The 72,089-nt window shown below is 45.8% G+C and overlaps 1 protein-coding gene across 1 annotated transcript; it reads left to right on the forward strand.

Moving 5' to 3' along the window:
* Nucleotides 1–20,960: 20,960 nt before the first annotated feature.
* Nucleotides 20,961–45,534, forward strand: MINAR2 (membrane integral NOTCH2 associated receptor 2). Its single transcript, XM_063922703.1, has 3 exons — nucleotides 20,961–21,086; nucleotides 27,965–28,207; nucleotides 45,355–45,534. Exons 1-3 carry the CDS (start codon nucleotides 20,961–20,963, stop codon nucleotides 45,532–45,534), a joined length of 549 nt encoding a protein of 182 aa, XP_063778773.1.
* The last annotated feature ends 26,555 nt before the right edge of the window (nucleotides 45,535–72,089 follow it).

A 72,089-nucleotide genomic window follows, 5' to 3' on the forward strand; every position in this document is an offset into this window, starting at 1 on the left:
TAAGATTTTACTTACCGGTAAATCTATTTCTCGTAGTCCGTAGTGGATGCTGGGACTCCGTAAGGACCACGGGGAATAGACGGGCTCCGTAGGAGATAGGGCACTTTAAGAAAGCTTTGGACTCTGAGTGTGCACTGGCTCCTCCCTCTATGCCCCTCCTCCAGACCTCAGTTAGGGAAACTGTGCCCAGAGGAGATGGACAGTACGAGGAAGGATTTTTGTAAATCTAAGGGTGAGATCCATACCAGCCACACCAATCACACCGTATAACTTGTGATAAACTTACCCAGTTAACAGTATGAACAACAACATAGCCACGGTTCAACCGAAAAACTATAACATAACCCTTACGTAAGCAATAACTATATACAAGTCTTGCAGAAGAAGTCCGCACTTGGGACGGGCGCCCAGCATCCTCTACGGACTACGAGAAATAGATTTACCGGTAAGTAAAATCTTATTTTCTCTCACGTCCTTGAGGATGCTGGGACTCCGTAAGGACCATGGGGATTATACCAAAGCTCCCAAACGGGCGGGAGAGTGCGGATGACTCTGCAGCACCGATTGAGCAAACAGGAGGTCCTCCTCAGCCAGGGTATCAAACTTATAGAACTTTGCAAAGGTGTTTGTCCCGACCAAGTAGCTGCTCGGCACAACTGTAATGCCGAAACCCCTCGGGCAGCCGCCCAAGAAGAGGCCACTTTCCTAGTGGAGTGGGCCTTAACCGATTTCGGTAACGGCAATCCTGCCGTTGAATGCGCCTGCTGAATCGTGTTACAGATCCAGCGAGCAATAGTCTGCTTTGAAGCAGGAGCGCCAACCTTGTTGGCCGCATACAGAACGAACAAAGCTTCAGTCTTCCTGATTCTAGCCGTTCTGGTCACATAAATCTTCAAAGCCCTGACTACATCCAGGGACTTGGAATCCTCCAAGTCCCGTGTAGCCACAGGCACGACAATAGGTTGGTTCACATGAAAAGATGAGACCACTTTTGGCAGAAAGTGAGGGCGAGTCCTCAACTCTGCCCTATCCACGTGAAAAACCAAGTATGGGCTTTTATGTGATAAAGCCGCCAATTCGGAAACACGTCTTGCTGAAGCTAACGCCAACAACATGACCACTTTCCACGTGAGGTATTTCAACTCCACAGTTTTGAGTGGTTCAAACCAAGGTGACTTGAGGAAACGTAACACCACGTTAAGATCCCAAGGCACCACCGGAGGCACAAAGGGAGGTTGAATATGCAGCACCCCCTTCACAAAGGTCGGTACTTCAGGAATAGAGGCCAATTCTCTTTGAAAGAAAATGGATAAGGCCGAAATCTGGACCTTTATGGACCCTAATTTTAGGCCCAAAGTCACTCCTGTTTGAAGGAAGTGAAGTAGACGGCCCAAATGGAACTCCTCCGTAGGAGCAGCTCTGGCCTCACACCAAGAAACATATTTCCGCCATATACGGTGATAATGTTTTAACGTCACGTCTTTCCTAGCCTTGATCAGGGTAGGAATGACTTACTCCGGAATCCCTTTTTCCGCTAGGATCTGGCGTTCAACCGCCATGCCGTCAAATGCAGCCGCGGTAAGTCTTGGAACAGACAGGGCCCCTGCCGCAGCAGGTCCTGCCTTAGAGGAAGAGGCCACGGATCCCCTGCGAGCAACTCTTGCAGCTCCGGATACCAAGTCCTCCGTGGCCAATCCGGAACAATGAGTATTGTTCTGACCCTGCTTCTTCGTATTATTCTCAACACCTTGGGTATGACAGGAAGAGGAGGAAACACATAGACTGATCTGAACACCCAAGGTGTCACCAGAGCGTCTACTGCTACCGCCTGAGGGTCCCTTGACCTGGCGCAATACCGCTTTAGCTTTTTGTTGAGACGGGATGCCATCATGTCGATTTGAGGCAGTCCCCAACGATCCGTGATCTGTGCGAAGACTTCTTGATGAAGTCCCCACTCTCCCGGATGCAGGTCGTGCCTGCTGAGGAAGTCCGCCTCCCAGTTGTCCATCCCCGGGATGAACACCGCTGATAGCGCGCTTACATGGCCTTCCGCCCAGCGTAGAATCCTGGTCACTTCTGCCGTGGCCATTCTGCTCCTTGTTCCGCCTTGGCGGTTTATATGAGCCACTGCCGTGACATTGTCTGACTGAATCAGAACCGGTTTTCTCCGAAGCAATTCCTCCGCTTGACGCAGGGCGTTGTATATGGCCCTCAACTCCAGGACGTTGATGTGGAGACAAGACTCTAGGCTTGACCAGAGACCTTGGAAATTTCTTCCCAGTGTCACTGCTCCCCAGCCTCGGAGGCTTGTGTCCGTGGTCACCAGGACCCAGTCCTGAATGCCGAACCTGCGACCTTCTAGTAGGTGAGCACTGTTCAGCCACCACAGGAGAGAAACCCTGGTCCTGTGAGACAGGGTGATCCTTTGATGCATTTGTAAATAGGACCCAGACCACTTGTCCAAGAGGTCCCATTGAAAAGTCCTCGCATGGAACCTGCCGAAAGGGATGGCCTCGTAGGAAGCCACCATCTTCCCTAGGACCCACGTTCAATGATGCACTGAAACCTTTTTTGGTTTTAATAGGTTCCTGACCATGGCTATGAGTTCCTGAACCTTTTCGATCAGAAGAAAAACCTTTTTCTGGTCTGTGTCTAGAATCAGCCCCAAAAAGGTCAGACGCGTTGTAGGGACTAACTGGGACTTCGGTATATTGAGAATCCAGCCGTGTATCTGCAACGTCTTCATGGACAGAGACACGCTGTCCAGCAACCTCTCCCGAGATCTCGCCTTTATGAGGAGATCGTCCAAGTATGGGATAATTGTGACCCCCTGCCTGCGCAGGAGCACCATCATTTCCGCCATTACCTTGGTGAAAATTCTCGGGGCCGTGGAAAGCCCAAACGGCAACGTCTGAAATTGGTAGTGACAGTCCTGCACTGCAAATCTCAGGAACGCCTGATGCGGGGGGAATATCGGAACATGAAGGTAAACATCCTTTATGTCCAGGGACACCATCCAATCCCCCCCCCCTCCAGGCTGGTGATGACCGCCCTGAGTGATTACATTTTGAACTTGAACCTCTTCAAGTACAGGTTCAGAGATTTCAGGTTTAAAATGGGTCTGACCGAACCGTCCGGTTTCGGGACCACAAACAGGGTTGAGTAATATCCCTCTCCTTGCTGGAGATGAGGAACTGTGACAATCACCTGTTGAAGATACAATTTTTGGATTGCTGCCAACACTAGCTCCCTCTCTGACGGGGAAGCCGGCAGAGTTGATTTGAAAAATCGGCGAGGAGGCTAGTCTTCGAATTCCAGCCTGTATCCCTGAGAAACAATCTCTAATGCCCAGGGATCCACCTGCGAGTAAACCCAGACGTGGCTGAAAAACCGAAGACGAGCCCCCACCAGATCTGCCTCCCCTCGGGAAGCCCCAGCGTCATGCGGTGGACTTTGCAGACGCAGGGGAGGACTTCTGCTCTTGGGAACTAGCTGTGTGCAGCTTTTTTCCCCTGCCTTTCCCTCTGGCACAAAGGATGATCCATGTACCTTCTTGTTTTTATTGGAACGAAAGGACTGCATTTGATAATGAGGTGCCTTTTTTGTATGCTGCGGGGGGACATAAGGTAAGAAATTTTACTTACCAGCCATAGCCGTAGAGACAAGATCCGAGAGGCCGTCTCCAAACAACTCCACCCCTTTGTAAGGCACGGACTCCATATGCCGCTTTAAATCGGCATCTCCCGTCCACTGTCGGGTCCACAAGAGCAGCCTAGCAGAAATAGACATAGCATTTATTCTGGAGCTTAATAAACAAATGTCTCTCTGAGCATCCCTCATATACAAGGCAGCATCTCTGATATGCTCTATGGTCATTTGAATGGCGTCCCTATCTAAGGTGTCAATTTCCGTAGATAAGGAATCTGCCCATGCCACAACCGCACTACAACCCCAGGCCTACGCCATAGCCGGTCGATCAATAGTACCGGAATGATTGTAAATGTGCTTTAAGGTAATTTCCTGCCTGCGATCAGCAGGTTCCTTGAGGGAAGCCGTATCCTGAGAAGGCAGTGCTATCTTTTTGGACAAACGTGTCAGCGCCTTGTCAACTTTTGGCGAAGATTCCCAGCGTATCCTATCAGTTTGTGGAAAAGGATACACCATGAGAATCCTTTTGGGAACTTGTGGTCTCCTATCCAGAGATTCCCAAGCCTTTTCGCACAAGTCACTTAATTCAAATGAGGATGGAAAAGTGACTTCAGGCTTTTTCCCTTTATACATGTGTACCCTCGTGTCAGGGACAGGGGGTTCCTCAGTAATATGCAAAACCTCTTTAATGGCAATAATCATGTACCGTATACCCTTAGCCACCTTCGGCTGTAATTTTGCATCTTCATAGTCGACACTAGAGTCAGTATATGTGTCGGTATCTGTGTCATCGATCTGGGATATAGTGCGCTTCTGAGACCCCGAAGGACCTTGCGCCCCAGGGACAGGCATGGACTGGCTACCTGACTGATCCCTAGCTTCTGCCTTGTCTAACCTTTTATGCAATAGATTGACATTTGCATTCAAGACATTCAGCATATCCACCCATTCCGGTGTCGGCGTTGCCGACGGCGACCTGACATTCAACACTCCCCCTCCACATTAAGCGAGCCTTCCTCGTCAAACATGTCGACACACGCGTACCGACACACTTCACACACACACACACACACACACACACACACACACACACACACACACACACACACACACAGGGAACCCCTTTCCTGAAGACAGTATCCCTGTCAAGGCCCTTTGGAGAGACAGAGAGAGAGTATGCCAGCACACACCCCAGCGCAATAACCCTGGAGACCAACACAAAATGTTTTTCCCCAGCAGCGCTGTATAATATGTAAACCGTCAATTATGTGCCCCCCCCCTCTCTTTTTAGCACCCTTTCACCGTGTGTAAGCAGGGGAGAGTCCGGGGAGCTTCCTCTCAGCAGTGCTGTGGAGAGAAAATGGCGCTGGTGAGTGCTGAGGGAGAAGCCCCGCCCCCTCGGTGGCGGGCTTCTGTCCCGCTCAAACTTAGTAAAATATGGTGGGGGCTCTTTTATATACATGTACAGAGCCCACCTGCACATGTATATAGTCTTTTTGCCATGCAGCGGTTTATATTGCTGCCCAGGGCGCCCCCCCCCCTGCGCCCTGCACCCTTACAGTGACCAGAGTATGTGAGGTGTATGGGAACAATGACGCACAACTGCAGTGCTGTGCGTTACCCCAGTGAAGCTGAAGGCTTCTGCCGCCTGCCGACTTCTGTCTTCTGTACTTCTAGCTCTGTGAGGAGAACGGCGGCGCGGCTCCGGGGGTGGACGCCCAGTAAGAACCTGCGTTCACCCCCTCTGGAGCTAATGGTGTCCAGTAGCCGAGGACGCAGAGCCTATCTTTGACAAGAAGGTCTGCTCCTCTCTCCTCAGTCCCTCGATGCAGGGAGCCTGTTGCCAGCAGTGCTCCATGTGAAAAAGTAGTAAAAGGTAGAAAAAAATCCAAACAAAAATGCTTTTAGGCAGAGAACTCTAGAGAGCTCTCTGCAGTTCACCCATCTTGCTCTGGGCACAGTGTAAAACTGAGGTCTGGAGGAGGGGCATAGAGGGAGGAGCCAGTGCACACCCAGAGTCCAAAGCTTTCTTAAAGTGCCCTATCTCCTGCGGAGCCCGTCTATTCCCCATGGTCCTTACGGAGTCCCAGCATCCTCAAGGACGTTAGAGAAAATATTTTACATACAATGACAGTTAAGGGGCATACACCCACAGCGATACTAGCTAACGATATGCACTAAGACAAGCCAGTGCATATCGTTCCATGTGAATAGAACCAACGATGAACGATGCGCACGGATCGTCATTTTTGGAAAAAATAGACTGCATGCACATACATTTTGGCTAGTCACTTGGCTAGATAGTCATAGCCAAAATTGTTCATAGCCAAAATTGCTCCATGTGTATAGTCAATATCGTTGGTTCTGGACTCTGGGGAAGTTCAAGGGAAATCGTTAAACCAAAATCGTTAATTGCCAGAATTGCACCGTGTGTATTTGGATTAATATATTTGAAAAATAACTTTGAGCTAACAAAGCAAGAAACAAAATGCTAAATGGATTTTATGAAAGATGTCATAGAAGTAACATTGTAAAGTACTTTGTCCAGCACTTTATAATGTGTGATAAGGTAACTTCAGATAATTGTATTGCCTTTAAAAATTTGCTTATTTTTGATTCTCTTAAAATTGATAAAAGAAGTAATCAGTAGTTATAACTATTTCTGGTGTACATACCTGAGCTTATCTGTATTGAAGAATAACAAAAACAAATCTACCTGAAAAGTTGCAGCTCCCCTTTGAAACTCCAGGTAAATCCATATTACAGATCATTGTCACTTTTTAATTTCTTTTCCAGACCTTCATTTCCCCTATTATACAGTACATGTAATGTGTACATCTCCCCACATATGGGATGATTCAGTCTCGCGCTGCTATGACCGCTTACCCATGAAAAGGTCAACAAAGTTTTTTTATGTCTCTGGGTGTCAAATTGTAGGTTTCAGCACATGAAAACCCAATCAGTGTACCACGTTCCCTCGCAGGTGCCTCTCTCTGCTACCGATTTGCTCAGCACTGGTTACCATTGTCAATCGTAGTCCATGTGTACGGTAAAGTATGAAAACGTTGAAAAAAATAAAATAATTCCCCAAAACTCGAGATACTGTATGAAAGTGTATGCTCCCTAATAGAAATAATGAGTTTTAGGGTAAGAACTTACCTTTGTTAAAACTCTTTCTGCGAGGTACACTGGGCTCCACAAGGAATAGACATAGGGGTGTAGAGTAGGATCTTGATCCGAAGCACCAACAGGCTCAAAAGCTTTGACCTTCTTCCCAAGATGCATAGCGCCACCTCCTATATCACCCCGCCTCCGTGCACAGGAGCTCAGTTTTGTTAACCAGCCCAATGCAGTAGCAAGTAAAAGAGACGACAACTGTCAGTTGCCACAAACACCACACTCTCCCGACAGGAGAAGTGTCAGCGGCTAATGCCATACCAACCCAAAGAAGCTAAGTGCGTCAGGGTGGGCGCCTTGTGGAGCCCAGTGTACATCGCAGAAAGAGTTTTAACAAAGGTAAGTTCTTACCTTAAAACTCGTTTTCTGCTGCGGGGTACACTGGGCTCCACAAGGAATAGACATAGGGGATGTCCTAAAGCAGTTCCTTATGGGAGGGGACGCACTGTAGCGGGCACAAGAACCCAGCGTCCAAAGGAAGCATCCTGGGAAGCAGCAGTACCAAAGGCATAGAACCTTATAAACGTGTTCACAGAGTACCACGTAGCCGCCTTGCACAATTGTTCAAGGGTCACACCATGTTGGGCCGCCCAAGAAGGTCCAACAGATCGAGTAGAATGGGCCTTAATGTGATCAGGAGAAGAGAGACCAGCCTTCACATAAGCATGTGCAATCACCATTCTAATCCATCTGGCCAGAGTTTGCTTGTGAGCAGGCCAGCCCCGATTGTGAAACCCAAACACAACAAAAAGAGAATCAGATTTCCTAACAGGAGCAGTTCTCTTCACATAGATACGGAGAGCCCGTACCACATCCAAAGACCGCTCTTTGGGAGACAGATCAGTAGAAACAAGTGCCGGAACTACAATCTCCTGATTAAGGTGGAACGAAGAAACCACCTTAGGTAGATAGCGGGGACGAGTCCTAAGAACCGCCCGGTCACAGTGAAATATCAGATATGGGGAACTACAGGACAAGGCACCCAAATCCGACACTCTTCTAGCTGAAGCAATAGCCAGCAGAAACACCACCTTAAGGGAAAGCCACTTAAACTCAGCTGAACCAAGAAGTTCAAACGGAGACTCTTGTAATGCCTCCAAAACCACCGACAAGTCCGAAGGAGCCACAGGCGGGACATAGGGAGGTTGGATACGCAACACACCCTGAGTAAAGGTATGCACATCAGGTAAGGTCGCAATATTTCTCTGAAACCACACCGACAAGGCAGATATTTGAACCTTGAGGGAGGCCAGACGCAGGCCTAAGTCCAGGCCCTGCTGAAGAAAAGCCAACAACTTGACTGTACTATACTTGGAAGCGTCACAATCGTTAGATGCGCATCAAACAAAGTAAGAATGCCAGACCCTATAGTAAATCCGAGCCGAAGCCGGTTTCCGGGCCCGCAACATAGTTTGAATGACCGCCTCAGAAAACCCTCTATCCCTTAAGACGGAAGCTTCAAGAGCCACGCCGTCAAAGACAGCCGCGCTAGGTCCTGGTAAACACAGGGGCCCTGAACAAGGAGGTCTGGGCATTGTGGAAGTAGAATTGGATGCTCTGACGATAGGCCTTGCAGATCTAAGAACCAGTGCCGTCTGGGCCACGCTGGAGCTATGAGAAGTAAAATTCCTCTTTCTTGCTTGAACTTCCGAATTACCCTGGGCAGGAGTGACACCGGAGGGAACACGTACGGCAGCCAAAACCTCCACGGTACCGCCAGCGTATCCACAAATGCTGCTTGAGGATCCCTTGTCCTTGCTCCGAAGAACGGAACCTTGTGATTGTGTTGCCTTGTGATTGCCATCAGATCTATGTTTGAAAGGCCCCACCTTTCCACTAGGAGTTGAAACACTTCTGGATGGAGGCCCCACTCGCCGGCATGCCCGTCCTGATGACTAAGAAAGTACGCTTCCCAATTCAGTACTCCCAGAATGAATATTGCCGATATGGCCGGTAGATGGCGTTCTGCCCACTGTAGAATCCGTGAGACTTCCTTCATTGCTATGCGGCTTCGAGTGCCGCCTTGATGGTTTATGTAAGCCACTGTGGTGGCTTTGTCCGACTGTACTTGAACAGGACGGTTCTGAATTAAACGCTGAGCTAGGTTCAAGGCATTGAAGACCGCCCGCAAATCCAGTCGAGAGGAGGGACTCCTCCTTGGTCCACTGCCCCTGAAGGGAGTGTTGCTCCAACACCGCGCCCCAACCTCTTAGACTGGCTTCTGTCGTCAACAGGACCCAGACGGATATCCAGAATGGACAGCCCCTGCACAGTTGTTGGTCCCGGAGCCACCAGAGCAGCGACAGACGGACCTCCGGAGTCAATGAGGTCATTTGAGACCTGATCCGGTGAGGCAGGCCGTCCCATTTGGCTAGAATCAGCCTCTGGAGAGGGCGAGAGTGAAATTGAGCGTACTCCACCATGTCGAATGCTGACACCATGAGGCCCAGCACCTGCATCGCCGAATGTATCGACACTTGCGGACGAGATAGGAAGCAACGAATCCTGTCCTGAAGTTTCAGGACTTTCTCCTGAGACAGGAACAACCGCTGGTTGTGAGTGTCCAATAGTGCTCCCAGATGCACCATGCTCTGAGCAGGGATCAGGGATGACTTCTTCCAGTTGATGAGCCACGCGTGGGCTTGCAGAAACCGGACCGTCACATCTAGATGACGCAGGAGAAGTTCTGGGGAATTTGCCAGGATTCACAAGTCGTCCAAATACGGCAGTATCCTGACCCCTTGATGGCGGATTACCACCGTCATCACCGCCATGACTCGCGGAGCCGTAGTTAAACCAAAAGGTAACGCCCGAAACTGGTAATGGAGGTTGCCAATCGCAAAACCTCAGGTATTGCTGATGTGACACTGCTATAGGAATATGCAGGTAAGCATCCTGTATATCCGGGGAGACCATGAAGTCCCCAGGTTCCAAGGCCAGAACTATAGAGCGAAGGGTTTCCATCCGGAACTTGGAAACATTCACAAACCTGTTCAATGCCTTGAGGTTGAGAATGGGCCGGGAGGACCCATTCGGATTCGGGACTAGAAACAGCGGAGAATAGTACCCCCGGCCCCTCTGCGCAAAAGGCACCTGTACTACAACTCCTGTATCCAGGAGGGTCTGTACCACCGAATGTAGAGTGTTTGCCTTTGTCTTGTCCAACGGGACATCTGTCTGGCAAAATCGATGAGGGGTTCGGTTTTTGAAGGCTATGGCGTAACCTCGAGTGACGACTTCCCGTACCCCAGGCATCTGAAGTGGTCTTAAACCATTCCTGGGTATACCCTAGAAGCCGGCCCCCCACCCTGGGATCCCCCAGAGGGAGGCCCGCCCCATCATGCGGCAGGCTTATCTGTCTTGGAAGCTGGCTGATGGGCCGCCCAAGCTCTTTTATGCTTAGGCTTACCAGGTTTGGAAGTGCGGGCCTGCTTGTTGTACTCCTGACCTTTTGCTTTACCAGGAGGACGAAAGGGGCGAAAGGAAGTACCTTTAGCCTTCGACACAGAAGGTGCAGTACTTGGCAGACAGGCAGCTTTGGCAGTAGCCAAGTCAGCCACAATCTTATTTACATCCTCCCCAAACAGAATATCTCCCTTAAAAGGGAGTACCTCCAGGGTTTTTCTAGAGTCCAGATCCACAGACCAGGATCTCAGCCACAATATCCGGCGAGCCAGGACTGACGTAGTAGAGGCCTTGGCTGCCAGGATACCGGCATCAGAAGTCGCCTCTTTAATATAACGAGAAGCTGTGACAATATAAGACAAGTTTTGTCTTGCATGGTCAGAGGAGATTTCAGTATCTAACTCCAAGGCCCATGCTTCAATGGCCTCTGCAGCCCAAGTAGCAGCAATTGCTACTTGGGCAGCACCCGTGCCTTTGTGCAGCACCCGTGAGGGTGTAAATTGCTTTCAGACTACCCTCCACACGTTTATCCGTGGGCTCTTTTAGAGACGTGACGGTGGTGACCGGTAGAGCTGAGGAAACCACCATCCTAGCCACATGTGAGTCCACTGGAGGAGGCGTTTCCCAATTCTTAGACAGCTCCGGTGCGAGGGGATAGCGAGCCAGCATCTTCTTTTGAGGCACAAACTTCGTACCCGGGTTTTCCCAGGGTTCCTGACGTATATATCAATTAGGTGGTCAGAGTGAGGTAAAACTTGTTTAATCACCTTCTGATGCTTGAACCTATCTGTTTCTTAGGAGGAACGGATGGCTCGGGATCATCCGTAATCTGTAAAATTAACTGAATAGCCTCCAAAAGATCAGGAACATCCACATGTAAACCACCCTCCCCATCAGCCGTATCTGAGTCAGAACCTGTGGGGTCAGTGTAAGTGCCGTCTTCATCCGACGAGGTGTCAGTGACAGCAGTGGATTGTGAGGAGACAAGCGCTCGCTTAGAGGACCCCTTGGACGTAGGCGAGCGATGGTCAGACTTTTTAGTAGTCAGGGACTGGTTCAACTTCTTTATTTGAGCAGATAAATCGTCCGCCCATGGCGGGTTAGCTGCAGGGACCACAAACGGTTGCACTGGCATTGGGGGTCCCATAGGGGGTGTTAGTTTATGAACTAGCTTATGCAGAAGCGTGGAAAAAGAGGCCCACGGCGGGTCATTATTTGCCACCGTCCCAGTGGGGGGCAAGGAGCCCTCAGAACCAGAGCCCAAAGCTGCTATATTCTCCTCATAGGTATCTGCAGCTTCAGCAACACCGGCAGTGTGTTCAGCCCCAGAACCGTTACCCTCAGAAGCAGACATGATATAACTTGCAGTATCAGGTAACACAGTACAATTTGTCAGCAGCACAATACCTCTAGCCCAAACCCCTGCGCAGTGTAGTCAGCACCAGCAGAGATAAAGGAGAGATATGGTGACTAAATCACAGAGAAAAAATAAGAATTTACTCACCGGTAATTCTATTTCTCGTAGTCCGTAGTGGATGCTGGGAACTCCGTAAGGACCATGGGGAATAGCGGGCTCCAAAGGAGACTGGGCACTCTAAGAAAGAATTAGGACTACCTGGTGTGCACTGGCTCCTCCCTCTATGCCCCTCCTCCAGACCTCAGTTAAGGAAACTGTGCCCGGAAGAGCTGACACAATAAGGAAGGGATTTGGAATCCCGGGTAAGACTCATACCAGCCACACCAATCACACCGTACAACTCGTGATATTATATCCAGTTAACAGTATGAACAACAACTGAGCCTCACGAACAGATGGCTCATAACAATAACCCTTTAGTTAGGCAATAACTATATACAAGTATTGCAGACAATCCGCACTTGGGATGGGCGCCCAGCATCCACTACGGACTACGAGAAATAGAATTACCGGTGAGTAAATTCTTATTTTCTCTGACGTCCTAGTGGATGCTGGGAACTCCGTAAGGACCATGGGAATTATACCAAAGCTCCCAAACGGGAGGGAGAGTGCGGATGACTCTGCAGCACCGAATGAGCAAACTCCAGGTCCTCCTCAGCCAGGGTATCAAACTTGTAGAATTTTGCAAACGTGTTTGAACCCGACCAAGTAGCAGCTCGGCAAAGTTGTAAAGCCGAGACCCCTCGGGCAGCCGCCCAAGAAGAGCCCACTTTCCTCGTGGAATGGGCTTTTACAGATTTAGGATGCGGCGGTCCAGTCGCAGAATGTGCAAGTTGAATCGTGCTACAGATCCAGCGAGCAATAGTCTGCTTAGAAGCAGGAGCACCCAGCTTGTTGGGTGCATACAGGATAAATAGCGAGTCAGTTTTCCTGACTCCAGCCGTCCTGGAAACATATATTTTCAGGGCCCTGACTACGTCCAGTAACTTGGAATCCTCCAAGACCCGAGTAGCCGCAGGCACCACAATAGGTTGGTTCACATGAAAAGCTGAAACCACCTTAGGAAGGAAATGGGAACGAGTCCTCAATTCCGCCCTATCCATATGAAAAATCAGATAAGGGCTTTTACAAGACAAAGCCGCCAATTCTGATACACGCCTGGCCGACGCCAAGGCCAACAGCATGACCACTTTCCACGTGTGGTACTTTAGCTCCACGGTTTTAAGTGGCTCAAACCAATGCGACTTTAGGAAATCCAACACCACGTTGAGATCCCACGGTGCCACTGGAGGCACAAAAGGGGGCTGAATATGCAGCACTCCTTTAACAAAAGTCTGAACTTCAGGCAGTGAAGCCAGTTCTTTTTGGAAGAAAATCGACAGAGCCGAGATCTGGACCTTAATGGAACCCAATTTTAGGCCCATAGTCACTCCTGACTGTAGGAAGTGCAGAAATCGACCGAGCTGAAATTCCTTCGTTGGGGCCTTCCTGGCCTCACACCAAGCAACATATTTTCGCCATATGCGGTGATAATGTCTTACGGTCACATCTTTCCTAGCTTTAATCAGCGTAGGAATGACTTCCTCCGGAATGCCCTTTTCTTTTAGGATCCGGTGTTCAACCGCCATGCCGTCAAACGCAGCCGTGGTAAGTCTTGGAACAGACAGGGCCCCTGCTGCAGCAGGTCCTGTCTGAGCGGCAGAGGCCATGGGTCCTCTGAGATCATTTCTTGAAGTTCTGGGTACCAAGCTCTTCTTGGCCAATCCGGAACCACAAGTATAGTTCTTACTCCTCTCCTTCTTATTATTCTCAGTATCTTGGGTATGAGAGGCAGAGGAGGGAACACATAAACCGACTGGTACACCCACGGTGTCACTAGAGCGTCCACAGCTATCGCCTGAGGGTCCCTTGACCTGGCGCAATATCTTTTTAGCTTTTTGTTGAGGCGGGACGCCATCATGTCCACCTGTGGCCTTTCCCAACGGTGTACAATCATTTGGAAGACTTCTGGATGAAGTCCCCACTCTCCCGGGTGGAGGTCGTGCCTGCTGAGGAAGTCTGCTTCCCAGTTGTCCACTCCCGGAATGAACACTGCTGACAGTGCTAACACATGATTTTCCGCCCATCTGAGAATCCTTGTGGCTTCTGCCATCGCCATCCTGCTTTTTGTGCCGCCCTGACGGTTTACACGGGCGACCGCCGTGATGTTGTCTGACTGGATCAGCACCGGCTGGTGTTGAAGCAGGGGTCTTGCCTGACTTAGGGCATTGTAAAAGGCCCTTAGTTCCAGAATATTTATGTGTAGGGAAGTCTCCTGACTCGTCCATAGTCCTTGGAAGTTTCTTCCCTGTGTGACTGCCCCCCAACCTCGAAGGCTGGCATCCGTGGTCACCAGGACCCAGTCCTGTATGCCGAATCTGCGGCCCTCTAGAAGATGAGCACTCTGCAGCCACCACAACAGCGACACCCTGGTCCTTGGAGACAGGGTTATCAGCCGATGCATCTGAAGATGCGATCCGGACCACTTGTCCAACAGATCCCACTAAAAGATCCTTGCATGGAACCTTCCGAATGGAATTGCTTCGTAAGAAGCTACCATCTTTCCCAGGACTCGCGTGCAGTGGTGCACCGACACCTGTTTTGGTTTCAGGAGGTCTCTGACTAGAAATGACAATTCCTTGGCCTTCTCCTCCGGGAGAAACACCTTTTTCTGTTCTGTGTCCACAACCATCCCCAGGAACAGTAGACGCGTTGTAGGAACCAGCTGCGACTTTGGAATATTCAGGATCCAGCCGTGCTGTTGTAGCACTTCCCGAGCTAGTGCTACTCCGATCAACAACTGTTCCCTGGACCTCGCCTTTATAAGGAGATCATCCAAGTACGGGATAATTATAACTCCCTTTTTTCGAAGGAGTATCATCATTTCGGCCATTACCTTGGTAAATACCCTCGGTGCCGTGGACAGACCAAACGGCAACGTCTGGAATTGGTAATGACAGTCCTGTACCACAAATCTGAGGTACTCCTGGTGAGGAGGGTAAATGGGGACATGCAGGTAAGCATCCTTGATGTCCAGTGATACCATGTAATCCCCTTCGTCTAGGCTTGCAATAACCGCCCTGGGCGATTCCATTTTGAACTTGAACCTTCTTATATAAGTGTTCAAGGATTTCAAATTTAAAATAGGTCTCACCGAACCGTCCGGTTTCGGTACCACAAACATTGTGGAATAGTAACCCCGTCCCTGTTGAAGGAGGGGTACTTTGGTTATCACCTGCTGGGAGTACAGCTTGTGAATCGCCTCCAGCACCGCCTCCCTGTCTGGGGGAGTAGTTGGCAAGGCTGATTTGAGGAAACGGCGAGGGGGAGACGTCTCGAATTCCAGCTTGTACCCCTGAGATACCACTTGTAGAATCCAGGGATCCACCCGTGAGCGAACCCACTGGTCGCTGAAGTTCCGGAGACGGGCCCCCACCGCACCTGGCTCCACCTGTGGAGCCCCAGCGTCATGCGGTAGACTTAGAGGAAGCGGGAGAGGACTTTTGTTCCTGGGAACTTGCTGTTTGGTGCAGCTTTTTCCCCCTACCTCTGCCTCTGGGCAGAAAGGGCGCGCCTTTAACCCGCTTGCCTTTCTGGGGCCAAAAGGACTGTACCCGATAATACGGTGCTTTCTTTGGCTGTGAGGGAACATGGGGTAAAAATGTCGACTTCCCAGCCGTCGCTGTGGAAACGAGGTCCGAGAGACCATCCCCAAACAATTCCTCACCCTTGTAAGGCAAAACCTCCATGTGCCTTTTAGAATCCGCATCACCTGTCCACTGGACATTGCATTTATTCTAGATGCCAGTTGGCAAATATCCCTCTGTGCATCTCTCATGTATAAGACTACGTCTTTAATATGCTCTAAAGTTAGCAATATAGTGTCCCTGTCAAGGGTATCAATGTTATCAGACAGGGAATCTGACCACGCAGCTGCAGCACTGCACATCCATGCTGAAGCAATAGCCGGTCTCAGTATAATACCTGAGTGTGTATATACAGACTTCAGGATAGCCTCCTGCTTTCTATCCGCAGGCTCCTTTAGGGCGGCCGTATCCGGAGACGGTAGTGCCACCTTCTTTGACAAGCGTGTGAGCGCTTTATCCACCCTAGGGGATGTCTCCCAACGTATCCTATCCTCTGGCGGGAAAGGGTACGCCCTTAGTAACTTTTTGGAAATTACCAGTTTCTTATCGGGGGAAACCCACGCTTCATCACACACTTCATTTAACTCTTCAGAAGGGGGAAAAACCACAGGTTGCTTTTTCTCCCCAAACATAATACCCTTTTTTGTGGTACCAGGGTTAATGTCAGAAATGTGCAACACATTTTTCATTGCCGTAATCATGTAACGGATGGCCCTATTGGAATGTACACTAGTCTCATCGTCGTCGACACTGGAGTCAGTATCCATGTCGACATCTGTGTCTGCCATCTGAGGTAGCAGGCGTTTTTGAGCCCCTGATGGCTTTTGAGACGCCTGGGCAGGCAAGGACTGAGAAGCCGACTGTCCCACATCTGCTATGTCATCAAACCTCTTATGTAAGGAGTTGACACTGTCACGTAATTCCTTCCACATATCCATCCACACAGGTGTCGACCCCGCAGGGGGTGACATCACATTTATCGGCACCTGCTCCGCCTCAATATAAGCCTCCTCATCAAACATGTCGACACAGCCGTACCGACACTCCGCACACACACAGGGAATGCTCTGACTGAGGACAGGACCCCACAAAGTCCTTTGGGGAGACAGAGAGAGAGTATGCCAGCACACACCACAGCGCTATAAATCACAGGGATGTACACTATAATGAGTGATTTTACCCTATAGCAGCTATATATATAGTATTTGCGCCTAAATTTAGTGCCCCCCCTCTCTTTTTTACCCTATTGAGCCTGGAAACTGCAGGGGAGAGCCTGGGGAGCGTCCTTCCAGCAGAGCGGTGAGAGGAAATGGCGCCAGTGTGCTGAGGGAGATAGCCCCGCCCCCTTCACGGCGGACTTCTCACGCTTTTTTTATGGATATATGGCAGGGGATTCTACACATATATAGTCTTAATGACTATATTATGTGTATTTTTTTTTTGCCAATGTATGGTAATCTTATTGCAGCCCAGGGCGCCCCCCCCCCCCCCAGCGCCCTGCACCCATCAGTGACCGGAGTGTGAGGTGTGCATGGGGAGCAATGGCGCACAGCTGCAGTGCTGTGCGCTACCTTAATGAAGACCGGAGTCTTCAGCCGCCGATTTCCTGGACGTTCTTCTTGCTTCTGGCTCTGCAAGGGGGACGGCGGCGCGGCTCCGGGACCGGACGACCGAAGCTGGGCCTGTGTTCGATCCCTCTGGAGCTAATGGTGTCCAGTAGCCTAGAAGCCCAAGCTAGCTGCAAGCAGGTAGGTTCGCTTCTCTCCCCTAAGTCCCTCGTAGCAGTGAGTCTGTTGCCAGCAGATCTCACTGAAAATAAAAAACCTAAATATACTTTCTTTTCTAGAAGCTCAGGAGAGCTCCTAGTGTGCATCCAGCTCGAGCCGGGCACAGATTCTAACTGAGGTCTGGAGGAGGGGCATAGAGGGAGGAGCCAGTGCACACCAGGTAGTCCTAAATCTTTCTTAGAGTGCCCAGTCTCCTTCGGAGCCCGCTATTCCCCATGGTCCTTACGGAGTTCCCAGCATCCACTAGGACGTCAGAGAAATACATGATACAGTATATCTTTGGGAAAATCCTATATTAGATAAAACCTGACGCACCAAGCCCCCTCAGTTTATAGAATATAGGGACAGGGCCGAAACTAGGATTTTCGGCACCCAGGGCAAGGCAGTAATTTGGCACCCCCACCCCCATACAAAAATAAATAAATCCAAATTACGCCACACATTATATTACACAATAGAGCCCCTTATTCACAATATGACACACATTAGTATCCCATATACATCTTGTGCTACACAGTAGTAATGCTTGCAGGCAGGGGTGGATCTAGATTATTGTTTTAGGGGGTTTGAACATTTAATCCTGACAGTGCGATCAGCGCAGCAACTAATGGAGCAGTGGTGGTTTAAGAAAGGTGTGTGTGTGTGTGTGTGTGTGTGTGTGTGTGTGTGTGTGTGTGTATATATATATATATATATATATATCTGTTAAAAGGCGGCACTATTAGACGCACTGCCTGAGGGCAGCACGACTGGAGAACACTTGGCTAAGTATTCTAAGTATTCTATGTGTGAGCATGTGAGTGCCGGTATAACAGAGAGAGAGAGAGAGAGAGAGAGAGAGAGAGAGAGAGACTGACTGCATCATACAGAATATATTAAATTAGCTTTAAAAAAGAAAGTTAGTGAATTAAAAAAAAAACTCCCACTGCATTGAGCCATCTAATGACCCTAATAAGCACTAGTGACGTTTGCAGCTACAGGTATAGGTATGCAGATACTGATAGAGGACCCATATAATAGCACTGTACATACATGGTCTACGTCTGTAGGATAGGAGACTGCTGGGATGTGGGCTGTGCTGCTACAGAGAGCTTTTATAGGACATCCTGGCTGTCAGTGTGATATATAGCTGCTGCTGCTGCTGCCCGGGATCTGGCACGCTCACTATACGCTGCTCTGCAGTCGATAGATCTAGACAGCAGCAGACAGCATAATGGGTCCGTAAATCTCTGATGCCGGCAAGGAAGAAATCAGAGATTTCACACAGCGGGGACTTACTGCAGGTGTCTGAGGGTGCTGAATGGGAATCTCGCGCCCATACAAATCCGGCGCCCAGGGCCCGAAGCGCGGCCACGCGATCCCGGAGAGCCCCAGCCGTGTGTAACTAACTTGGAAGAAAACCGGAGCCTTCTGCTGTAGGTACCCGGCAACCAGGGCACAGGAGTGTACAGCGCCGCTGGGGAAGAGATGGAGCTGCAGCAGGCAATGTCTACTGACATCCAGCACAATCTGTGCCTCTGCTGCAGCCCTTGTAGTCTTCTTTTTTCCTCAGAAAAAGCTTTTTCTAGAGCTGCTGTGAGCAGCTCTTCCTGTTACATGCTTGCACTGCAAGCACCAACTACAAACTGAGCTCCTGTGCACGGAGGCGGGGTGATATAGGAGGCGGCGCTATGCATCTTGGGAAGAAGGTCAAAGCTTTTGAGCCTGTTGGTGCTTCGGATCAAGATCCTACTCTACACCCCTATGTCTATTCCTTGTGGAGCCCAGTGTACCCCGCAGCAGAAAAAGTACTAATGAAATAATTTTACATATAATAACACAGATACATTTTAGGCTAAACACAGTAACAATTAGTAACAAAACCTCTGCTCATTAAATGGGCTATGTGGGGGGAATTAAATTGCGTGCAAATACATCGTCCTGGCCGAATCTGTGCTGTATGGCAGCCTGATCTTACACAAAAGTGTTCGCTGCCCCACAGGGTAGAGAGCACTTTTGATCGAATTTGGCATTCAGCCAGGCAGGCGAAGGTTGCGAGATGCGGTGCCATTGCTGTCGGTTAAACATCATGGCAATCTCAACCTGGTATTGAATTCTCCCCATGTGTCTAAATATGCATTTGCTGAATGAAATAAAAGCACAAGATCCTCCACAGCAAAATCAATTGTTCAAACGATATACTGTAGGTAATAAACATTGAGGGACAAGATAAAGAACTTTAGATGAAATTAAGGATTCTACCTCCCAACTGTTCACCAATATAGCGCTTGGCTATTTATTTGTAGGCGGACACTCTGCCTCACACATTGCTGGATGTGCAGCTTACCTTCTGGTCTCTGTTTGCCCTGTTCATACCAATTTTACAGAGAGAGCTAGTGCACTTCCGTTTGTGTGGATACAGGAGCACTACCATCTATTTTTCTTGGAGAAGCCAAGCGCTACACGAGGCTACAATGGGGAGCAATTGGTTGACCTACCACCCCTGCTGGGATGCTGATGTTGACACTACTTCTTATGAAATTGTAGTGTTCTGCCTCAAACTTTTAGCCCAAAAACAAGCTCCAATGTGTAATTTTTTGGAGAAATTAAGCATTAATGGGGGTAATTCTGAGTTGATCGCAGCAGGAACTTTGTTAGCAGTTGGGCAAAACCATGTGTACTGAAGGGGAGGCAGATATAACATGTGCAGAGAGAGTTAGATTTGGGTGTGGTGTGTTCAATCTGCAATCTAAATTGTAGTGTAAAAATAAAGTAGCCAGTATTTACCCTGCACAGAAACAAAATAACCCACCCAAATCTAACTCTCTCTGCACGTTATATCTGCCCCTCCTGCAGTGCACATGGTTTTGCCCAACTGCTAACAAAGTTCCTGCTGTGATCAACTCAGAATTACCCCCATTGTGCGGTACTGCGGAACGATTGACTGAGACACCAACTCTGCTGGGACACCAATATTGGCTTGTACACTCCTTCTAGTGGCCTTAAAAAAAAACCCATAAGGCTGTGGTGTGCAACAGCGTGTAATGTGTGGCCATACCCCCATGATGCCCAGTCACGCCCCCTTCCCATGCCTGGGGTATGTACACAAATTCCCAATTCCCCTCTCTAAATGTTGAGAAGTATGGATAACAGTAATGGTGGTCTACCTTTCGGGAGTCCTCCTACATCAAGTGAGATCTAAGAAATTAGTATGCAAAAGTAAATGAGAAAAAAAACATCATAAAACAGGACTTAGGAATCCTCCTTACCTCAAATTCACTGTTCAAAATTCAAGTGGTCATTTATATGCCCATTGGATTCACCAGTGGGCTATAAATCTGTCTAGGTACAATAAGCCCCAAGATACTGTATGCTTCAAAGCCATTTGTTATGCCTCGTTATATTGGATATTATTGTGAATTCATACTTAATGTGTACAATCTTAAGGAACTAAAGACATAATCAGGGATGGATTGGGGCAAGAATCGTCTCTGGTAATCGTTGTGGTCACAAATTGCAGCCCTGCACATAATGAAAATGAATACAATATGCATTATGCAGATTTCTGGCATCTACATTTCCCACTTATACAGTCATTTAGCATTTTCCAAAATATTTTTTTGCTGTTTAAACAAAACTGAATATTTTACACTGCTACTGCAATGACACCAAAATGATCTGATGCTGCCGAGGCATTTAGATGCTGTGCAGGTGAAATAGCATCTTACACTTCTAGTAGCATGGCAAGTTACAGTTTCATTCACTTGTGAGATCATTATGTCTTTCATGAATAATTAATTACTAGTATTCATTCCGCAGCAGCTGTGGGAAGGCTAACAGTCTTTCTCATGAGCCGAAACCATGGATCTTTCTGTATTGCCAAATAATAATCATCCAGACAAATTTCTGTGTCTAGATGTAAAGAGTTTACTAGTAAATTCTGCTGCTCTACAAGCAAGACAATGGCGCAACAAGGTGTATTTACAGGTGAGTACTACACTAACTTTATATGCTGGCGATAAGATATATCTACAGGTGAGTACTACACTAACATTATATGCTGGCTATTTAAACAATCTGTTAGTTATTGTTTATATAGACGTTTGTGCTCACAATGGACAAGAACCCCACATATATTTAGAGTTCAGGAATTGCATGTAACAAGGTCCAATGTTATATGGACTGAATATATAATTTTAAATGTAATTCTAAGTAGTCTTACAGATGTGTCCACATAAACCTATACTCCAATTGTGCCAAAAAGCCCCATTTGGTACACCATGGACTTTGCGACTTAGCTAATGTGCCAGAGGTGCAATGGATGGGTACCCTAAATACTGATACTGCCACTTCATATACTTCTGTGTGTGACTCCTTCACTAATCTGGATACAAAGGCAACAGACAGATATGAGCAATCTGCACCATGCATCGCACCATTTATCATTATGCTTAATCTGTGACTTTATACTAACTCTTTTGCGACAACAGTGCTAATCTAGTGTCCCAGGCACACTGGGGGGGATCTTTGTATGTGGCTACAATGTAAATAAGATGGAGAATTCAGAAAAAAGCATAAAACACTACCCATGGCGGAGCATGAAGTTGCACCACGCATCTCGCGCCAGGGCACATCTGTAGATCATTTTTCAATCTTTTTTTATTTTGTAATATCAATTACAAACTTTAAAATAAATGTCTAATTCTTCTATCATATTTTTAGCACATGTATGTTAATAAAGTAGCAAAATGACTAAGGCATGGCCAAATTGATGGCATTTGTGTGATGTAAATAGTATAGATAATGTAATTCTATGTATGAGGTATTGAGTTATGGATGAATGTGGATAAAAGTACCAGTAAAAACGGGAAAGATGCAGACTTAGAAAAGTGAATGGGGTGAAATGTAAAAGTCCCATAACCAGAATTTAATTTCCAGAAATGCAGCATATGCACAAGATGGACAGCCTATGCCCCTTCCACAAGCCACACCCACTGCACAGAACACTCTGCAGTATCACCATCTTGTCAAAGAGTATAATGTTAGTTCATAGTGTATGCATACCTTCCAACCGACCTGATATCGGCAGGGGAGACGGTTAGGCTGATGGGATCCCAGCAATCAGAATACCGACGCCGGAATCCCGACACTATTCAGAATGCTGACACCGGCATCCCAAATAGGTTTTCCATTCCCGCATCGGAATCATGACAACCAAGATACCGAACAAACATCCACCAGGGCAAATGAGAGGAAAGCTGTGAGAGTGGGGTGGGGTTAGGTATTGGGTTTAGGCTGCGAGGGGAGGGCTATGTTTAGGCTGAGCCCTGGGAGGGTTAGGCTGCAGGGATGGGGGGGGAGTTAGGTTTAGGCACCCCACCTGGGAGGATTAGGCTTAGGCTGCAGTGGTGAGGGGTTTAGGTTTAACCTGCAGGCAGGGGGAGTAAGGTTTAGGCACCACTGCTGAGGTTTAGGCTGCCAGGGGGAGAGATAAGTTTAGGCTGTGGGAGAGGGGTTAGAGTACCGGGGGGGAGTATACTTATTTTTACCTGTTGGAATTTCAATCATCGGGATCCTTTGGTCGGTATTCTGACCGCGGGCATCCCAAACGCTGGCAAATCAATCCCAAACCATTAGCAGGACAGTCCTGATTTGTTTAGACTGTCCTTCTATCCTGTAATTAGGATGTTTTTAAGGTGTTAGGAAGTAATTAGTACTCATTCCCTTGCTTCAGTTTTATTTTCTGATGCATGGAACAAAGTCTGACATAGGCACTGAGCAGAGAAAAAGCTGCCTCTCATCCTCTACCACAGCTAGATGCAGGTGTAACTTACCGAATACCAACAAACATTAGAGTAACTAGCAAACCCTTCAAACAGGATCAGTACAAAATCCCGCCGGACGAGATCCCGGCGGTCGGAATACCGACATCGGAATCCCGACTGGCACAATCATGACAGGGGGGCGAACGCAACGCAGCCCCTTGCGGGCTCGCTGCGCTCGCCGCGCTCGGCACACTAATTTATTCTCCCTCTATGGGTGTCGTGGACACTCACAGAGGCAGAATATGTCGGGATTGTGCCGATCAGGATTCCGGTGTCGGTATCCCGACCACTGGGATTCTGTCTGGCGAGATCTTGACCGCATCCCCTTCAAACATATAGATCCCCAGTGGCGCATTCATGAAAGTGCAAAAGTGCAGTGCAAATGCTATCATGTGCAAAGGCAGCTATATTTATGGGTAAGAGTGCGCCTTGTACTCTATGGGCCAGTTTTGACTAATTTTGTGCCCACATGTAAAAATTAGACAAAGAAGAGGTGTGTGTGAGTGTGAGTACAGCATGTCAGGAAAGGGGGTTGTTCTCTGAATTGTGGGAGAGCATACAGTATTTCTCTATTGGCAAAAGAACGGGATTTTATCTCCTTCTCTGAGATAATAGAGTGTGGTTCTCAGTCTGTGCTTTCAGCCCCTATCTGTTGCACTGTTATGGAAAAGTGCATTTCTTCCAGTGAATGTAACAAAAATAGCCAAACACAAATAAGTTGCACGTGTTACAGACTGCCCAATGTACTCTCACTACTATGATTTAAAGCAACCAGTATTTTTTGTAAAAGTAGAAATTAATATATAGGATAATACTAAAGGGATATTAGGCTGGAAGTGACGCTTTACTCTACACCATGAGCATTTTTAACTGGATCTACAAAACTTGTAAAACTACCATAGGTTAAGATTAATTTAAGATGGATGTGAACTTAAAATTCATATTGCTGTATAATTCTCGGGATACTGTCGTATAATTCCTGTAATATTGCCATATAATTACAGTGATATTGCCATATAATTCCCGTGATACTGGGGTATAATTACAGTGATACTGCCGTATAATTCTCGGGATACTGGCGTATAATTCCTGCAGTATTGCCGTATAATTCCTGTGATATTGCCGTATAATTCCTGTGATACTGGCATATAATTCTTGTGATATTGCCGTATAATTCTCGGGATATTGGCATATAATTCCTGTGATATTGCCGTATAATTACAGTGATATTGCCATATAATTCCCGTGATACTGGTGTATAATTCTCGGGATACTGGCGTATAATTCCTGTGATATTGCCGTATAAATAGAGTGATATTGCCATATAATTCCCGTGATACTGGCGTATAATTACAGTGATATTGCCATATAATTCCAGTGATACTGGCGTATAATTACAGTGATATTGCCGTATAATTACAGTGATATTGCCGTATAATTCCTGTGATATTGCCGTAAAATTCCTGTGATACTGGCGTAAAATTCCTGTGATATTGCCGTATAATTCTCGGGATACTGGCATATAATTCCTGTGATATTGCTATATAATTACAGTGATATTGCCATATAATTCCCGTGATACTGGTGTATAATTACAGTGATATTGCTGTATAATTCTCTGGACACTGCTTTATAATTCCTGTGATATTGCCATATAATTACAATGATATTGCCGTATAATTCCCGTGATACTGGCGTATAATTACAGTGATATTGCCGTATAAGTCTCAGGATACTGGCGTATAATTCCCGTGATATTGCCGTATAATTACAGTGATATTGCCATATAATTCCCGTGATACTGGCGTATAATTACAGTGATATTTCCGTATAATTCTCAGGATACTGGGGTATAATTCCTGTGATATTGCCATATAATTACAGTGATATTGCCATATAATTCCTGTAATATTGCCATATAATTCCCATGATACTGTCGTATAATTCCTGTGATATTGCCGTATAATTAACGTGATATTGCCATATAATTCCCATGATACTGGTGAATAATTATAGTGATATTGCCGTATAAATCCAGTGGTACTGGCGTATAAATCCAGTGATCCTGCCGTATAATTCCAGTGGTACTGGCATATAAATCCAGTCCAGTGTAGGGATGGCCATCAGTGGGGTGTCCATCAATGGTTGCCATCCATGGTACCATTGACGATAACCATCGATGGTGCACAACTCATCTATGGTGAACCATTGATGGTTTGCACCACTCTATGGTCACCAATAAAAGGTGCAGGCTGGTCCACGGACCAATGAAAAACCAGGGGCGGGGCTTAGTGGATGTCGGGGGCAGAGCTAAGCTCAATGTCCCGGCATCACATTAAAAAAAAAAGTATTTAGTTATACCTTTCCATCGATGGAGGGAAACCATCTGGTTCTCCCCCATCAATGGCAAAAGTATTCTTTATCAGCCATAAACCATCAATGATTTTGAATCATCGATGGTCGATGACCATCCCTAGTACAGTGATCCTGCCGTATATGTCTAGTGCCATATAATTCTAGTGATACTGCCGTATATATACTGTATATACCCTGTTGCAAAGCGGATTACTGAGGCCACAACAACTATGCTGGTGTGAGACGTGCATCCGGTATCCTCCATTAGTGAAGTGGGACAGCAGTGCCAACCCTAGATGGGCCAGGTGTTTGTGCCGCACACTTGTGTCGCTTAGCTTAGTCATACAGCTATCTCATTGCACCTTTTTTACTTCTTTGCATGATGTGCTGTTTGGAGACTATTTTTTAAATCTGCCATCCTGTCTGCCAGTGCAGTGCCACTCCTAGATGGGCCAGGTGTTTGTGCCGCACATTTGTGTCACTTAGCTTAGTCATACAGCGACCTCGGTGCAACTTTTTGGCCTAAAAACAATATTGTGAGGTGTGAGGTGTTCAGAATAGACTGGAAATGAGTGGAAATGAATGTTATCGAGGTTAAGAAAACCATAGGATCAAAATGACCCCCAAATTCTGTGATTTTAGCTGTTTTTATGTTTTTTTTAAAAAAATTCGAGATCCTAAACCAAAACCAAAACACGAAAGGTTGGTTTTGGCAAAACCAAGCCAAAACCAAAACACGAGCAGGGAATTAGAACCAAAACCAAAACACAAAACACTAAAAGTGCCCGCCACACATCTCTAATTGTACTGGTCAGCATAAACGAACTCATGAAACATATAACGTAGTGTTTCCCAAACTTGGTTCCCAAGGGTCTGTAACCAGTTTTCAGGATATCCATGTTAAACCCTTTCATGCATGAGGGATACATACAATATATATATGTCACTATACCAACAGCGGCATCCTGACCTGCAGTGAGGCAGAGAATTCCCTTGCAGACTCACTGCGATGAACACGCATCAGGCCCAGTGGCTCACTGCACTCGCCACAGGTTCTGTTCCCACTCAGTTGGCGGCGTGGATCCACCAACTGAGTGGGAATATGGGTCTGGTGTCAGGATTCCGTCTGTCAGTTTATCGGTGGGTGTCGGGATTCCGGCGTCGGTCTCCTGAACGCTGGGATCCTGACAGCCAGTAAACGGACTGCATCCCATGCATGAATTATGATAACCTAATGCAAGATTTTTTTTTCAAAAAATGCTTTTTTGTTAGTCTTCATGGCTTTTTTTAAACTATAAGACTAAAGAAGCTAATCATGTCCACTTGAGTGGACATCATGCATCTGCAACATAAATAATTAGTGTGCGCAGTCCAAATTTCCTCTCTCCAACATACTCAATATTGTGTGCATAGTACTTTTTGAAGGCCAGAACTCCTTCGGTTTGGAATAACACCCCTCCCACCTGCCCTGAATGTTTTTAATTAGCATGGGTTTCTAGTATTCATATTAAAACTAAAGGCAAAATGAGAGTAGGTCATTCAAATTTGTACAATTTGTCAGTTTTAGGGATAAGCTTGGCGCCTCTTGGGTTGGTGTGGCCGGGTTGCCTTGGGATGGCACATTATAAGATTTAATTTAGCACTTTTTTTTACACTTTTAAATACTTTTTCTACTAATACTTCACTTCTTAGCATTTTATTAACACCTCTCATCTGTGTAACACTTTGATACATAGGCCCTCATTCGGCTTCAGTTGCAGTTTTGCTAATATAGGTATTGTAAGTATAGAGTGGAATATGAATGCTAACTTTCTAAGAATGGAGATAACTTGCAAAAGTATCAAAATGCACCTCGGCAGTGTAATTGCCCTGGCCTATTGTAGGTGCAAATTATATCTCTCCAAATAGTCTATTTTCCTTTACATCCAACTATGCATAACAGACAGTTTCTTGGTTGTGTTCTCCCTACCTATGTGTGTGTATTACTGTACTATCGAGTCTTGCCTCTTCAGACATAAGTGTAAATGCAATCAAAATGCACACCAGCTCTGCATCACCCGTACGCACCTGTGTACAGATCCGGAGTATTACCATATTTATTTTCCCTTTTAAAAATCTATTGGAAATCTTTCCTTTAGTGATTCAAAAGTAAATATCCCCCATAAAGTTCTACAATATAGGTGCTGGGCTAGTGGTTTTTCTTTTATTATTATTATTATTATTATTATCCTTTATTTATATGGTGCCATAAGGGATCCGCAGCGCCAAATACCTGAGTACATAAATAAATCAGCAAAACAAGAAAACTGTGACTTACAGTTCAAGACATTATAGGACAAGTACAGGATATATAAACATAGCTGCATCAGCATTCGACACTGAAATAAGTATCAGGGTGGCAGAAAATTTAGGGATTTGGTGCCATCAAAGGGAGATTGAGCATGCAAGACACAACCAGCTAATCTGATGTGACTTGATAATAATGTTGATAGTGGTCATCACTGCATATTGTTGCAAGCGTTTTTCTTCACCCACAAGAGATGAAGAGATCAACTAACAATGTGCAAACAAGTACACGTACAGTACATATCATACACATATATAAAAAAAGCTAATTTACCATTAACTGTATGTGCAGTAATGTATGGAAAAGCAGTTAATATTGTTTTTTTTATTTTGTAACAGAGAGACAGAAACAATATTATGGAAACTCCTCAGCCTCCAAAGGTGGACAGCCCAGTGGTAGTTGACAAAACACTTTATGACCACTTTACGCCAGAAATTCTGAATTCAACAATTAAAACTAACCCTCTCTATATAGACGTAGGAAGAGAGGAAAAGACAAAGACAAATAAAAAGCTGCCATCATGGACCATTCAGGATTATGACCAGCAGTTACCGAGTCCCAGGATCTCTCAGTACATGAAGGTATGGTATTGGTACTCAACATGTAGTTATATGTCAGTGTGTTAAGTGTCCAAAAATCTGTTCTAGGTTAGCAATGTCTAGTGAATAAGTGTTTACCCTGGATAGATCATTTTCCATTACTTGAATTAAGCAGATGCAAAGGATTTAGTACAGTTGAAAATTAATTGATCCCCATTATCGTCCCCAGAGCAGAAATGCTACAGATGTGATACTGGTATTTCTAGTTCACAAGCCATCTAAGGCTATCTGTAGAGACACAGACCACCTTTGAACTCCTTATTGCTGTAGTATCTGGGATTTTCCTGGTCAACTAGAGACTCCATGCAGGCATAAGACAACTAACCATCTCTGTCTAAAGAAGATAAAGAGTAATTAGCACTACAGAGATTCCCACATGTACCAGTTTTCACTTAACATTTCCCTTTTATGACACTTGGTAAATTTACCTTGATGGGAGTTCTATTTAAGATGTGATGTTGCTCATAGCAAGCAATCAGATTCCAGGAATTAACTTCTAGAAGGTGCTACATAAATGAGAAGTAGAATCTGATTGGTTGTTATGGGCAACATCTAAAATAGAACTCCCATCTTAGTAAATTTACCCTTTGATAGCTAGTCTTGACCACCATTGTAGTAGGACCAGAATCATAAAGGGCTTTACTATGACACATAGCTTTTCAGATATACACCCATCATTCATAATATTAAAACTACCTATCTAATACTGTGTAGGTCTCCCTTGTGCTGCTAACACAGCTCTGACCCATTGTGGCATGTACTTCACAAAACCTCTGAAGGTGTCCTGTGGTATCTGGCACCAAGACATTAGCAGCAGATCCTTTAAGTCCAGTAAGTTGCAAGATGGGGCCTCCATGGCTCAGACTTGTTTTTCCAGCACATCCCCCATATGCACGATTATAATGAGGTCTGGGGAATTTTGAGGCCAAGTAAACAGACTGAACTCTTTGTCATGTTCCTTAAGCCATTCCTGAACAATGTTTGCAGTGTGGAAGGCTGCACTACCCAGCTGAAAGAGACCACTGCCATCAGGGAACACCATTGACATGAAGGGATGTACTTGGTCTGCAACAATGTTAGTATGTGTCAAAGTAACATCTACATGAGTGGCAGGACCCAGGGTTTCCAAGCAGAACACTGGCCAGTCTATTTTCGGCTTCACAGCCCCATACGCAGCAAGCAGTGATGCTTTATGTGTTCTGACAACTTTTTCTCATAGCCAACATGACTTCTTCACTTTCCTTCACATCAGTTTGTGCTACAGTATCTTTGCTGTGGGATAGAACCAGGTGGGTTCACCAGTTGTCCTTACTTAAACCACTTTTGGTACATACCAAACAATGCATACAAGGAACAACCTACAAGACCTGTTCATTTTAGAGATAGAGAAAAAGAAATAATTTATACAGCGCTAATTGACACAGAATAGTTTTCACAATAAATTTGTTTAATATTATAAGAAATCAACTACACAATTAAAAACAATTCAATGCTAAAATATAAATGAAACTTCATAGGCAAATAAGTCTCACTGTTATGACCTTGGTGGAATTAATGACCTTTTTAGTCTTGCATCAATAACGTATATACAGTCACTAATTAGGACCAAATGAAGGATGAATCATCCAAATGGATGTGTTTACCAGAGCCGTGTTCCAATTAAAGGCTCCTGTAATACTGATTCATATGGCAATGGCAACGGTAACAGGTAGTAGAGTCCTGGTTCACATTAGACAACAAGGACTGATGATGAAGTCCTAGTTCATAGCAAGCAATTCTGTGTTCCAATGAATAAGACCTCCAAGATGAAAAGTTGTGAACAGTGGCACTGCCGGCGCTGGAGTCCTGGTCCACAAAAAAGGGGTAAAACCGCAAAGAGTCCTGACTGTAAGCATTTGAATGGTGATGGTGCTGGTCACAATTGGTCCACCAAAGGTCTCAACCTGACGCGTTTCGCTGCACCAGGCAGCTTTATCCATTTGGATGATTCATCCTTCATTTGGTCCTAATTTGTGACTGTTGTCAAAGTCAGAAAAATGTCTCTATGCACGTTGCCATATTTGCACCGCACACTGGTCCGTGCTGCGCATGCGTACGCTCTCCCGTGAAGGCGCATACCCGCAATAGCGTGCACTCGCAGGCGCGGTATGCGTATTTACGGTAGAGTTTATGTAGTCGTAGCGTGCGACTCATTCGTTACATGTTTTCACAATTAATGTAGTTTATAGATCATGATCCCTTTGATAGTTTCTGAAAGTTTGGTTAATATAGAAGGTCCCTGAGCTAAGGAATCCCTCTTTGTATCGTACGGAGGGTCTAACAGGAATCATACAGCAGTGTTTGGTACCCATCGGAAGAGTATTTAATTAGCAATATTCCGGTGTTGGTTTGGAGCGTATTAATCGCTCGTGCGAATAGTTATGGACATAAGAAGTTTATGTCCATTTCTACTATTTACTCATACTCAAGTATGCGGCGGGAAACCCAGTTTCCCACCCACCTGAGCTGTTGGAAATCGTCACAGCCCACCTGTATGAATCACCCTATGACCTTTTGTTATGATGCAGGGCCGAATTCCTTCGGCCAATGGACAATGGGATTGTAGGACCATGAGATTGCATTGTGTGTGGGGCATAAATAGGCAGGCCGACCACATCCAGCTCTCACTCTCTCATCAACGGTTATCTGCTGATAGCCGGGAGCTGGATATCGAGGCGCAGGCGATCATACCCTTTGTGCGTAAGTTTCTCTCCGTAATCATTGTCTTTCTGTGAGCCAATTTCTCTCATCTCTCTCTCTCTCTCTCTCTCTCTCTCTCTGTTCTGTTCTCTCATATCTCCCCTAGACTAGGCTAGTATTGTATTGTATTAGATAGTATTGTATTGTATTGCATTTAGGTCAGTGTAGTATTGTCTTTTTGTATTTATTGTTTAGTTCTGTGGTTAGGAAGTCTTTGTTATATTGTAGTGTATCATTTGTACTGTTATCCCCTTTTTACAAGTATATTAGATATAATACAGTTAATAGGCTTTGGAACCTAAACCAGTATCTGTGTATTTTCTATAGTGTTAAGTGTTCACTTGAGCGTCGGTGACGCTCAAGCAGCTTTGTAGTTAGTCAGGTTACACAAGGTTGCACTTACACCCTGTATTCACATTAAGTTATTCTGTGTATTTCATTGGTATAAAGTTTAAACATTAAGGTATAGCGTTGTGAGCGTCTGCGCCGCTGGTGATCTCCTCGTGGTCTCGAGCGTCCGCTACGCCATAGCGAATCATTACTCTAGTCATAGCCAATAACGTGTCCTGTGATCGCTGGGCCGTGAGCGAACGTGACGCTTGAGCGTCTCGCCTACGGCTGAGCGATCGTTACGCAACTAGCGTACCATTACGGTACTTCTTAAGTAAACAGCGTACAGTGTTCTTAGCTTCATAAAGGGTTGTTTATACGACAAGGGAATTTAACATTGTCAATTGGGGACTCGTCCTATCCTTCTCATATCTGCACTAGGTAGATCAGCAGACATTATCCCCCAGCAAAGGGTGGGAGGTTGTCTCCCAGTGCTGACGGGATAAGCGTCTGCTTCGCTTAGATAAAGAGTGCTGAAGGAATCCGGGAACCGGAAGTAAGAACAAAACGCTTGTGTCTTTTAAAACTGTTTTATTTCTCTTCTGTCTTGCGTATACACGCACGCATACATTTATCTGCATTTCTTTTTCAACTTTCGTATATCACTATTCCTGTTTGCCAAGTTTTATAGTTGATAGAAAGTGCAAAAAGAGATTTGCTGTTATTTCATAGTAGAGGTAATAGTTAAAGTATAGACCAACACACGATTTGTCTAGGAGACAAGGCAGTCAGTGTGGATTGCGGTAGATGATCAGGGATCATTTACATTGATAAAAGTATATATTGTGTTACGGTGGATCTTTGTTTTGCGTACACGTGTCCCTAACAAAAGACTTGCGTACGCAATCCAAACGGCAGACGCACGCAGCGTACATTACGCAACGTAGCGTCTGGTTACGCCCACGTAGCTCAAGTCACGAAAAGTTGAATTAGCGCAAAGCGATAATTAGCGCAAAGGCGATAAGTAACGCACAGCGGTAAATAACGCGACGCGGTAAATAACGCAAATCTATTTTTGGAAAATCTGAAATTTAGTTTAACAGATCCTGCTCCTAATTGGTAACACTGTTGGACTGAAGACAATTTCTGCGCAGAAATAGATATAGAAACAAAGTGTACATGTGTTGAGTGAGTGTGGTTTTGTATACATAAGTTTATACAACTTTAAGGTGGAACCAAAAGGAAAGCCGGGTACTCGTCAAGGGACACACGTGTAAGTGACATATACGGTGGCTAGGGAGGCATCCCTGGTTAAATAATATTTGAGCATTAGAGTATAGCGGACCATAAGGTAACAAGACCAGGAGGTCATAAGGTAACAAGACCAGGAGGTCGTAAGGTAAAAGGTCCGCTATAAAAGTCCAGTGGCACAACGCCTGGGGTGTTGGTGCAGAACCCATATAGGCCATACAAGCTCTTGCTGAAGGAATCGCGGCCGGAAACATCGATTCCATTGATCTTTCAGTACATAACAAGTAGTGCTTGTGTACTGAACGATTGGACCGCACGTAATTGTGTGCAGTAGTTAGTAATCTGACCTAATACCATTAGAGTAAAGTGGTCACAAACGCTATTTGTACATTCTGACGTGATTTGTGTAATTTTTTATTTTTGGAAGGGAAGTTCGCTGGTCACTCAGGAACTATCTAACAACCCCAACTTTACTGGAAAGAGTAAGTGTCCTGCGGGTAACCCTCATATGTTCCAGTAAACTGAAGGTTCCATAGGGGCCCTGTATCGAGTACGCCAGCACCACGTCGGTGTGATCAGGTCGTATTGGTCGAGGTGGGCGAGTGAGTGGGGTACTCGGTAAACCGCCACCGCCGGCCTACTGTGGAGTAATTTGGTTGTCTGTAAAGGCTTGCTGAAAACCTTGATACAGAGATCCAAGGAGGACTAAGCAACACCTGCAGACTATGGGGGCCAGTTGCTCAGGTAGGGGGCGATCAACCTTGGTTCAGGTTGATTCTGTGAACCGACCAGTTGGGTCGGCACGATATGTAATGTGTGAAAAATATGGAAGTCACACCGAATCTTTATGTGATGAATGGGAGAGAATGACTGTACAAGACAGGGACAAATTCCCAAGAATAGGTAGCTTCAGTCCAGAAGTGTTACAAAATTTAAGGAGGAGGATATGTCTCGTAAAATCAGCAAAGAGACGAATTCAGCATCATGATTATTTACAGTTATGGCACCAGGAAGGTGAGATACAGAGAGGTTTGGCTCTGGCGGCAGGATCTGGGGCAGTCAGGAAGCTGATAGCCACAGCTCCTCCTCCACCATACATTGCAGGAGAGAAGCTGATTACGGAGAGAAACGCACTGGGTTGTAAAACACAAACTCTTAGTAACCCTGTAAATGTTAATGATGTTAACCAAATAACTCATGCAAGTATTAACCCGTGCAAGATGTACCCTGTTTTGAACCTTCCTCAGGAGTGTGATCAAGAAGACGATTCAGCAACAATTTCAGCTCTCTCTCTTGCAGCCACCATAGCAGAGACCACAGTAGGCACAGCGACACCCACGAGATTAGTGAAAGCCCCTAGCGGAGGGATAGGTGAGGTCGTGTCAACGGGTAAGTACGGCACCATGCACTACACTGAAACAATTGTACCACAACAAGCTGTAGAATCTACACAGGAAGAGGCTGTTAGAATTGCTCCTGTAAGGGTAATAGCAGTTCCCAATGGAAAAACAGATGTGTCTGGAGCCACTCCCATAAGGAACATTGCCATGTACACTCCATTTTCCAGAATGGAATTAAGAACAATAGTGTCCGAATTTCCTGACCCCAGAAAGGACTTAGTTGCTAGCCAAAAATACATCAGGGATCTAGGTAACACTGTAGAACCCAACAACAAGGATTGGCAGATACTGCTAAGAGCTTGTTTACCTTCCAATGTTGACGCAACTCAATTTTTAGCTGACTGTGCATTGGATAAAGATGTACCGCTTACAGACGTGTACAACAAGGATAATGTAAAAAGGATAAATTTACAGCTAAAGGAGTATTTCCCAGCCGTTGTTAAATGGAATAAAATATTTTCCATTAAGCAAAAGGAGTCCGAAACGGCAACAGAATATTTTCACCGGGCACTATCAGAAATGGCAAAATACACTGGTATAGAAGACATTAAGACCAACCCAAACCATCGAGAAGTAGCAGTATCTGTACTGATGGATGGTTTGAAAGAAACATTAAAAGCTAGGGTACAGACCACGCAGCCATGTTGGCGAGGTCTGTCAGTGTCCACATTGAGAGAGGCTGCTATTGATCACGACAGAAACATCACTAGGCACAGGGAATCGCAAAGTGATAAGTTGATGTCCGTAAGTATACAGGCGCTGACCACAAGGCAGCCTGCGTATGTACCACCGAATCCTGTGGGTAAGGCAAGTGTAATAACATGTTTTTCTTGTAACAGACCGGGACACTTTGCACGAGAATGTAGAACAAAGAATGTACAAAGATCTTTTCAACCCCCTAGACAACAACACAACACACGACATTGGGAGCAGGGTCCACAGAGGCGGAGTTTTGAGCCACATACAGGGGAAACAAAAAGATATCCCCCGAACAGAGATTGGCATGCCTCTGGTAGTTCCCAGCTAACTCCCTCACAAGTAGTTGCTGCCAGCGGGATTCAGGGAGGTCAGCATACCCAATAGGGGTGTGGCCATACCTGTAATCTGCACCCAGTTAAGTTGATTGCTAGTCTTGGAAGCGAACCAGAAATTGCAATCAATGTAGCTGGTAAAACTTTGAACTTTCTTGTAGACACAGGGGCGGCCAAGTCAGTGATAAATTCGACAGTGGGCATGAGAACCACTGGTAGGACAATTCCAGCCATGGGAGTAACAGGAGTAGTCCAGCACTACCCTGTTAGCAAACCAGCCGAGATTACAATAGGGCCTTTGCATACCAAGCATTCCTTTTTGCTGGCTGCATCGGCACCAACTAATCTCCTGGGGAGAGACTTACTATGTAAAATGGGTTGCGTCATTTATTGTACTCCTGAAGGTGTATTCTTGGACATTCCTGAGAGTCACGCTCAGGAGGTACGAGACATGTTAGACTCCCCATCAAAATTAATGTCACATTCCATTATGACAAATAGGAACCCATCCCAAGTAGAAGAGATGACATCTCAGATACCAGAGTCACTTTGGACAAAAGATGGACAGGACACTGGATTAATGGCAAATGTAGCTCCAGTAGTTGTACAAGTAAAAGATGGTAGGATAGCTCCAAAAATCCCACAGTATCCTCTGAAGCCAGAGGTGGAGTTAGGAGTTTTCCCAGTAATAGAGCGCTTGCTACAACAGGGCATTCTAGTAAGAACGTCCAGCACAGCAAATAGTCCCATCTTCCCTGTTAAAAAGAGTGGGGGGAGGGGTTACAGGCTAGTGCAGGATCTAAGGGGGATTAACAAAATAGTTGAAAGTCAGTTCCCCGTAGTGCCTAATCCAGCTGTCATCCTAATGCAAATTCCTCCCACTGCCAAATTTTTCACTGTTATTGACCTCTGCTCCGCATTCTTTTCGGTACCTCTGCACCCTGACAGCCAATATTTGTTTGCATTCACATACAGAGGAGTCCAATACACGTGGACTCGGTTACCCCAAGGTTTCATAGATAGTCCAAGTATATTTTCTCAAGCTTTGCATGATTGTTTACAGTCTTTCCAACCGGAGAGTGGATCAGTGTTGATACAGTACGTGGATGATCTACTACTGTGTTCTGATTCATTGGAGGCATCCCTGAGGGATACGAAACAGCTCCTGTTTCATCTTTCAGACACAGGTCACAAGGTTTCCAAAGACAAGTTGCAATTATGCCAAGCTAAGGTAAAATATTTGGGACACTGTCTAACACAAGGACTGAGACACCTGACCGCTGATAGAATCCAAGCCATTAGAGACATGACACTGCCACAAACCCAACAACAGATCAGGACGTTTCTAGGAATGTGTGGGTATTGCCGTAATTGGATCCCAGGGTTTTCCATATTGGCGCTACCTCTGCAGGAAATGGTCTCTTCAAACAAACCTGATCGGATTTCGCATACAGACGAATCCGAAACAGCATTTGAGAGACTCAAACAGTGCCTAACGCAGGCACCAGCACTAGGTATGCCAGACTATGGGAAACCCTTTGAACTATACGGAACAGAAAGTGCTGGGTGCGCAGCAGGTGTACTAACCCAAAAACACGGTGACGCCAGCAGGCCAGTCGCATACTACAGCGCCCAGCTAGACACGGTAGCGCGATCCCTCCCCACATGCTTGCGTAGCGTTGCGGCGATAGCATTGCTAGTGACAAAAAGCGAAGATGTCGTGCTAGGCCACAACCTCACAATCCATACACCGCATGCGGTATCTGCCTTATTGAATTCTGCCCAAACCAGACACGTCTCATCAGCAAGGTTTACAAGATGGGAATTGGCATTAATGGCCCCAGTAAACATCACCATAAGGAGATGCAGCGCATTAAACCCTGCAACATTTCTCCCAGGTGTGCCTGGTCAGGCACAAAGGGTGGGAGGTGAGAGTGATGGGGAAGGAGGATTTAATGCAAAGGAAGATACACATGATTGTATGGAATATTTGACCCAAAATTTTACCGCAAGGCCTGACATCAGCGACAATCCACTGGAAGATGCAGAACTCACGTTCTACACGGACGGTAGTTGTCACAGACAGTCAGACTCGGGAGACTTGTGTACTGGATACGCAGTCGTAGATGACCAAGACACCATAGAAGCGGAACCGCTAGGCCCACCTCACTCAGCCCAGGTTGCTGAACTGGTCGCCCTAACCAGAGCATGTGAATTGGCTAAGGGTAAGTCAGCCAATATCTACACCGATTCCAGATACGCGTTCGGGGTAGTCCATGATTTCGGAGCCCTATGGCGGCTCAGAAATTTCATGACGGCGGCTGGTACACCGATAGCGCATGCAGCTCATATAAAAAGGCTTCTAACAGCGATACAGGAACCTGACAGAGTGGCTGTTATCAAATGTAAAGCACATACATATAGCCAAGACCCAATATCCCTTGGTAACAGCCGAGCAGACGAAGCCGCAAAGCTTGCAGCTGCTACCCCCATACAGACAGACACCACACAACTGATGGTATTTAACACCATCAACACACAGAAGTTGTGTGAGATGCAGAATTTGTGTTCCACACAGGAAAGAGCAGTCTGGAAGGCAAAGGGATATGGCCAGGAGTCCTCAGGGCTCTGGACGGATGGACATGGTAAACCGGTGGCCCCCAGGGCATACCTTCCATGTCTGGCTGAAGCAGCTCACGGGCTGACTCATCTAGGCAAGGAGGGGATGTGCAAATTGGTAAGAGCATACTGGTGCGCCCCAGGATTCTCCTCTCATGCGAGTAAAAGAGCAATGTCATGCCTTACCTGTCTGAGAAAGAATATTGGAAAAGCAATACCTACAGAACCATCCCATATCCCACCTGCCGGCGGCCCTTTCCAGGTAATACAAATTGACTTCATTCAATTACCCCCATGTCGAAATTTGAAATATGTACTTGTTTGTATAGATGTTTTCTCGAATTGGGTCGAAGCTTTTCCAGCAGCTACAAATACCGCTATGTTTACAGCTAAGAAAATTGTGCAGGAATTTGTATGTAGATATGGTATCCCTAGAATCATTGAAAGTGATAGGGGTACCCATTTTACAGGTGATGTCTTTCAAGGAATGTGTAAGTTGATGGGAATTGATAGCAAGCTGCACACTCCGTACCGTCCACAGGCGAGTGCGAAGGTCGAAAGAGTGAACAGCACTATTAAAAATAAATTGAGTAAAGTAATGGCAGAGACAGGATTGACGTGGCCAGAAGCTTTACCCATTGTTTTGTATAGCATCAGAACCACTCCCAGGTCCCCTCTTAATCTGTCTCCTTTTGAAATCTTGTTTGGTCGACAACCGCATGTCATGATTAACCCTCAGGATGATTTGAAATGTAACAATGAAGTAACTGTAAAGTACTTGATTAACATGAGTAAGCAGTTGAGGAGTCAAAATGATAATCTGAAGTTGGTGATTCCTGATTTACCAGGTAGTAATTGTCATGACATTGAACCTGGGGATTATGTAATGATACGAAATTTTCTACGCTCAGGTTGTCTTATTGATAGATGGGAAGGACCATACCAGGTCTTATTGACTAGCACCACAGCATTGAAGGTTGCTGAGAGAGAGACTTGGGTCCATTCATCCCACTGCAAAAAGGTTGCCGATCCAGAGAAGTCCCGTGATAAGGAACAGACGGTAGAGGTTGTATCACTGGAGTGTCTGTTCCAGGAGGACTGAGGCGGCACCTGAGCCTTGAAGACCGAAAGCAGTTGTCGACTCCCTTCTCCCTTTTATTGTTTTTCTCCACTTCCCAGCCCCTCTCCCTTAAAATTTCTTTTTCCCCCTTCTCATTCTTCTCTATTTCCTCCTCAAAGATGGACTTGCCCCAAGAGACTGTGATCCGGATTTTGATGTTAACCATGATGTTGACCAGAGCAGTCTGTTCCGGCGAGAGTACCATAGAGGTCGAAAGAGGTTCTGGAATGGGTTCCGATTATGATGATGGAGGCGTAGTTTTCCAAGATCAACCAAACCAACAAGCAAAGGCGAGTATCAGAAAACGATCCGATAGAAGAAATTGTGATGGATTGTTAGCTGAAGAAAATTGTATCTGTAGGCTCTGTGATAATCTGGTTGAAGATGGATGCATAAAGAAATGCCAATCTAGTTTTAATATCCATATGGACCGGCATCCATTGAGTGACTATCACTCCTTAGTGGGTAACGTGTTAAACCAAACAGATTGTTGGGTATGCTCTCAAGTACCTCAGGGTCACAGCAAATCAGGGCTAGTACCATTTCCTTTAACGTTAGGGGAGGTACTTGAGCTAAGTGGTGGGAGACCGGTGGACCGGAGGTTTAACATCTCCAGCCCTCCTAGTTTGAAGCTCCACCAATACCATGTGGATAGGTCCCTCATATGTTTTAACATCTCCAATCCTAGAAAACCGGGAAACTGGGAAGTGTCATGGAGCAACCTTACCATGACCTTTTCACACAGAGCAGATAGAATGCCTACAGATACAGAGCTCGTACGCCACATAGCCAGTAGAGGAAAATCTTTCCGGTATCGATATACCTTAGGAAATAGGATTACTAGAGTTGGAGAGGTATCACCAGGATACTGTGCACATATCGTACAAACCGATACGTGCATTAAGCAGATGGAAGAATTAGGGTCAGGAGATTTCACCTGGAAGGTTTGTAACATGATCATGTCCTTCTCCGTCCCTTATGTTCTCCCCGATGATGCATATTTCATATGCGGGAGAAAGGCGTACAAGTGGCTTGCCCCAAACTCTGAAGGATTGTGTTATATTGGAAAAGTATTGCCTGAAGTGATGACTGTTACACATGACAAAATGAAGGACATACACCGTGGTGCCCAAGCTCCTTATACTCACACTCATTACGAGCACCGAGTTAAAAGACAACTGTCAGAAAGGTTAGAGCATCCGGCCTCTGATCTTATCCATGAATCCACCGGGATTCAGGTTCTGGTAGCGTTAGATTTCACTCGTACCGCTCGGGGAGTGATGAATTATAGATACATTTCCGCACTCGCCAATTTGTTAGATAATATCACTGAAATGTATGATGACACGTTTAGATACACTGGAAGAGAACTTCAAGCGTACAAAACAGAACTAGTTCAGCATAGGATGGTCCTTAATTATCTTACAGCAGTAACAGGCGGATATTGTGTTACATTAGCAACACAGTACGGCATAAAGTGTTGCACGTATATCACCAATAGCACCGAGGATCCGGTAGAGGTCATAGACCAAAAGATGGACGATATTCTCCAATTGAAGTGGGAATTTCGTCGAAAACACAATCTCACCCTTGCTGCTGTAAGTAATGAGCTGACTGGTTGGGTGTCATGGTTGAACCCGCGAAATTGGTTCTCCGGTTTGGGAGACTGGGCTCAAGGAGTCATAATGGATGTTGGAAAGTTTCTACTATGTATCTTGGGTGTCGTTATATCGATTGGATTGATATTTAGATGCGGGCAGGCTTTAATGAGGTGCAAACAAAGTACAAGAGTGATGAGCTTGAGGAGCGAGGAAACCGTAATTAACCTGGATTTGATTTATGACCCAATGATAGAAACCAGAATGTGATGAAAATGCGATTATACGGTCCGTTTCTTTCACCTGTTTTTCTGCTTTTCTCCAAGATACAAAGACCCCCTTGGACGAGGAAGTTGACGAGACGCTATACAGACAACAGACAAGCACCAAAGAAGAAGATTTGACAACTTTAAATATGGACACTTGATGAACTTTGCCATGGATCCCCAGTTTCCCTAGTATTTTTAAACTCACGCTAGCCCAACATTTTTGTAAATCTGATGGCACTGACAAAGCTTGTTGCTCATGCCTAAGGAGCAAAACAGCGCAAAGAAGACGACTCTCAACAGATACCGAACACAACTTCAACAACAGATGTACATTTCCCTGACATAGAATATCATTGCATTTTTCGTAAGTGTTCTTTATCTTCATCTCTACAACCCTCAGGTAATGACACACATAGACGATAGGGAATACAGGCACAGATATCAGCAACCACATACCTCCCCCATTCATGTATCATCAACTAAAATGTGCTCCCCATTTTGTTCAAAATCCGAAAAGAGCTCGGTAAAGTTTGACAGCCCATCCACAGACCTGTACCACAGGATAAGAAGGAATTCAAATGTATACTTCGCAATACCTCGAAGCTTGATTTACAACACGTACGGCACGATGATACATGACCCTCCAAACATGGACTCATACACACATGCTTCTACTTTCTCACTAGGTCATACCCTCTTCACACCTACTCCTCTCTTCTTCCTTACCCCACCATGGAAATCAATTAACCCCTGACTTGCATTTTTCTCCTTAAATGTTTTGTGGCAGTTATTATTGACTGCCAAAGGGTGGACTGTCAAAGTCAGAAAAATGTCTCTATGCACGTTGCCATATTTGCACCGCACACTGGTCCGTGCTGCGCATGCGTACGCTCTCCCGTGAAGGCGCATACCCGCAATAGCGTGCACTCGCAGGCGCGGTATGCGTATTTACGGTAGAGTTTATGTAGTCGTAGCGTGCGACTCATTCGTTACATGTTTTCACAATTAATGTAGTTTATAGATCATGATCCCTTTGATAGTTTCTGAAAGTTTGGTTAATATAGAAGGTCCCTGAGCTAAGGAATCCCTCTTTGTATCGTACGGAGGGTCTAACAGGAATCATACAGCAGTGTTTGGTACCCATCGGAAGAGTATTTAATTAGCAATATTCCGGTGTTGGTTTGGAGCGTATTAATCGCTCGTGCGAATAGTTATGGACATAAGAAGTTTATGTCCATTTCTACTATTTACTCATACTCAAGTATGCGGCGGGAAACCCAGTTTCCCACCCACCTGAGCTGTTGGAAATCGTCACAGCCCACCTGTATGAATCACCCTATGACCTTTTGTTATGATGCAGGGCCGAATTCCTTCGGCCAATGGACAATGGGATTGTAGGACCATGAGATTGCATTGTGTGTGGGGCATAAATAGGCAGGCCGACCACATCCAGCTCTCACTCTCTCATCAACGGTTATCTGCTGATAGCCGGGAGCTGGATATCGAGGCGCAGGCGATCATACCCTTTGTGCGTAAGTTTCTCTCCGTAATCATTGTCTTTCTGTGAGCCAATTTCTCTCATCTCTCTCTCTCTCTCTCTCTCTCTGTTCTGTTCTCTCATATCTCCCCTAGACTAGGCTAGTATTGTATTGTATTAGATAGTATTGTATTGTATTGCATTTAGGTCAGTGTAGTATTGTCTTTTTGTATTTATTGTTTAGTTCTGTGGTTAGGAAGTCTTTGTTATATTGTAGTGTATCATTTGTACTGTTATCCCCTTTTTACAAGTATATTAGATATAATACAGTTAATAGGCTTTGGAACCTAAACCAGTATCTGTGTATTTTCTATAGTGTTAAGTGTTCACTTGAGCGTCGGTGACGCTCAAGCAGCTTTGTAGTTAGTCAGGTTACACAAGGTTGCACTTACACCCTGTATTCACATTAAGTTATTCTGTGTATTTCATTGGTATAAAGTTTAAACATTAAGGTATAGCGTTGTGAGCGTCTGCGCCGCTGGTGATCTCCTCGTGGTCTCGAGCGTCCGCTACGCCATAGCGAATCATTACTCTAGTCATAGCCAATAACGTGTCCTGTGATCGCTGGGCCGTGAGCGAACGTGACGCTTGAGCGTCTCGCCTACGGCTGAGCGATCGTTACGCAACTAGCGTACCATTACGGTACTTCTTAAGTAAACAGCGTACAGTGTTCTTAGCTTCATAAAGGGTTGTTTATACGACAAGGGAATTTAACATTGTCACTGTATATATGTTATTGGTGCAAGACTAAAAAGGGTCATTAATTCCACCAAGGTCATATCAGTGAGACTTATATGCCTATGAAGTTTCATATATATTTTAGTATTGAATTGTTTTTAATTGTGTAGTTGATTTCTTATAATATTAAACAAATTTATCGTGAAAACTATTCTGTGTCAATTAGCGCTGTATAAATTCTTTATTTTTCTCTATATTGGTTTCTAAGGGTTTGACTATCCATTATCTATACAGCTGCTGGGTTAAGCCATTCATCACAGCGCCTGAAATGATATATACTTGTTATATATACTTCCAGCCTCGTTTTAGAGATACTCTGTCTCAGTCATCTAGCGATCACAATTTGTCTCTTATCAAAGTTGAAAAAACCTTATGCTTGCCTATATTTCCTGCTTCCAACACAGCAACTTCAAGAACCGACTGTTCCCCTGCTACCTAATATATCTAAAATCTTGACAAGTGCCATGGTAACGAGACAATCAATGTTATTCCACTTCACCTGTCTGTAGTTTAAATGTTATGACTGATGAGTGTATGTACTTAATTGACTTACCATGTCAATGCTAGTGTACTTTGCAGTTGAATGCTACATAGATTAAAGCTCAATTTCCTAGTTGAGGAAAAATGATCCAATGTCAGGATGTCACTGTACAATCAGGGATCATGAAATTTAGATAACGAGACTGGCGGAATAGAGCCAGGAATGATAAACATGTCAGAGTCTGAGGCACAAGTAAAGCATGGTCAATAGCTAACAGCAATCACCAGAGCCGGCCTTTGGCATAGGCAAACTAGGCAAATGCTTAGGGCATTTGGTATGCCTAGGGGCACAAGTAGCTTCTGCTGATTAAAATGATCTGCAGCATGCCTATATTCTGTGTGTGACTGTGGCTGTATCTGCATACAAAATGCTACGTTGCAGTGGATTCCTGGAAATCACTGTAACGTAGCATTTTGTATGCAGCTGGGAAAGGGTTGCAGGGTCAGAGGCGGAACTAGCGGCGGTGCTAGGGGGCACCAGCCAAAATCTTGCCTAGGGTTAGGGCCGGCTCTGGCAATCACACTAGCAGGAGAGTAACCAGCTGTTCACAGTGAAATATACTATAGATCAGATTTGCAGCTACAAACAAGCAGGACTTTTCATAATGTTTGTTTTTTTGTTTGGGACAGAAAGTACAAGGTGCTGGGATGGATGTAGTAGACCGGCAGGAATGTCAGATTTTACCAATGCACACTTGCCAACTTGTGGTCTTGTCCACATGGGAGTGTTCTGGCTGAGTCTGCACATGGTTTAATCCTAATTTGATCATTTTGCAGATTGAGGAGTTACTGTACCTAGTTACGTGCCTTAAATATTACCTTGTACTTCATGAATGACTGATTGCTTTATGAAACAAGATCTTAGACTTTGTACTGTACATGTAGATGTAAGCTTATTATAATAATAATTTTACTTTATACTGTATATAAGTCATCATAGCAATAATTTAACAGTAATGTGTAATATCCTAAAACAATCTATGTTCCTGAACCAAAACTAAAGTTGGGCATACACTATACAGCAGGGATGTGCAGTGAGCTAAATAGCTCAGGAGGCACTGGCTAGCACCAGAGCCAGATTTACACACAATATATGATCCAAAGCGTACATCTGGGCATTATACACAGGTGCAGCAGTATAAACTCCTGGAAATTTGGTGAGATTTGATTAGAGATGTGCGGAAAAGTTAGACAGATGAGACATAGACTTTTTACTCCAGAGTTTTGGCTATAAAAATTACTAGAATAATGCAAAGAAGATATTTCAAACATAATCTTTGTATTTTTCATATACTTTATACAGTCAAAACTCTGGCACAAATGTCAGTATGACAGGAAAGGCTCTGCCTCACCTGCCCCACTCCACCACACGTCACTGCTATACAATTATCCGGCAGGCCATATGTCCATTCTGGCTGGTTGATAATGGATGGGAATAAATAACAATTGACCATTTGCTCCCAAACACTGGAAAATGGACGAAATCTATATTTCAGACAAATTGGTTAAATAACAGATTTAACCAATTTGTTTGAATGAGTTTTTGTCTGTTTTCAAGTGTTTAGGAACAAATGGTCAATTGTCATTTGTTATTTTCCATTACCAGATTTTCATTCCAACCATCCATATTGGACAGACGGTCTGGCAGATAATTGTATAGTGTATGCTAGGCTTTACTACTAATTGATCCAAAAAATGTTTGCTTCTTCAATCCTGTTATCTCTCAGTCCCCCTATTTATTTCCTAATTTATTATTTTCTCAAACACTAAACATTTTCTTCCAAACAATTTACTGCAATTAACCAAAACATGGCTATTGTTTTCTTACAATTAGAAATGTTTCCTTTCCAGGAATTCCAAATGTTACACTTGTAGGCTCTATAACCATTGAGGAACTATAAGTATGTGGTGTTTTTTTTGTACTAGCGTTATTGAGAAATTGTTACAATTTTTGCAGGAGAATCCAAAGGATTTACACTACTGGCTAGAAGATATTTATACACCTGGGTATGACTCTCTACTGAAGAAGAAGGAAAAAGAACAGAAGAATTCCAAATTCTGTAAACTATTTACATTTTTGGCAGTAATAGTTTGCATTCTAATTGCCATAGTGACGGCTGCTGTTTTGTGTACTTAAAATTCCTTGATATTTTAACATACTTTTCTAGAACTGTAAAAATATCCCAAAATGTATTTGACATTCATCAGGTACTGTTTTTTATAGAAATGAAATAGAATGTCAGCATCTTCCTGGTGGGGGTGGGGGACTTTGTACATTATGTGGAATGCCATGCTTGAAGCCAAAATGTCAACTACTCCCCTATAAGCCTTCCAGACAATGTTATTGCTTTATATAAAATTGTGAATACAATGGATGTGTTATAAGAGTTTGATATTCACTATGTCAACATTCAGAATGTCGACACAAGAATGTCAACATGTCGAAAGGTCAACATTGTGAATATCAGCATATTCTCAGTGTCGACATTCACAATGTCAACACTGACATAATGTCAACATGTTCAATGTGAGAATGTGGACAGCAATACTATGGGGTATATTCACATGAAGTCGAAAGCTGCCGTCAGTCGAAAAGATGTCAGTTATCAACTTTTTTAGGTCAGAAGGGGTTCCAACCCTATAATCTAACCCCAAATTTTTCGACAAGTCGAGGAATTCGACTTGTCGAAAAGCACGTGGATTGGTGGAATAGCTGACAATCCGCGTGCTTGTGTCGAAAACGGGGGGCCCCCTTTTCAAACATCTGAATTCGACTTTAAAAAAAGTCGAAGTGAGATGGGTAGAGCAGCGTCGGAGACGGGAGATCAGCTCCGGAGAGAGCAGAGCAGGAGGATGTCACAGCCGCCGCTCACGGCAGCATCCACCCGGCTCCAGCAAGCGAGACATCGCTTGCTGGAGCTAGGTGGTTGCTGCCGTGAGCGGCGGCTGTGATGCGGGGATGGGGAGAGGCAGAGATGGGGAGAGATGGGGGAGAGCCGCGGGCAGACGGGGGAGAGCAGCGCTACAGCAGTGGCTATATAGCCGCTGCTGTAGTGCTGCTCTCCCCCGTCTGCCCGCGGCTCTCCCCCATCTCCCCTCCCGCATCTCAATTCAACTTTTTTAAAAGTCAAATTGAGATAGCATTGAATAGCCCAGGTCGGATCCATTCTGACAAATGAATGTCGGAATGGATCCAACTTCAATTGAATATACCCCTATATCACCATAACAGCAGCCTAACCCTAACAGCATCCTGGGGGGAATTGTAATAGGGTGTGGCAATCAGAAAGTGAGAGCATTTGTGAGAGTTCTCCTGTTTGTTCGTTTGTTTGTTTGTTTGTTTGTTTGTTTTAAAGTGGCAATCATTTACATGGCAAAATCAACTTGGTTTTGCCATATAAATGATTACACGGTGTGACCCATTAGTGGTTATTTTATGGTGATCACTGGACAATAACACACAGAAAGCAATAACAAGTTAAGAGATGGCGATGTTCTGATACCCCAAATCCCCCATGATGGTATCAGTAAGCTCCGGGGTAACCTCATTTAATGCAGAAGGTTGTCAGGTTTTTAAAATGGTATACCATATTGGGCTCCGTATTATTTATACACATTTTATGCATTATATTCAAGCAAAAAAATAAACAAAATTTATAATTTTCAAGTACATATTTTATTATGAAAACACATATAGAAATAGAATTATTATTTTTGCTGTTGTGGAAAATGTAAATTATGCAGAATCAAGAATGTAACACATTTCATGGTTGTGGTCCAAAAAAACAAACACAAATCTGCTTTTATTTTCAGTTATTTATATAGCGCGCACATATTCCGCAGCGCTTTACAGAGAATATTTGGCCATTCACATCGTCCCTGCTCAGTGGAGCTTACAATCTATATTACCTACCACATGTACTCGCACACACATTCATGCTATGGTTAATTTAGTTGGTATCCAATTAACCTACCAGTATATTTTTGGATTGTGGGAGGAAACCAGAGTACCCGGAGAAAACCCACGCAAGTACGGGGAGAATATACAAACTCCGCACAGTTAGGGCCATGGTGGGAATCGAACCCATGACCTCAGTGCTGTGAGGCAGTAATGCTAACCATTACACCATCCGTACTGCTTGTACGTTTAGGGTTTAAGTTAGCTTGGATCGCTATTGAGGCTGAAATAGCGATTGTCTCAAAACTGCTACTGCTGTGAAGAGTCGGGCAGAAAGGAAAAAGATGCTCACCACTGTATTTGCATAACTGTGATGCATATGCAGAAATCGAACACCATCGACAACTGTGGTTGACCCATGCCATCTCAAAATTATGTAATTGCATGCCCCAAAAAGGGTCATGACATGTCTGTATTTTTCCAACTACTCCCCACAAACGTCATGTTGCCTCCCACAAACTGTCACTTCCTGTCAATCACTTCATGGTCACATTTCACTGAGCATGCGATTGCAGAGCATTCACACTTTGGTCTTCGCACACGCGCAATGTGTTTGCAGCGCATGCACAATCTGCAGATAATCGTTCAGTATGTACATTCTCACATTTGCAAATGATAGTGAATTAGGCCCTTAGGTGGTCATTCCAAGTTGATCTCTAGCTGCATTCGTTCGCTGTGCAGCGATGAGTCAAAAAAAATGCACTTCTGCACATGTGTATGCGGCGCAATGCCCACGTGTGTCGTACTATTACATAGAACGATGTAGTTTCACACAAGGTCTAGCGAAGCTTTTCAGTCGCACTGCTGGCCGCAGAGTGATTGACAAGAAGTGGGCGTTTCTGGGTGTCAACTGACCGTTTTCAGTTAGTGTTTGGAAAAACGCAGGCGTGCCAGGAAAAACAAAGGCGTGGCTGGGCGAACGCAGGGTGTGTTCGTGCCATCAAAACAGGAACTGAACAGTCTGAAGTGATCGCAAGCGCTGAGTAGGTATTGAGCTACTCTAAAACTACGCAAAAAAAATTTGCCGCCGCTCTGTGATCCTTTTGTTCGCACTTCTGCTAAGCTAAAATACACTCCCAGTGGGAGGCGGCATAGCGTTTGCATGGCTGCTAAAAACTGCTAGCGAGCGAACAACTCGGAATGACCACCTTAGTTCACTTTTATGCTATGTCAATTAAAAGAATAGTAGAGGCTGCATTTTGGGTAGATTTTTTGCTGTATGATCGACAGACGTAAATGTAATGTTTGTTTTATTAATAAATATAATTTCTGTGGCATGGTGTGAAAAGTGGGTGGGTGATCAATAAAACTATCCAGGAACAGTGTACATACAGTATACATTAGAATTGTAGAGAGCTTGAGATGCATTTGCCTCTGCCAGGGGCAGATTTAGGCACCCCTTGCACAAAATGAAAGGACAATATTAATCGCCTCCTTAATTTGGAGGTTGCCAGCATAATATATAATAATAAGGGTGAAAGGGGTTATTGGATGCTTGTTTTATTTCGTCACCAACCAAAAAAAAAAAAAAAAACAAGCTGTACCAAGTAACAGTCTAAGACTGAAATTTACCAGCAACAGCTAAATAGTTCACCTGTACCATACGGTATACAATCGTGTTTGGAGTAGAGATGAGCGGGTTCGGTTCCTCGGAATCCGAACCCCCCCGAACTTCAGCCTTTTTACACGGGTCCGAGGCAGACTCGGATCTTCCCGCCTTGCTCGGTTAACCCGAGCGCGCCCGAACGTCATCATCCCGCTGTCGGATTCTCGCGAGGCTCGTATTCTATCGCGAGACTCGGATTCTATATAAGGAGCCGCGCGTCGCCGCCATTTTCACACGTGCATTGAGATTGATAGGGAGAGGACGTGGCTGGCGTCCTCTCCGTTAGAATAGATAGAGACACTTGAGTTGATTTACTACTAACTTAGTAATTTTGGGGAGCATTAGGAGTACTCAGAGTGCAGAGTTTTGCTGATAGTTACTAGTGACCACCACCAGTTTTATTTATTATTTAATATAATCCGTTCTCTGCCTGAAAAAAAACGATAAACAGTCACATACCATATCTGTGCTCAGCCTCAGTGTGCTGCATGATAATATCATCTGTATATCTGACTGTGCTGAGTGCTCACTGCTCACACAGCTGAATTGTGGGGGAGACTGGGGTGCAGTTATAGCAGGAGTACAGTGCACACTTTTGCTGCCAGTGTGACTGACCAGTGACCACCAGTATATTGTCTGCCTGAAAAAGTTAAACACTCCTGTGGTGTTTTTTTTTTTTTATTCTATAAACGCATTCTGCTGACAGTGTCCAGCAGGTCCGTCATTCATTATATTATATAAATATTTACCTGCAGTAGTGTTATATTTTTTTTGTTCATCTCTATCATCTTTATCATCTCTATATTAGCAGACGCAGTACGGTAGTCCACGGCTGTGGCTACCTCTGTGTCGTCAGTGCTCGTCCATAATTGTATACCTACCTGTGGTGGTTTTTTTTTTTCTATCTTCTTCATACTAGTAGTTTAGGAGTCTGCTGACAGTGTCCAGCAGGTCCGTCATTATATTATATATACCTGCAGTAGTGATATATATATATTTTTTATATCATTATCATCTCTATACTAGCAGACGCAGTACGGTAGTCCACGGCTGTAGCTACCTCTGTGTCGTCAGTGCTCGTCCATAATTGTATACCTACCTGTGGTGGGGTTTTTTTTTTCTATCTTCTTCATACTAGTAGTTTAGGAGTCTGCTGACAGTGTCCAGCAGGTCCGTCATTATATTATATATACCTGCAGTAGTGATATATATATATTTTTTATATCATTATCATCTCTATACTAGCAGACGCAGTACGGTAGTCCACGGCTGTAGCTACCTCTGTGTCGTCAGTCACTCGTCATCCATAAGTATACTAGTATCCATCCATCTCCATTGTTTACCTAAGGTGCCTTTTAGTTGTGCTTATTAAAATATGGAGAACAAAAGTGTTGAGGTTCCAAAAATAGGGAAAGATCAAGATCCACTTCCACCTCGTGCTGAAGCTGCTGCCACTAGTCATGGCCGAGACGATGAAATTCCAGCAACGTCGTCTGCCAAGGCCGATGCCCAATGTCATAGTACAGTGCATGTAAAATCCAAAACACAAAATATCAGTAAAAAAAGGACTCAAAAATCTAAAATAAAATCGTCGTCGCAGAAGCGTAAACTTACCAATATGCCATTTACCACACGGAGTGGCAAGGAACGGCTGAGGCCCTGGCCTATGTTCATGGCTAGTGGTTCAGCTTCACATGAGGATGGAAGCACTCAGCCTCTCGCTAGAAAAATGAAAAGACTTAAGCTGGCAAAAGCACAGCAAAGAACTGTGCGTTCTTCGAAATCACAAATCCACAAGGAGAGTCCAATTGTGTCGGTTGTGATGCCTGACCTTCCCAACACATGACGTGAAGAGCATGCGCCTTCTACTATTTGCACGCCCCCTGCAAGTGCTGGAAGGAGCACCCGCAGTCCAGTTCCTGATAGTCCGATTGAAGATGTCAGTGTTGAAGTACACCAGGATGAGGAGGATATGGGTGTTGCTGGCGCTGGGGAGGAAATTGACAAGGAGGATTCTGATGGTGAGGTGGTTTGTTTAAGTCAGGCACCCGGGGAGACACCTGTTGTCCGTGGGAGGAATATGGCCGTTGACATGCCTGGTGAAAATACCAAAAAAATCAGCTCTTCGGTGTGGAAGTATTTCAACAGAAATGCGGACAACATTTGTCAAGCCGTGTGTTGCCTTTGTCAAGCTGTAATAAGTAGGGGTAAGGACGTTAACCACCTCGGAACATCCTCCCTTATACGTCACCTGCAGCGCATTCATCATAAGTCAGTGACAAGTTCAAAAACGTTGGGCGACAGCGGAAGCAGTCCACTGACCAGTAAATCCCTTCCTCTTGTAACCAAGCTCACGCAAACCACCCCACCAACTCCCTCAGTGTCAATTTCCTCCTTCCCCAGGAATGCCAATAGTCCTGCAGGCCATGTCACTGGCAATTCTGACGAGTCCTCTCCTGCCTGGGATTCCTCCGATGCATCCTTGAGTGTAACGCCTACTGCTGCTGGCGCTGCTGTTGTTGCTGCTGGGAGTCGATGGTCATCCCAGAGGGGAAGTCGTAAGACCACTTTTACTACTTCCACCAAGCAATTGACTGTCCAACAGTCCTTTGCGAGGAAGATGAAATATCACAGCAGTCATCCTGCTGCAAAGCGGATAACTGAGGCCTTGGCATCCTGGGTGGTGAGAAACGTGGTTCCGGTATCCATCATTACTGCAGAGCCAACTATAGACTTGTTTGAGGTACTGTGTCCCCGGTACTAAATACCATCTAGGTTCCATTTCTCTAGGCAGGCGATACCGAAAATGTACACAGACCTCAGAAAAAGACTCACCAGTGTTCTAAAAAATGCAGTTGTACCCAATGTCCACTTAACCACGGACATGTGGACAAGTGGAGCAGGGCAGACTCAGGACTATATGACTGTGACAGCCCACTGGGTAGATGTATTGACTCCCGCCGCAAGAACAGCAGCGGCGGCACCAGTAGCAGCATCTCGCAAACGCCAACTCTTTCCTAGGCAGGCTACGCTTTGTATCACCGCTTTCCAGAATACGCACACAGCTGAAAACCTCTTACGGCAACTGAGGAAGATCATCGCAGAATGGCTTACCCCAATTGGACTCTCCTGTGGATTTGTGGCATCGGACAACGCCAGCAATATTGTGTGTGCATTAAATCTGGGCAAATTCCAGCACGTCCCATGTTTTGCACATACCTTGAATTTGGTGGTGCAGAATTATTTAAAAAACGACAGGGGCGTGCAAGAGATGCTGTCGGTGGCCAGAAGAATTGCGGGACACTTTCGGCGTACAGGCACCACGTACAGAAGACTGGAGCAACACCAAAAACGCCTGAACCTGCCCTGCCATCATCTGAAGCAAGAAGTGGTAACGAGGTGGAATTCAACCCTCTATATGCTTCAGAGGTTGGAGGAGCAGCAAAAGGCCATTCAAGCCTATACAACTGACCACGATATAGGAGGTGGAATGCACCTGTCTCAAGCGCAGTGGAGAATGATTTCAACGTTGTGCAAGGTTCTGCAACCTTTTGAACTTGCCACACGTGAAGTCAGTTCAGACACTGCCAGCCTGAGTCAGGTCATTCCCCTCATCAGGCTTTTGCAGAAGAAGCTGGAGACATTGAAGGAGGAGCTAACACTGAGCGATTCCGCTAGGCATGTGGGACTTGTGGATGGAGCCCTTAATTCGCTTAACAAGGATTCACGGGTGGTCAATCTGTTGAAATCAGAGCACTACATTTTGGCCACCGTGCTCGATCCTAGATTTAAAACCTACGTTGTATCTCTCTTTCCGGCAGACACAAGTCTGCAGGGGTTCAAAGAACTGCTGGTGAAAAAATTGTCAAGTCAAGCGGAACGCGACCTGTCAACATCTCCTCCTTCACATTCTCCCGCAACTGGGGGTGCGAGGAAAAGGCTCAGAATTCCGAGCCCACCCGCTGGCGGTGATGCAGGGCAGTCTGGAGCGACTGCTGATGCTGACATCTGGTCCGGACTGAAGGACCTGCCAACGATTACAGACATGTCGTCTACTGTCACTGCATATGATTCTCTCACCATTGAAAGAATGGTGGAGGATTATATGAGTGACCGCATCCAATTAGGCACGTCAGACAGTCCGTACGTATACTGGCAGGAAAAAGAGGCAATTTGGAGGCCCTTGCACAAACTGGCTTTATTCTACCTAAGTTGCCCTCCCACAAGTGTGTACTCCGAAAGAGTGTTTAGTGCCGCCGCTCACCTTGTCAGCAATCGGCGTACGAGGTTACTTCCAGAAAATGTGGAGAAGATGATGTTCATTAAAATGAATTATAATCAATTCCTCCGTGGAGACATTCACCAGCAGCAATTGCCTCCACAAAGTACACAGGGAGCTGTGATGGTGGATTCCAGTGGGGACGAATTGATAATCTGTGAGGAGGGGAATGTACACGGTGATGAATCGGAGGATGATGATGAGGTGGACATCTTGCCTCTGTAGAGCCAGTTTGTGCAAGGAGAGATTAATTGCTTCTTTTTCGGTGGGGGTCCAAACCAACCCGTCATTTCAGTCACAGTCGTGTGGCAGACCCTGTCACTGAAATGATGGGTTGGTTAAAGTGTGCATGTCCTGTTTATACAACATAAGGGTGGGTGGGAGGGCCCAAGGACAATTCCATCTTGCACCTCTTTTTTCTTTTATTTTTCTTTGCGTCATGTGCTGTTTGGGGAGTGTTTTTTGGAAGGGCCATCCTGCGTGACACTGCAGTGCCACTCCTAGATGGGCCAGGTGTTTGTGTCGGCCACTAGGGTCGCTTATCTTAGTCACACAGCTACCTCATTGCGCCTCTTTTTTTTCTTCTTTGCGTCATGTGCTGTTTGGGGACTATTTTTTGGAAGGGCCATCCTGCGTGACACTGCAGTGCCACTCCTAGATGGGCCAGGTGTTTGTGTCGGCCACTAGGGTCACTTATCTTAGTCACACAGCTACCTCATTGCGCCTCTTTTTTTTCTTCTTTGCGTCATGTGCTGTTTGGGGAGTATTTTTTGGAAGGGCCATCCGGCGTGACACTGCAGTGCCACTCCTAGATGGGCCAGGTGTTTGTGTCGGCCACTAGGGTCGCTTAGCTTACTCACACAGCTACCTCATTGCGCCTCTTTTTTTCTTTGCGTCATGTGCTGTTTGGGGAGTGTTTTTTGGAAGGGCCATCCTGCGTGACACTGCAGTGCCACTCCTAGATGGGCCAGGTGTTTGTGTCGGCAACTTGGGTCGCTGAGCTTAGTCACACAGCTACCTCATTGCGCCTCTTTTTTTCTTTGCGTCATGTGCTGTTTGGGGAGTGTTTTTTGGAAGGGCCATCCTGCGTGACACTGCAGTGCTACTCCTAGATGGGCCAGGTGTTTGTGTCGGCCACTTGGGTCGCTGAGCTTAGTCATCCAGCGACCTCGGTGCAAATTTTAGGACTAAAAATAATATTGTGAGGTGTGAGGTGTTCAGAATAGACTGAAAATGAGTGGAAATTATGGTTATTGAGGTTAATATTACTTTGGGATCAAAATGAACCCCAAATTCTATGATTTAAGCTGTTTTTTAGGGTTTTTTGAAAAAAACACCCGAATCCAAAACACACCCGAATCCGACAAAAAAAATTCGGTGAGGTTTTGCCAAAACGCGTTCGAACCCAAAACACGGCCACAGAACCGAACCCAAAACCAAAACACAAAACCCGAAAATTTTCCGGTGCACATCTCTAGTTTGGAGTGTGTACCCAGTGGCAAACGCAGGATTTGCATGGGGGGGTTTCCAGAACTGGGCGGAGCCAATCACGGGGGTGGGGACTGAGGTGACCCAGTATATGCTGGGTCCGTAAAACTAGTGTGTCTGTGTGTGTGTGTATATATATATATATATCTACACACATATATATATATATATACATATATCTACACACACACATATATATATATATATATATATACATACACACACACATACATATACACGGGAGGTCTTCAGTATGCCGGCGGTCGGGCTCCCGGCGACCAGCATACCGGCGCCGGGAGCCTGACCGCCGGCATACCGACACTTATTCTACCATGTGGGGGTCCACGACCCCCCTGGAGGGAGAATAGAACAGTGCGGCGCGCGTAGCGTGGCGAGCGCAGCGAGCCCGCAAGGGGCTCATTTGCGCTCGCCACACTGTTGGTAAGCCGGCGGCCGGCCTCCCGGCGCCGGTATGCTGGTCGCCGGGAGGCCGGCCGCCGGGAGATCGTAGTGAACCCATATACACATATACATAGCATATTAAACATGCATACATATATATATATATATATATATATATACACACACACATACAGTACACATATATATATACACATGTATATATATATATATATATATATCATATGTGTGTGTGTGTGTTTGTATGTATGTATGTATATACATGTGTATATATGTAGGCACATGGATATATATATGTACTATAATTAAAATAAAGTAAACTTTTATTGCACTTGCAAGTGCCACCAGGAAGACAGCAGGCTGCAGAGGATGCTAGACAGTCATTAATAATACTCATGCAGTACCAGGGACGTGCGGTGAGCTGAAAGGCTAAGGAGGCACTAGCTAGCACCAGAGCCAGATTTTCACATAAAATATGAGCCAAAGGGTACATCTGAGCATTATACACAGGTGCAGCAGTATAAACTCCTGGAAATTTGGTTAGTGTTAATCAGAGATGTGCGGATAAGATAAGCAGTTGAGGCACTGCCTCCCCTGCCATAGACTAGTTTTGGCTATAAAAATGATTAGAATAATACAAAGAAGATATTTCAAACATATTCTTTGTATTTTTCATATACTTTATACAGTCAAAACTGTGATACAAACGTAAGTATGACAGGAAATGCTTTGCCTCACCTGCCTCACCCCACCGCACGTCACTGGTGTGTACAGGTCATGTATCCCAATGCATCTGCAACCCCGTGAGAGAGATGTCTCAGATAATGGGGTAGGAAACTGCCAGGCCCATATTTTGATTGGCCAGTCTCCAGGCCTGCACAGTCTGTACATTCCTACATATCCATAATTTATTCAAAATGGGGTAGGGTGCAGTGGACATTTTTTGTAGTTACTGGATTACTGGATTTTGTAGTTACTGGATGTAGTTAGAGCAATAAAGAGTCTCGGAGCCGCCCCAGCAAGTGGCACCCCTACGCATGTGCCTAGTGGGAAATGATACCTCTGACCTCTGCACCTGCAGCACATGCAAGTCATTACAACAAGTTATCATCAGCAGGGTATACCTTCTCCAGCCCAGTACCAGATGCAAAAGATACCCCTGTTTACAGGCTTATACTGTATATTAGGGATGAGCGGGTTCGGTTCCTCGGAATCCGAACCCGCCCGAACTTCATGTTTTTTTACACGGGTCCGAGCGACTCGGATCTTCCCGCCTTGCTCGGTTAACCCGAGCGCGCCCGAACGTCATCATCCCGCTGTCGGATTCTCGCGAGGCTCGGATTCTATCGCGAGACTTGGATTCTATATAAGGAGCCGCGCATCGCCGCCATTTTCACACGTGCATTGAGATTCATAGGGAGAGGACGTGGCTGGCGTCCTCTCCGTTTATAGAGAAGAGAGTGAGACAGTAGAGAGAGACACAGTAGTAATTTTAGGGAGCATTAGGAGGAGTACTAGTTACTTGCTGAAGTGATAGATAGTGTGACTGTATATTATCTGACTTGTGGGGGAGACACTGACAGTGGGGAGCAGTTAGAGTCTGAGAGCAGGACTCAGGAGTACATATAACGTACAGTGCACACTTTTGCTGCCAGAGTGCCACACTGCCATTGTGACCACACTGACCACCAGTATAATATATATTGTGATTGTCTGCTTAGGAGTACTACTTGCAAGTTGCTGATAGTGTGACCAGTGACCTGACCACCAGTCACCACCAGTTTAATATATATATATATATATATATATATATATAATTGTATATAATATATATATAATATTGTATACCACCTACCCGTGGTTTTTTTTTTTTCTTTCTTCTTTATACATACTACTATAGTAGCTTACTGTAGCAGTCTGCGGTGCTGCTGAGCTGACTGTGTCCAGCAGGTCCGTCATCAGTCATTACATAATAAATATATATACCTGTCCGGCTGCAGTACAAGTGATATTATATATATATATATATATATATTGATTTCATCTCATTATCATCCAGTCTATATTAGCAGCAGACACAGTACGGTAGTCCACGGCTGTAGCTACCTCTGTGTCGGCAGTCGCTCGTCCATCCATAATTGTATACCACCTACCCGTGGTTTTTTTTTTTTTTCTTTCTTCTTTATACATACTACTATAGTAGCTTACTGTAGCAGTCTGCGGTGCTGCTGAGTTGACAGTGTCCAGCAGGTCCGTCATCAGTCATTACATAATAAATATATATACCTGTCCGGCTGCAGTACTAGTGATATTATATATATATATATATTGATTTCATCTCATTATCATCCAGTCTATATTAGCAGCAGACACAGTACGGTAGTCCACGGCTGTAGCTACCTCTGTGTCGGCAGTCGCTCGTCCATCCATAATTGTATACCACCTACCCGTGGTTTTTTTTTTTTCTTTCTTCTTTATACATACTACTATAGTAGCTTACTGTAGCAGTCTGCGGTGCTGCTGAGCTGACAGTGTCCAGCAGGTCCGTCATCAGTCATTACATAATAAATATATCTACCTGTCCGGCTGCAGTACTAGTGTGATATAATATATATTGATTTCATCTCATTATCATCCAGTCTATATTAGCAGCAGACACAGTACGGTAGTCCACGGCTGTAGCTACCTCTGTGTCGGCAGTCGCTCGTCCATCCATAATTGTATACCACCTACCCGTGTTTTTTTTTTTTCTTTCTTCTTTATACATACTACTATAGTAGCTTACTGTAGCAGTCTGCGGTGCTGCTGAGCTGACAGTGTCCAGCAGGTCCGTCATCAGTCATTACATAATAAATATATCTACCTGTCCGGCTGCAGTACTAGTGTGATATAATATATATTGATTTCATCTCATTATCATTAGAGATGAGCGCCTGAAATTTTTCGGGTTTTGTGTTTTGGTTTTGGGTTCGGTTCCGCGGCCGTGTTTTGGGTTCGACCGCGTTTTGGCAAAACCTCACCGAATTTTTTTTGTCGGATTCGGGTGTGTTTTGGATTCGGGTGGTTTTTTCAAAAAACCCTAAAAAACATCTTAAAACATTGAATTTGGGGGTCATTTTGATCCCATAGTATTATTAACCTCAATAACCATAATTAACACTCATTTTCAGTCTATTCTGAACACCTTACACCTCACAATATTATTTTTAGTCCTAAAATTTGCACCGAGGTCGCTGGATGACTAAGCTCAGCGACCCTAGTGGCCGACACAAACACCGGGCCCATCTAGGAGTGGCACTGCAGTGTCACGCAGGATGTCCCTTCCAAAAAACCCTCCCCAAACAGCACATGACGCAAAGAAAAAAAGAGGCGCAATGAGGTAGCTGTGTGAGTAAGATTAGCGACCCTAGTGGCCGACACAAACACCGGGCCCATCTAGGAGTGGCACTGCAGTGTCACGCAGGATGTCCCTTCCAAAAAACCCTCCCCAAACAGCACATGACGCAAAGAAAAAAAGAGGCGCAATGAGGTAGCTGTGTGAGTAAGATTAGCGACCCTAGTGGCCGACACAAACACCTGGCCCATCTAGGAGTGGCACTGCAGTGTCACGCAGGATGTCCCTTCCAAAAAACCCTCCCCAAACAGCACATGACGCAAAGAAAAAAAGAGGCGCAATGAGGTAGCTGACTGTGTGAGAAAGATAAGCGACCCTAGTGGCCGACACAAACACCGGACCCATCTAGGAGTGGCACTGCAGTGTCACGCAGGATGTCCCTTCCAAAAAACCCTCCCCAAACAGCACATGACGCAAAGAAAAATAAAAGAAAAAAGAGGTGCAAGATGGAATTGTCCTTGGGCCCTTCCCACCCACCCTTATGTTGTATAAACAAAACAGGACATGCACACTTTAACCAACCCATCATTTCAGTGACAGGGTCTGCCACACGACTGTGACTGAAATGACGGGTTGGTTTGGACCCCCACCAAAAAAGAAGCAATTAATCTCTCCTTGCACAAACTGGCTTTACAGAGGCAAGATGTCCACCTCATCATCATCCTCCGATATATCACCGTGTACATCCCCCTCCTCACAGATTATCAATTCGTCCCCACTGGAATCCACCATGTCAGCTCCCTGTGTACTTTGTGGAGGCAATTGCTGCTGGTCAATGTCTCCGCGGAGGAATTGATTATAATTCATTTTAATGAACATCATCTTCTCCACATTTTCTGGATGTAACCTCGTACGCCGATTGCTGACAAGGTGAGCGGCGGCACTAAACACTCTTTCGGAGTACACACTTGTGGGAGGGCAACTTAGGTAGAATAAAGCCAGTTTGTGCAAGGGCCTCCAAATTGCCTCTTTTTCCTGCCAGTATAAGTACGGACTGTGTGACGTGCCTACTTGGATGCGGTCACTCATATAATCCTCCACCATTCTATCAATGGTGAGAGAATCATATGCAGTGACAGTAGACGACATGTCCGTAATGGTTGTCAGGTCCTTCAGTCCGGACCAGATGTCAGCATCAGCAGTCGCTCCAGACTGCCCTGCATCACCGCCAGCGGGTGGGCTCGGAATTCGGATTTGGGATTTCGAAGAATGCACAGTTCTTTGCTGTGCTGCTTTTGCCAGCTTGAGTCTTTTCATTTTTCTAGCGAGAGGCTGAGTGCTTCCATCCTCATGTGAAGCTGAACCACTAGCCATGAACATAGGCCAGGGCCTCAGCCGTTCCTTGCCACTCCGTGTGGTAAATGGCATATTGGCAAGTTTACGCTTCTCCTCCGACAATTTTATTTTAGGTTTTGGAGTCCTTTTTTTTCTGATATTTGGTGTTTTGGATTTGACATGCTCTGTACTATGACATTGGGCATCGGCCTTGGCAGACGACGTTGCTGGCATTTCATCGTCTCGGCCATGACTAGTGGCAGCAGCTTCAGCACGAGGTGGAAGTGGATCTTGATCTTTCCCTAATTTTGGAACCTCAACTTTTTTGTTCTCCATATTTTATAGGCAGAACTAAAAGGCACCTCAGGTAAACAATGGAGATGGATGGATTGGATACTAGTATACAATTATGGACGGACTGCCACGGTTAGGTGGTATAAAAAAACCACGGTTAGGTGGTATATAATACAATTATGGATGGACGGACTGCCTGCCGAGTTCCGACACAGAGGTAGCCACAGCCGTGAACTACCGCACTGTACACTGGTTGATAAAGAGATAGTAGTATACTCGTAACAACTAGTATGACACTATGACGACGGTATAAAGAATGAAAAAAAAACCACGGTTAGGTGGTATATATTATAATAATAATACAATTATGGATGGACGGACTGCCTGCCGACTGCCGACACAGAGGTAGCCACAGCCGTGAACTACCGCACTGTACACTGGTTGATAAAGAGATAGTAGTATACTCGTAACAACTAGTATGACACTATGACGACGGTATAAAGAATGAAAAAAAAACCACGGTTAGGTGGTATATATTATAATAATAATACAATTATGGATGGACGGACTGCCTGCCGACTGCCGACACAGAGGTAGCCACAGCCGTGAACTACCGCACTGTACACTGGTTGATAAAGAGATAGTAGTATACTCGTAACAACTAGTATGACACTATGACGACGGTATAAAGAAAGAAAAAAAAATACCACAGTTAGGTGGTATATATTATAATAATAATACAATTATGGATGGACGGACTGCCTGCCGACTGCCGACACAGAGGTAGCCACAGCCGTGAACTACCGCACTGTACACTGGTTGATAAAGAGATAGTAGTATACTCGTAACAACTAGTATGACACTATGACGGTATAAAGAATGAAAAAAAAACCACGGTTAGGTGGTATATATTATAATAATAATACAATTATGGATGGACGGACTGCCTGCCGACTGCCGACACAGAGGTAGCCACAGCCGTGAACTACCGCACTGTACACTGGTTGATAAAGAGATAGTAGTATACTCGTAACAAGTATGACACTATGACGACGGTATAAAGAAAGAAAAAAAAATACCACGGTTAGGTGGTATATATTGTAATACAATTATGGATGGACGGACTGCCTGCCGAGTTCCGACTGCCGACACAGAGGTAGCCACAGCCGTGAACTACCGCACTGTACTGTGTCTGCTGCTAATATAGACTGGTTGATAAAGAGATAGTATACAATACATACAACAATATACTACTATACTGGTGGTCAGGCACTGGTCACCACTAGTCACACTGGCAGGGGCACTCCTGCAGCAAAAGTGTGCACTGTTTAATTTTAAATTAATATAATATTATGTACTCCTGGGGGCTCCTGCTATAACAACCTGCAGTGCTCCCCAGTCTCCCCCACAATTATTATAAGCTTTGCCTTTTATACATTGATGTGCAGCACACTGGGCTGAGCTGAGTGCACACAGACTGAGTCACACTGTGTGACTGGCTGCTGCTGTGTATCGTTTTTTTTCAGGCAGAGAACGGATATAGCAGAGAACGGATATATTATATTAAAATAAATAAAAGTTAACTAACAACAACTGCACTGGTCACTGTGGTAAACTCTGTCTGACTCTGCACAATCTCTCTCTCTCTTCTAATCTAATTTCTAATGGAGAGGACGCCAGCCACGTCCTCTCCCTATCAATCTCAATGCACGTGTGAAAATGGCGGCGACGCGCGGCTCCTTATATAGAATCCGAGTCTCGCGAGAATCCGACAGCGTCATGATGACGTTCGGGCGCGCTCGGGTTAACCGAGCAAGGCGGGAGGATCCGAGTCTGCTCGGACCCGTGAAAAAAACATGAAGTTCGTGCGGGTTCGGTTTCAGAGAAACCGAACCCGCTCATCTCTAATTATCATCCAGTCTATATTAGCAGCAGACACAGTACGGTAGTCCAAGGCTGTAGCTACCTCTGTGTCGGCAGTCGCTCGTCCATCCATAAGTATACTAGTATCCATCCATCTCCATTGTTTACCTGAGGTGCCTTTTAGTTGTGCCTATTAAAATATGGAGAACAAAAATGTTGAGGTTCCAAAATTAGGGAAAGATCAAGATCCACTTCCACCTCGTGCTGAAGCTGCTGCCACTAGTCATGGCCGAGACGATGAAATGCCAGCAACGTCGTCTGCCAAGGCCGATGCCCAATGTCATAGTACAGAGCATGTAAAATCCAAAACACCAAATATCAGTAAAAAAAGGACTCCAAAATCTAAAATAAAATTGTCGGAGGAGAAGCGTAAACTTGCCAATATGCCATTTACCACACGGAGTGGCAAGGAACGGCTGAGGCCCTGGCCTATGTTCATGGCTAGTGGTTCAGCTTCACATGAGGATGGATGCACTCAGCCTCTCGCTAGAAAAATGAAAAGACTCAAGCTGGCAAAAGCACCGCAAAGAACTGTGCGTTCTTCGAAATCCCAAATCCACAAGGAGAGTCCAATTGTGTCGGTTGCGATGCCTGACCTTCCCAACACTGGACGTGAAGAGCATGCGCCTTCCACCATTTGCACGCCCCCTGCAAGTGCTGGAAGGAGCACCCGCAGTCCAGTTCGTGATAGTCAGATTGAAGATGTCAGTGTTGAAGTACACCAGGATGAGGAGGATATGGGTGTTGCTGGCGCTGGGGAGGAAATTGACAAGGAGGATTCTGATGGTGAGGTGGTTTGTTTAAGTCAGGCACCCGGGGAGACACCTGTTGTCCGTGGGAGGAATATGGCCGTTGACATGCCTGGTGAAAATACCAAAAAAATCAGCTCTTCGGTGTGGAAGTATTTCAACAGAAATGCGGACAACATTTGTCAAGCCATGTGTTGCCTTTGTCAAGCTGTAATAAGTAGGGGTAAGGACGTTAACCACCTCGGAACATCTTCCCTTATACGTCACCTGCAGCGCATTCATAATAAGTCAGTGACAAGTTCAAAAACTTTGGGCGACAGCGGAAGCAGTCCACTGACCAGTAAATCCCTTCCTCTTGTAACCAAGCTCACGCAAACCACCCCACCAACTCCCTCAGTGTCAATTTCCTCCTTCCCCAGGAATGCCAATAGTCCTGCAGGCCATGTCACTGGCAATTCTGACGAGTCCTATCCTGCCTGGGATTCCTCCGATGCATCCTTGCGTGTAACGCCTACTGCTGCTGGCGCTGCTGTTGTTGCTGCTGGGAGTCGATGGTCATCCCAGAGGGGAAATCGTAAGACCACTTTTACTACTTCCACCAAGCAATTGACTGTCCAACAGTCCTTTGCGAGGAAGATGAAATATCACAGCAGTCATCCTGCTGCAAAGCGGATAACTGAGGCCTTGGCATCCTGGGTGGTGAGAAACGTGGTTCCGGTATCCATCATTACTGCAGAGCCAACTAGAGACTTGTTGGAGGTACTGTGTCCCCGGTACCAAATACCATCTAGGTTCCATTTCTCTAGGCAGGCGATACCGAAAATGTACACAGACCTCAGAAAAAGAGTCACCAGTGTCCTAAAAAATGCAGCTGTACCCAATGTCCACTTAACCACGGACATGTGGACAAGTGGAGCAGGGCAGGGTCAGGACTATATGACTGTGACAGCCCACTGGGTAGATGTATGGACTCCCGCCGCAAGAACAGCAGCGGCGGCACCAGTAGCAGCATCTCGCAAACGCCAACTCTTTCCTAGGCAGGCTACGCTTTGTATCACCGGTTTCCAGAATACGCACACAGCTGAAAACCTCTTACGGCAACTGAGGAAGATCATCGCGGAATGGCTTACCCCAATTGGACTCTCCTGTGGATTTGTGGCATCGGACAACGCCAGCAATATTGTGTGTGCATTAAATCTGGGTGTCAGGAATCTACTTACCGCTGTTATGTCTGTCCGCCGGAGCGGACTCCGTCCGGGGTCACTGCATGTTGCTGTCACCTGTCGCCCTGCTCGTGGATACCATCTCAGGCCTGGGAGCGCCCCTGGAGTCAACGGGCGTGTGGGCGCGCCGCGTCCCAGCCGGGCCGCGTCATGGGCGCCGCCATGACAGTTTTCCCCAGTGTAAGTGCGGTAGCCAATCCGGAGCTTGGCCGCACCTCCTCGTCTCACTCCAGCCAATACCTGCCGGTCAGGGGGTATATCAGGAGCTGCAGGGTGAGTCAGAGGTTGTCCTGAACTTTGTGTCACTCCTGCGACCCGTGTGTCTGGACCTGTTCTCCTGTTCCTCCGTGTTCCTGGATATTCTCCTGATCCTCCGTGTTCCTGGATATTCTTCAGTACCTATTACTTCCGTGGAACTACAAGTACCAGCACCAGCAATACCTTTCTGGCTTCACACCTTCTACACCTGCAGTGTGCTCCAGCCTACAGCAGTAGAGACTCCCTCTCCAGGTGCATTCCGTCATCTCACCTGTGATTCAGCCTGCATGCTGATTGTGCACTTCCAACAGCACAGTGAACATTACCATCTAGTCTCCTGCATTGCTACCAGGTTTGCTACCATTATTCCACCTCTGCTGTCTCCACGTTTTAATTACTCTGGTTCCATTTCTGCATTACAAACTCTGCCATAGACTTTCAAGTTTCAAACCATATTATATCATTGCCATTACCATTGCCGTTACCATTATCATTTCCATTGCATTCGTTTGTTTTACTTTCTGCTGCATTATTATCTGGACTTCCTGTTAATAATAAATCTTCATTGTGCACATGCGCAGAAACCCAATACTGCCTCCTCATTTCATTCCACCTACCTCCACTGACCCACTAGCGCCCCCTCCGGGGACACAAACTAAACCGACTCTGACAGTAAGTTCAGGACCGATGGACTCGGACGGTGGTCAGAGTGTGGGGTCAGGGGCCTTACAAAACCTGGTCTCCCGTTTGGATGGACAAGAGGCTGTGCAGCAGCAGATCTTCCAGTTTCTGCAAGGGATGTCCTCCCGGATTGATACGTTACAACAATCTCTGCTAAGTGCGCCTGCACCTCCAGTTCCTGTTACCCCTGCACATGCAAGTGTAGGGGGTTCTTCTTCTCCGGCTGCATCTGCTCCTGTATCTCGTTTGCACCTGCCTGTGCCTAGCAGGTATGATGGCAGTCCGAAGTTATGCCGTGGGTTCCTCAACCAGTGTGAAGTCCAGTTTGAACTTTTACCTCATAATTTTCCCACGCCAAGATCCAAGGTTGCTTATATCATTTCACTGCTCTCTGGATCAGCCCTGAGCTGGGTGTCTCCTCTATGGGAACGTGCCGACCCGTTGATGAACAACTATGCTGAGTTTGTTTCCATCTTCAGACGCATCTTCGATGAACCGGGTCGTGCAACATCAGCCTCCGCAGATCTTCTCCAGCTCCGTCAAGGGACTCGCAGTATGGGCCAATACGTCATCCAGTTCCAGACGCTAGCCGCAGAGATCCAGTGGAATAACCAAGCCTTGGTAGCAGCCTTCTGGCATGGACTCTCGGAGAGGATAAAAGATGAACTGGCAACCCGTGATATCCCTGTGCAATTACCAGAATTAATCTCCCTATGTATCAAGTTGGACTCTCGCATCCGCGAACGCAATAGTGAGCGTGCTCGTGCTGAGTGTCGCAAACCAAGAATGGTACCTCCTGTACAGTTTCAGCCTCCACCTTCTGACGAGCCTATGCAAATTAATAGGTCCCGCTTAACCTCTGAGGAGCGGTCAAGGAGACTTCGTGAGAGACTGTGTCTTTATTGTGCGGCAGTAGGTCACCAAATAAATTCTTGTCCAGTGCGTTCGGGAAACGCCAGATCCTGACTTGTAGGGGAGGAGTCAAGTTGGGATCTTTCAAGCAAGCTCCTTCAACCCAAGATTTAATTCTTCCTGTGACCTTAGAGACGGCGGCTGGACTCCAATCTGCAACTGCGTTGGTAGACTGTGGTGCAGCGGGGAATTTCATCACTCAAGCTGCGGTAGACAAGTTTCATCTGCCGGTCTATGAACTTCCATATCCAGTCTACATCACGGCAGTTGATGGTAGTCGTATTTCTAAGGGGTATATCACTCAACAAACCCGGCCAGTGATACTGGGGGTTGGGTTCCTGCATTCTGAGTTAATAAAATTTCTAGTTATTCCTCAGGCAACTCAGGAGATTGTGTTAGGTATGCCCTGGCTCCAGCTACATAACCCACAGATTGATTGGGCTACCTAACAACTAACTGCTTGGGGTTCTCATTGCCGTCAGTCCTGTTTAGCCCAAGTTGTTCCTGTCAAGACTTCTGAAATCAAGACCCAGTCTACTCTTCCTATGGCCTATCAAGATTTCGCTGACGTCTTCAGCGAGAAGGCCGCTGATGTCCTGCCGCCCCATAGAGAGTGGAATTGCCCCATCGACCTCATTCCTGGCAAAAAACCACCTAGGGGGCGCACCTACCCGTTATCTGTTCCTGAAACCGAAGCAATGAGCGAATACATCAAAGAAAACCTACTGAAAGGATTCATCCGTCCCTCATCATCACCTGCTGGGGCAGGTTTCTTTTTTGTTAAAAAGAAAGATGGAGGACTACGTCCATGTATTGACTACCGGGGACTTAATGATATTACCATTAAGAACAGCTACCCGTTACCTCTTATTACCGAGTTATTTGATAGAGTCAAAGGAGCCCGCATCTTCACCAAGTTAGATCTCCGCGGTGCCTATAATCTCATCAGAATCCGCAGCGGTGACGAATGGAAGACAGCTTTCAATACTCGGGATGGCCATTACGAGTACCTGGTAATGCCATTCGGGTTGAGCAATGCTCCAGCAGTGTTTCAACACTTTGTTAATGAAATTTTCCGTGACGTTCTGTACAAGTATCTCGTTGTTTACCTGGACGATATCCTCATCTTCTCTCAAGACCTCCCTTCTCATCGTCTCCAAGTCCGTGAAGTCCTCCGACGTCTTCGTGAGAATTGTCTTTACGGCAAATTATCTAAGTGTACCTTTGAGGTTACCTCCATACCCTTCCTGGGGTATATAATTTCTGGATCGGATCTCCAGATGGACCCGGCAAAATTGGAAGCTATTGCCAATTGGTCCATTCCGAACACTCTCAAGTCCATTCAACGATTCCTGGGCTTTGCCAATTATTATAGGAAATTCATCCGAGGCTTTTCAACTCTCATTGCTCCTATTACTAGCTTAACTCGGAAAGGGGCAGATCATTCCAACTGGTCAGAAGATGCCCTGGCTGCGTTTCAAAAAATCAAGATGGCTTTTGTTACCGCTCCAGTTTTGTTACAGCCCGATATTAATAAGCCATTCGAGTTGGAGGTGGATGCTTCCACAGTAGGAGTGGGAGCTGTTCTCTCTCAGATGGGAGCTGACGGGAAGATTCATCCCTGTGGATTCTTTTCCCGTAAATTTCTTCCTGCAGAAGTTAATTATTCCATCGGAGATCAAGAGCTTCTGGCGATTAAACTGGCCCTTGAGGAATGGAGGTATCTCCTGGAAGGGGCGAAGTTTCCATTTAATATCTATACGGATCATAAAAACCTGCTCTACTTGAAGGCAGCTCAGTGCCTTAATCCTCGCCAGTCCCGATGGGCTATGTTCTTCTCCCGTTTTAATTTCAAGCTCCATTTCCGCCCGGGTTCTCAGAATACCAAAGCAGATGCCTTGTCTCGATCCATGGAATCTGAGGACGAGATATCCGATCCAGTACCACGCTCCATCCTGGATCCTGTTGCTTTTGCTTCTTCACAAGTTTCTCCAGCTCCGCCTCCTGGTAAGACTTTTGTTGCTCCTGAACTCCGTTCTAAGTTGTTGTCTTGGGCTCATCAGTCTAAATTTACTGGGCATCCTGGTGTCCTAAAGACTTTTAAATTTCTCTCTGAAACATACTGGTGGCCGAAGATGAAAGTCGACATCAAAGACTTTGTGGCGTCTTGCCCTAAATGTGTGCAGCACAAAACTCCTCGTCAGTCTCCAGCAGGTCAGTTACAGCCATTATCCATTCCCAGCCGTCCTTGGTCACATCTGTCTATGGATTTCATCTCTGACCTTCCCTCCTCCCAAGGATTCAATACCATCTGGGTAGTGGTCGACAGATTTACCAAAATGGCTCATTTTGTTCCACTCCAAGGACTTCCTTCCGCTCCAAAACTGGCTCAAATCTTCCTACGGGAGATTTTCCGTTTACATGGACTACCCACTGAAATAATATCTGACCGTGGAGTTCAGTTTGTGGCAAGGTTTTGGAGAGCTCTCTGTTCTGCCATGCAGGTCCATCTCAAGTTCTCGTCAGCGTATCATCCTCAGACGAATGGGCAGACAGAGAGGGTAAACCAGGAGTTGGAAACTTTCCTGAGACTGTACATATCATCTTCCCAAGATGACTGGGTAGATTTGCTCCCGTGGGCTGAATTCGCTCACAATTTCCGCTACCACACAGCTACTGAAACTACTCCGTTCTTCGCTGTTTATGGGCAGCATCCACGAGTTCCTGATTTTCAAGACCTTCCTAGCATCGATGTCCCTGCTGCCACTACTGTCCTCAGTCAGTTCTCAACAATCTGGAGGAAGATTCATACTTCACTCAAAAAGGCTTCTGCCCGGTACAAATTCTTTGCCGATCGCAAGAGACGTGCAGTTCCCAGCTTGAATCCTGGGGATAAAGTCTGGCTGTCAACCCGGAATCTTCGTCTTAAAGTGCCTTCGATGAAGTTTGCACCACGCTTCATTGGTCCTTTCTCCATCGAAAGAGTTCTAAATCCTGTGGCTTACAAGCTCAAGTTACCCTCTTCATTGCGTATTCCTAATGCTTTCCATGTCTCTCTCCTCAGACCATTAGTCCTAAATCGCTTCCAAAGAGCTCTTCCAGCTGGCCCCAGCATTCCAACTCAGCGGGGCATAGAGTTCGAGATAGAGAAGATCCTGGACTCCCGTCACCGGTATGGTCGTCTGCAATATCTCATCGACTGGGCCGGCTATGGTCCTGAGGAGAGGAGTTGGGTGAACTCTGCTGATGTCCACGCTCCCAGGTTGGTCCGTGTTTTCCACAGGTCTCATCTTTCCAAGCCACGTGGGTGTTCGGTGCCCACCCATAAGGGAGGGGGTACTGTCAGGAATCGACTTACCGCTGTTATGTCTGTCCGCCGGAGCGGACTCCGTCCGGGGTCACTGCATGTTGCTGTCACCTGTCGCCCTGCTCGTGGATACCATCTCAGGCCTGGGAGCGCCCCTGGAGTCAACGGGCGTGTGGGCGCGCCGCGTCCCAGCCGGGCCGCGTCATGGGCGCCGCCATGACAGTTTTCCCCAGTGTAAGTGCGGTAGCCAATCCGGAGCTTGGCCGCACCTCCTCGTCTCACTCCAGCCAATACCTGCCGGTCAGGGGGTATATCAGGAGCTGCAGGGTGAGTCAGAGGTTGTCCTGAACTTTGTGTCACTCCTGCGACCCGTGTGTCTGGACCTGTTCTCCTGTTCCTCCGTGTTCCTGGATATTCTCCTGATCCTCCGTGTTCCTGGATATTCTTCAGTACCTATTACTTCCGTGGAACTACAAGTACCAGCACCAGCAATACCTTTCTGGCTTCACACCTTCTACACCTGCAGTGTGCTCCAGCCTACAGCAGTAGAGACTCCCTCTCCAGGTGCATTCCGTCATCTCACCTGTGATTCAGCCTGCATGCTGATTGTGCACTTCCAACAGCACAGTGAACATTACCATCTAGTCTCCTGCATTGCTACCAGGTTTGCTACCATTATTCCACCTCTGCTGTCTCCACGTTTTAATTACTCTGGTTCCATTTCTGCATTACAAACTCTGCCATAGACTTTCAAGTTTCAAACCATATTATATCATTGCCATTACCATTGCCGTTACCATTATCATTTCCATTGCATTCGTTTGTTTTACTTTCTGCTGCATTATTATCTGGACTTCCTGTTAATAATAAATCTTCATTGTGCACATGCGCAGAAACCCAATACTGCCTCCTCATTTCATTCCACCTACCTCCACTGACCCACTAGCGCCCCCTCCGGGGACACAAACTAAACCGACTCTGACACTGGGCAAATTCCAGCACGTCCCATGTTTTGCACATACCTTGAATTTGGTGGTGCAGAATTTTTTAAAAAACGACAGGGGCGTGCAAGAGATGCTGTCGGTGGCCAGAAGAATTGCGGGACACTTTCGGCGTACAGGCACCACGTACAGAAGACTGGAGCAACACCAAAAACGCCTGAACCTGCCCTGCCATCATCTGAAGCAAGAAGTGGTAACGAGGTGGAATTCAACCCTCTATATGCTTCAGAGGTTGGAGGAGCAGCAAAAGGCCATTCAAGCCTATACAATTCAGCACGATATAGGAGGTGGAATGCACCTGTCTCAAGCGCAGTGGAGAATGATTTCAACGTTGTGCAAGGTTCTGCTGCCCTTTGAACTTGCCACACGTGAAGTCAGTTCAGACACTGCCAGCCTGAGTCAGGTCATTCCCCTCATCAGGCTTTTGCAGAAGAAGCTGGAGACATTGAAGGAGGAGCTAACACGGAGCGATTCCGCTAGGCATGTGGGACTTGTGGATGGAGCCCTTAATTCGCTTAACAAGGATTCACGGGTGGTCAATCTGTTGAAATCAGAGCACTACATTTTGGCCACCGTGCTCGATCCTAGATTTAAAACCTACCTTGGATCTCTCTTTCCGGCAGACACAAGTCTGCAGGGGTTCAAAGACCTGCTGGTGAGAAAATTGTCAAGTCAAGCGGAACGCGACCTGTCAACATCTCCTCCTTCACATTCTCCCGCAACTGGGGGTGCGAGGAAAAGGCTCAGAATTCCGAGCCCACCCGCTGGCGGTGATGCAGGGCAGTCTGGAGCGACTGCTGATGCTGACATCTGGTCCGGACTGAAGGACCTGTCAACGATTACGGACATGTCGTCTACTGTCACTGCATATGATTCTCTCCCCATTGAAAGAATGGTGGAGGATTATATGAGTGACCGCATCCAAGTAGGCACGTCACACAGTCCGTACTTATACTGGCAGGAAAAAGAGGCAATTTGGAGGCCCTTGCACAAACTGGCTTTATTCTACCTAAGTTGCCCTCCCACAAGTGTGTACTCCGAAAGAGTGTTTAGTGCCGCCGCTCACCTTGTCAGCAATCGGCGTACGAGGTTACTTCCAGAAAATGTGGAGAAGATGATGTTCATTAAAATGAATTATAATCAATTCCTCCGTGGAGACATTGACCAGCAGCAATTGCCTCCACAAAGTACACAGGGAGCTGAGATGGTGGATTCCAGTGGGGACGAATTGATAATCTGTGAGGAGGGGGATGTACACGGTGATATATCGGAGGATGATGATGAGGTGGACATCTTGCCTCTGTAGAGCCAGTTTGTGCAAGGAGAGATTAATTGCTTCTTTTTCGGTGGGGGTCCAAACCAACCCGTCATTTCAGTCACAGTCGTGTGGCAGACCCTGTCACTGAAATGATGGGTTGGTTAAAGTGTGCATGTCCTGTTTATACAACATAAGGGTGGGTGGGAGGGCCCAAGGACAATTCCATCTTGCACCTCTTTTTTCTTTAATTTTTCTTTGCGTCATGTGCTGTTTGGGGAGTGTTTTTTGGAAGGGCCATCCTGCGTGACACTGCAGTGCCACTCCTAGATGGGCCAGGTGTTTGTGTCGACCACTAGGGTCGCTTATCTTACTCACACAGCTACCTCGGTGCAAATTTTAGGACTAAAAATAATATTGTGAGGTGTGAGGTATTCAGAATAGACTGAAAATGAGTGGAAATTATGGTTTTTGAGGTTAATAATACTTTGGGATCAAAATGACCCCCAAATTCTATGATTTAAGCTGTTTTTTAGGGTTTTTTGAAAAAAAACACCCGAATCCAAAACACACCCGAATCCGACAAAAAAAATTCGGTGAGGTTTTGCCAAAACGCGGTCGAACCCAAAACACGGCCGCGGAACCGAACCCAAAACCAAAACACAAAAC

This window comes from Pseudophryne corroboree, chromosome 1, assembly GCF_028390025.1.
Source record: "Pseudophryne corroboree isolate aPseCor3 chromosome 1, aPseCor3.hap2, whole genome shotgun sequence".
In the NCBI taxonomy this organism is placed as follows: Eukaryota; Metazoa; Chordata; class Amphibia; order Anura; family Myobatrachidae; genus Pseudophryne; species Pseudophryne corroboree.

What these genes read in the sequence shown, in the direction of transcription:
- MINAR2 (XM_063922703.1), top strand. Translation starts at nt 20,961, where the DNA reads ATGGATCTTTCTGTATTGCCAAATAATAATCATCCAGACAAATTTCTG. An exon ending in GCAACAAGGTGTATTTACAG is followed by an intron (nt 21,087 to 27,964) that starts GTGAGTACTACA and finishes ATTTTGTAACAG; the next exon opens with AGAGACAGAAACAATATTAT. An exon ending in GGATCTCTCAGTACATGAAG is followed by an intron (nt 28,208 to 45,354) that starts GTATGGTATTGG and finishes CAATTTTTGCAG; the next exon opens with GAGAATCCAAAGGATTTACA.